The 71,213-nt window shown below is 51.3% G+C and overlaps 6 pseudogenes; 5 read left to right on the plus strand and 1 right to left on the minus strand.

The window, feature by feature from the left end:
• Positions 1 to 1,259: 1,259 nt before the first annotated feature.
• On the plus strand, positions 1,260 to 2,046 carry LOC142091793 (feather keratin Cos2-3-like; annotated as a pseudogene).
• A 4,241-nt stretch (positions 2,047 to 6,287) lies between these two features.
• LOC142092161 (feather keratin Cos2-3-like) lies at positions 6,288 to 33,005 on the minus strand (annotated as a pseudogene).
• LOC142092055 (feather keratin Cos1-1/Cos1-3/Cos2-1-like) lies at positions 26,960 to 27,817 on the plus strand (annotated as a pseudogene).
• An 11,637-nt stretch (positions 33,006 to 44,642) lies between the features above and the next one.
• On the plus strand, positions 44,643 to 45,418 carry LOC142092107 (feather keratin Cos2-3-like; annotated as a pseudogene).
• A 3,191-nt stretch (positions 45,419 to 48,609) lies between these two features.
• On the plus strand, positions 48,610 to 50,935 carry LOC142091781 (feather keratin Cos2-3-like; annotated as a pseudogene).
• Positions 50,936 to 54,016: 3,081 nt separating this feature from the next.
• On the plus strand, positions 54,017 to 54,702 carry LOC142091782 (cyclin-Y-like protein 1 pseudogene; annotated as a pseudogene).
• The last annotated feature ends 16,511 nt before the right edge of the window (positions 54,703 to 71,213 follow it).

The raw sequence follows: 71,213 nt of genomic DNA on the forward strand, positions 1-71,213 counted from the left end.
CTGCTCATGAAAAAGCAGCAGGGTTTTAGTGATTTGCCCTAAATGACATATCCCTGCCTTCACAGACACCGTTGCTGGGCACTCAGATTCATTTTTTTATGGGGGACATGGAAGCCCTGGTGCTGGAACACCAAAGGAGTTTGACCCAAAGCTGTTTGACTCCCCCTGTGCCGTGCAGAAAGTCTGTCCTATATCTCACAGCAGAGCAACATCTGCACCCCGGTCCCTTTAGTCCAATACCCATTTGGTGCAAGGTCTCAGCCTCTGCTTCTGCCTCAGCACCAGGCTGATGAGCTCCGGAAGTACATCTGGCATTGTCATGGACATGAGGAGCCTTAGTCCCATCCCAGTCACCAGCAACACTGCATCATAAGGGAATACATTCAGGGATGATGGCCCGCATAGGTGGGCAGGCTTTCTTGGCCTTTCTCCCTGTACATAAAGCAAGAAAGGGAGGGCACAGGAGGCAGAGACTGCAGTCCAGTTAGTTCTCTGGCACCTATCTGCCAGGCCAAAGGCTCCACCATTCAGCTGTGGACGGGTTCCTTCTGGCAAGGGCCACCCGCTACTCTGCGGTGCTCATGGACACACCAGGACAGAGTCCCCTGCTATGACCTGCCCATGCCCTCATGATGAGGCTCACCCAAGTACAGACTGACACACGTGTGCTCATGCATGCCTGCATGGAACCATGCAAAACTCTCTATGCTCACCTAAAACCAGGAAAATATCAGCAACTGTGGACACTGCTGAGGAGATGCTGGGGACCACAGTGGCAGAACAGGACTCAAGTACCGCAGGGAAGGACCGGGCCTCAGACATGCTCATGGTGTTGCCTGAGGAGCCGCAGAGGCTGCACAGAGAGGGATGAGGCAAATGAGCTCAGCAAAATTGTCCTGAAACCACTAGTGTTAGTGCTGCAGCAATGTCAAACTCTCCCAGCAGAAGCCCACCTGCGTGCAAGAGTGAGCAACAATCAGGGAGAGATGGGGGGAACAAGAGAAGTGGATATGGCATCTCCTCTCACATGACAGTCCTTGGGCATCTGGACGAGAAGCATGAGAACAGTGCCCATTTCCTGACAAGTTGGTCACAAGCAAACCCACAGGAATGACCCAGGTGCACATCACCTGCCTGCATGGGATGCCATCAGCACTTGAGCTGAGTCTTCTGCCTGCGCTGATGTGTTTCTGCCCCGGAAATCCTCGGGCCTCTCATCCCGGCACTTACGGAAGCCTTCATATGGGAAAGTATATGGCATGAGCTGGTCAGAAAATTATTACTTCCACAAAGGGTGCTTCTGGGCCTGAGGCAGTGCAGGACTACTATAAAAGGCAGCCCTGCTCTCTGCTCTCTCATCCACTTCTCTCGCCTCCTTCTCCTTGGGAATCAGGTGAGTGTGAAGCCTCTTCTCCTCCTCCTTCAAGACCAGGTCTTTCCTCCATGTGTGTCTCAGCTGACAGGGGCTGTCCTAGCCCAGGGCTGGGAGCTGCTTCTCATGGGAGAGGGAAGGGGAGAGCAGGTTTTCCGCAGAGAGAGGCTGGGACTTAGTTGAGGTGTCTCCGGGGCTTTGAGCTAGGCAGCGTATGCTGGGCCAGGAGGTACCTTGACTCCACTGTGGTTGGATGCAGTGCTGCTCCCCATGTGTCCTCATTTTCTGCTTCTCCCTGCCCTCTCTCCCAGGTGCTCCTCTGACCCAGAGACATGTCCTGCTATGAGAAGTGCCAGCCCTGCGAACCCTGCCAGCCCTGCCAACCCTGCCAGCCCTGCCAGCCCTGTGGCCCCACCCCGCTGGCCAACAGTTGCAATGAGCCCTGTTTCAGGCAGTGCCAGAGCTCCATCGTTGTCATTGAGCCCTCTCCCGTGGTGGTGACCCTGCCCGGCCCCATCCTCAGTTCCTACCCACAGAACACTGTTGTGGGATCCTCCACCTCTGCTGCTGTTGGCAGCATCCTCAGCTGTGATGGAGTGCCCATCAACACTCCTTGCTGTGACCTCTCCTGCATTTACAGGCGCTACTGTGGCAACAGATGTCGGCCCTGCTAGAGCTGCTGGCAACATCCTTGGGCAAGAACCTCCAGGACCTCAGAACATGGTGCTGGACAGGAGATAGAGTTTCAGGGCATTGTATTTAGAGCTTTGGGACTTTGTTTCCTTCTTCTACTCTCTTCTCTCTCTTCCTTACCTTTCCTGTTGCCACTTCCCAACGCCAGCCTTGTGGGGACCTGTTGGTCTCCCTTCCTCTGCAGGGCAGGCAGATGGACACCCTGCAGGAGTTCCACCACATCTTAGTGGCTGCCCCTCGTGCTCCCTGTGAGCCACCTCCTTTTCTTCTTTAGACTCATTAAAGTTGTGCTGCATTCAAGCCTGGGCCTCCGAGTCCTCCTTCCTTCTGTGGCAACTCTTCCAGTCTGCTGAGGGAAAAAGGGGGAGGAAGGGGAGGGTGGGACTCCCTGCAGTGGATTTTGGTTTGTGCCCTTGCCCTTGGAGCTGAGGAAGACACCCCTGGATGCTCCACAGCTAATGGCCATCAGTGAGAGGATGGCTCCAAAGGATGGCAGGAGTGGGGATGGGGACACAATAATGCCTGGGGACAGCCCACAGCCTCATCTCTGCTCCCCTCCATTACCCGATCTAGTATCCATGGCCAGCACAGATGGGCACAGGCAGATGAGATAGGTACCTCATACAGTCCTTCAGTACCTGGCAGGGCCCAGGAGCTCTCCAGATATGCAGGGCTGAGGTAATTCACAAGTTAGGACTGCTATCAGCCACACTCAGGCTACACAATGGAGTCTCCACTCCCTGTCAACCCAACACCCCCATGGGCCACTGCAGCTCCAGGATAGCATCCAGTGACCAAAGACCCACTTTCTGGTCACCACCCCATTTACAGGCGGATGGTGACTGGGCAGATGGCAACAGTGCACAGAGCATCCCCACAGCGACTTGGGCTCTATGCGGTCCAATGACCACGCTTTCTCATGGCTTGTTTCAGGTGTCCATCTTCCTTATCCAAATGACTTGTGGCTTCACTATTAATGTCAACATTTAGGTATGCTTTTCATAAGTCTACCTGAAAATTTCTTTTTAGACCTTGGCCTTCAGCCCTGGGCAATGCTCTAAATCCTGGCCTCCCTTGGGTGGTCTTCTGGGTGCAGAAAAGGATCTCCTGGAGACACTGCTGGGCTCAGTATAATGGCTCAGGCACGCAGCGCCCTGTGAACCACGTGAGGTTCCCTTCATGCTCTTCCTGCCCATCGTTTGGGGCAAAGACACCATTGTTCTCCATCTCACTGGGTGCTGGGTTCCTTCGGTGGTACAGAACAGGCACCAACCCAAGGATAGCACAAATTCTGAGGATGACCCTGCCCGTAGTCATCTTCCCTGGCTCCCCAAGTGCTCTGAGGCAGGGCCAACCTGAGCTCTGCTCACACCACCACTGCTCCTCACTTGCAGGCCAGGTTCTTCCTAGCACTGCAGTCCCTGGCCGTTGGAGATCTGTCCTCCAACAGACCCTGCACATCACTGGGAACCACACGGGCACACCGAAGGGCAGGGCTGTGCCCTCACAGTAGGACACCTCTTCCCATGCTGCGCTCTGCAGGGAACAGGACCAGTCTGGGCAGTTACGCTGGGGGAACGAGTACCGCTTCTAAGCCCAGGAAGGCACAGCCCCAGCATGGGTCCAAGGCCACGCTCTGCCCTGGGCCCAGGCAATGGACCCCAGGATGGAGCCCTTCAACACACAACAGAGCTATCACCTAGAACACCCAGATGATCAATGCACTCCTCTGGGTACCTGTATCTGCCACCTTAGAGAGAAGTCTAATATGGACCTGCTGACTCACCCTTTGGGGGTTCTCATTTCTCTTGGTTGTAACAAAAGCCTTCTAGAGAAGAAGTTCACATGTTCATGTCCCGCTTTGCTCTTCCCTGCCTGCAGTCTAGGTCTCTTTAGGTGAACAAGTGTAAGAAATGAAGAGGATATTAGCCATGCAGCATGTCATTGTCTCGGCAAATAATGCTAGTCTCAATTGCAATCAACTCTTTTGGAATGCAGATTTTCATTCACATGACAGTGGTGCAGTGGAGCAGTTTGCATACGGTGACACCACGATTGCAGGACATCACTGAGAGGATCATAGAACTATAGAATATTCCAGGTTGGAAGGGAACTTGAAAGACCATCTGGTCCAACCTTTCATGGGAAAGGGAGACTAGATGACATTATCCACCACCTTGTCCAATCGCACCTTGAAAACCTCCAGCAATGGGGACTCTACCACGTCCCTGGGGAAGTTGTTCCAGTGAATGATTGTTCTTCCTGTAAAAAATGTATTTCTTCTGTTGAGATGAAACCTCTCCCGGTGCAACTTGTACTCATTGCCCTTCTCTTCTCCATGTGGCTCCTTGGGATGAGAGAGCCTCCATCCTCTTTGTAGACATCCTTTAAGTACTGGAATACTGTGATGAGGTCCCCCTCAAGCCTTGTGTTCTCCAGGGAGAAAACACCTAACTCCTTCAGTCTTTCTTCATAGGACAGGTTCTCCAGCCCTTTGGTCATCTTTGACGCGTACAAGTTGTACATGGCAAGAGGTGCTGGGTGAGGATCGGCAGAGGCCAAGTCGGGGGACGTGGATCCTAGCGGTGGCTTTCTTGATGCAGAACAGCCAGTCAGCAATAGAGCCACCTGGGTGAAGATGACCACAAACCCAATGCCCACGCTATCAGAGCTTGCAGGAAGCAAATTTTCTTTTTCGTCAGAGTGGTGTAATGGAGCAGTTTGCATATGGTGACATCACGATTAAAGGACATCACTGAGAGGATCACGACCTCGGTGATAGCCAGGAAGAAGGGCAAAACTGACTGTGCCAGCCAGCAGGCAACACAAATGGTTTTCCTGATGACAAGGAAAGTCGTCATCATTTTTGACACAACGGTGGTGGTGTACCAGATCTCCCCAAAGGAAACCTGATGAGGAAGAAGAAATGCAGCAAGGTCTGCAGGTGCCGATTGCTCCACGCAGTGACAATGAGGAGCCATTCCCCACCAGGGTAAGAGTATACATGGGGAACATAATGGCATATGGGACCATGTGCCCACCTGGGGAAGTCTGGGAAGCCCAGGAGAATGAGATCAGTTACAGGAGTCTTGTTTTCCTTTGCTGTGGCCCAGTACATGACCAAAAGGAATCAGCTGCCCAGACAAAGCTGTGGTGAGTTGAATCTCCTATTTCTCCTGCTGTCAGAGGGACAAACCAGCCCCTGTTGCCGACTGACAGAACCCATTTACCCCAGAAGAAGGTCTGACCATGCCTGGTAGTAGACAAGAGCACAGAGGACCTGGCAGATTTCTGACCGACATTTCTGGTTTGCTGGAACGGACCATTGCATGAAATGGCTGACTCCCGTTGCACCTATAATATAGACTGTGAGCGGAGATTTCATCAAGTTGATTGGGAAGAGGGGAGAACGCTGGGTGAGAGCAGCCATTACCTTTGCCCAAGGAAGCTAAGCTATTCCTCGGAAGCAATTACGATCACTTTATTCACAAAAACATGAAATTAATTTACCATGTTCCCAAGTGACAAAATCCACTGCAGGGAGTCCCACCCTCCGCTTCCTCGAAGCAGACTGTGTGAGGTACCCATCTGTCTGCCTGTCCCATGTGTGCTGGCCATGGACACTAGATCGGGTAACGGAGGGGAGCGGAAGGCAGAGATGAAACTGCGGGCTGTCCCCAGGCATTATTGTGTCCCCATCCCCACTCCTGCCATCCTTTGGAGCCATCCTCTCACTGATGGCCATTAGCTGTGGAGCATCCAGGGGTGTCTTCCTCAGCTCCAAGGGCAAGGGCACAAACCAAAATCCACTGCAGGGAGTCCCACCCTCCCCTTCCTCCCCCTTTTTCCCTCAGCAGACTGGAAGAGTTGCCACAGAAGGAAGGAGGACTCGGAGGCCCAGGCTTGAATGCAGCACAACTTTAATGAGTCTAAAGAAGAAAAGGAGGTGGCTCACAGGGAGCACGAGGGGCAGCCACTAAGATGTGGTGGAACTCCTGCAGGGTGTCCATCTGCCTGCCCTGCAGAGGAAGGGAGACCAACAGGTCCCCACAAGGCTGGCGTTGGGAAGTGGCAACAGGAAAGGTAAGGAAGAGAGAGAAGAGAGTAGAAGAAGGAAACAAAGTCCCAAAGCTCTAAATACAATGCCCTGAAACTCTATCTCCTGTCCAGCACCATGTTCTGAGGTCTTGGAGGTTCTTGCCCAAGGATGTTGCCAGCAGCTCTAGCAGGGCCGACATCTGTTGCCACAGTAGCGGCTGTAAATGCAGGAGAGGTCACAGCATGGAGTGTTGATGGGCACTCCATCACAGCTGAGGATGCTGCCAACAGCAGCAGAGGTGGAGGATCCCACAACGGTGTTCTGTGGGTAGGAGCTGAGGATGGGGCCGGGCAGGGTCACCACCACGGGAGAGGGCTCAATGACAACGATGGAGCTCTGGCACTGCCTGACGCAGGGCTCATTGCAACTGTTGGCCAGCGGGGTGGGGCCACAGGGCTGGCAGGGCTGGCAGGGTTGGCAGGGCTGGCAGGGGTCGCAGGGCTGGCACTTCTCGTAGCAGGACATGTCTCTGGGTCAGAGGAGCACCTGGGAGAGAGGGCAGGGAGAAGCAGGAAATGAGGACACATGGGGAGCAGCACTGCATCCAACCACAGTGGAGTCAAGGTACCTCCTGGCCCAGCATACGCTGCCTAGCTCAAAGCCCCGGAGACACCTCAACTAAGTCCCAGCCTCTCTCTGCGGAAGACCTGCTCTCCCCTTCCCTCTCCCATGAGAAGCAGCTCCCAGCCCTGGGCTAGGACAGCCCCTGTCAGCTGAGACACACATGGAGGAAAGACCTGGTCTTGAAGGAGGAGGAGAAGAGGCTTCACACTCACCTGATTCCCAAGGAGAAGGAGGCGAGAGAAGTGGATGAGAGAGCAGAGAGCAGGGCTGCCTTTTATAGTAGTCCTGCACTGCCTCAGGCCCAGAGGCACCCTTTGTGGAAGTAATAATTTTCTGACCAGCTCATGCCACATGCTTTCCCATATGAAGGCTTCTGTAAGTGCTGGGATGAGAGGCCCGAGGATTTCCGGGGCAGAAACACGTCAGCGCAGGCAGAAGACTCAGCTCAAGTGCTGATGGCATCCCGTGCAGGCACGTGATGTGCACCTGGGTCATTCCTGTGGGCTTGCTTGTGGCCAAGTTGTCAGGAAATGGGCACTGTTCTCATGCTTCTCGTCCAGATGCCCAAGGACTGTCATGTGAGAGGAGATGCCATATCCACTTCTCTTGTTCCCCCCATCTCTCCCTGATTGTTGCTCACTCTTGCACGCAGGTGGGTTTCTGCTGGGAGAGTTTGCCACTACTGCAACACTAACACTAGTGGTTTCAGGACAATTTTGCTGGGCCCATTTTCCTCATCCCTCTCTGTGCAGCCTCTGCGGCTCCTCAGGCAACACCATGAGCATGTCTGGGGCCCGGTCCTTCCCTGCGGTACTTGAGTCCTGTTCTGCCACTGTGGTCCCCAGCATCTCCTCAGCAGAGTCCACTGTTGATGCTGTTTTCCTGGCTTTAGGTGAGCATACAGAGTTTTGCATGGTTCCATGCAGGCACGCATGAGCACACGTGTGTCAGTCTGTACTTGGGTGAGCCTCATCATGAGGGCATGTGCAGGTCATAGCAGGGGGACTCTGTCCTGGTGTGTCCATGAGCACCGCAGAGTAGCGGGTAGCCCTTGCCAGAAGGAGCCCGTCTACAGCTGAATAGTGGAGCCTTTGGCCTGGCAGAGAGGTGCCAGAGAACTGGACTGCAGTCTCTGCCTCCTGTGCCCTCCCTTTCTTGCTTTATGTACAGGGAGAAAGGCCAAGAAAGCCTGCCCACCTATGCGGGCCATCATCCCTGAATGTATTCCCTTATGATGCAGTGTTGCTGGTGACTGGGATGGGACTAAGGCTCCTCATGTCCATGACAATGCCGGATGTACTTCCGGAGCTCATCAGCCTGGTGCTGAGGCAGAAGCAGAGGCTGAGACCTTGCACCAAATGGGTATTGGACTAAAGGGACCGGGGTGCAGATGTTGCTCTGCTGTGAGATATAGGACAGACTTTCTGCACGGCACAGGGGGAGTCAAACAGCTTTGGGTCAAACTCCTTTGGTGTTCCAGCACCAGGGCTTCCATGTCCCCCATAAAAAAATGAATCTGAGTGCCCAGCAACGGTGTCTGTGAAGGCAGGGATATGTCATTTAGGGCAAATCACTAAAACCCTGCTGCTTTTTCATGAGCAGATCGGGACAAGTCCCTCTTTGTGTGGAAATGAACTGTTGTGTACTGACCGCAACCCCCAATTCTGCATCCCACTACGCTGCTTATGGGTTGAGGGAATAGAAGAGCCATGAATGAAGGAGGGAAGTTGGGACTGTGAGATGGGGATGGAGTAAAGGTATTTCAGGGTTTTTTTGGCTGTTTCTCACCATCCTGTTCTACTTTTCATTGGTAATAATTTAAATGAATCTTCCGCAAGTGAAGTCTGTTTTGCCTGTGACGGTAATTGGCCAGTAAACCCCCTATCGTTATCTCGACCCACAACCTTTCTCACCTTTGTCCTAGTTTTGGCTGGGATAGAATTAATTTTCTTCCTAGTAGCCGGTGTAGCGCTCTATTTTGGATTTAGTATGAGAATAATGTTGATAACACCCTGGTGTTTTAGTTGTGGCTAAGTAGTGCTTGAGTAGTCAAGGACTTTTCTGCTTCCCATGCTCTGCCAGGTGCACAAGAAGCTGGGAGGGATCATAGCCAGGGCAGATAATCCAAGCTGGCCAAAGGGATATTCCATGCCATATGACATCATGCTCACTATATACACTGCGGGGAGTTGGCCGGAGGGCAGCGATTGCTGCTCGGGGATGGGCTTGGCATTGGGCGGCGGGTGGTGAGCAATTGCATTGTGCATCACTTTTTGTGTATTCTTTTATCATCATCATCATTATTATTATTTTATTTTCCTTTGCTGTCCTATTAAACTGTCTTTATCTCAGCCCACGGATTTTACATTTTTTTTTCCCGATTCTCTCTCCCATCCCACCGGGGTCAGGGGGGAAGGGGAGGGAGCAGCTGTGTGGTACTTCCTTGCCAACTGGGGTTGAACCACGACAATCTTACTTTCTCGTGCTGTCCCATAGAGGAGGGAGAAATAGAGAGCAAGCAGCTGGGTGGGTGTCTGGAAGCCAGCCAAGGTCTTTTTGGTTTTGCAACAACTATGGTAATCAGAAGTGCCATGAGCATTTGTCATTTACATGCTTTTTTTCTGCTTGTATCTGTGCCATCAGGAGCAGTCTCTTTCTCCCACTGTTGTTCCCCTCAGAGGGTGGTGGGCAATGATGCCAACTGGCCTTTGTGCTTGTGTACCTGGGAACTAGTGGCAGGTTTACAGCCATGGGCAGAGCACAGCCCACCAACCCTCCTGCCGTAGCCTCCAGTGAACAAGGAGACCCCAAAGACCATGTGGGAGGAGAGCTGTGAATGGGAGCTACTGTGCTGATGACCTGCTTGCTTCAGCTCTTTCTGCCTCTGTTAGCAAGGGTCCTTCATGAGAACTGATGACAGAGAAGAAACACCTGCTCCCTTGGTTGTCTTAGACCCCATTCACCTGCATTTCTTTCCCCAACCATCCATCCCTTATCACCTCTCTTTTCCAGCCCATTCCCTCTCAATGTTTCACAGATAGGTCAGTGCAGAAGATGTCGACTGTCTTTGTAGAACCAAATTTCTGAGGTTCAAGCACCAAAGGCTTTTTTTTGACCAGCTCATGTCAAATGCAAAACAACCCAGCTAATGGTATGGGCTGTTTTCTGGTTTTCCACACTGCTGCCTTTTCATTTCCTGGCTTATGCCACATTCTTTCCCATATGAAGGTTTCTGTAAGTGCCAGGATGAGAGGCCCGAGGATTTCCGGGGCAGAAACACGTCAGCGCAGGCAGAAGACTCAGCTCAAGTGCTGATGGCATCCCATGAAGGCAGGTGATGTGCACCTGGGTCATTCCTGTGGGCTTGCTTGTGACCAACTTGTCAGGAAATGGGCATCGCTCTCATGCTTCTCGTCCAGATGCCCAAGGACTGCCATGTGAGAGGAGATGCTATATCCTCTTCTCCTGCTCCCCCCATCTCTCTCTGATGGCTGCTCACTGTTGCACGCAGGTGGGCTTCTGCTGGGAGAGTTTGCCACTACTGCAGCACTAACACTAGTGGTTTCAGGACAATTTTGCTGAGCTCATTTGCCTCATCCCTCTCTGTGCAGCCTCTGCGGCTCCTCAGGCAACACCATGAGCATGTCTGGGGCCCGGTCCTTCCCTGCGGTACTTGAGTCCTGTTCTGCCACTGTGGTCCCCAGCATCTCCTCAGCAGAGTCCACTGTTGATGCTGTTTTCCTGGCTTTAGGTGAGCATACAGAGTTTTGCATGGTTCCATGCAGGCACGCATGAGCACACGTGTGTCAGTCTGTACTTGGGTGAGCCTCATCATGAGGGCATGGGCAGGTCGTAGGAGGGGGACTCTGCCCTGGTGTGTCCATGAGCACCGCAGAGTAGCGGGTAGCCCTTGCCAGAAGGAGCCCGTCTACAGCTGAATGGTGGAGCCTTTGGCCTGGCAGAGAGGTGCCCAGAGAACTGAACTGTAGTCTCTGCCTCCTGTGCCCTCCCTTTCTTGCTTTATGTACAGGGAGAAAGGCCAAGAAAGCCTGCCCACCTATGCGGGCCATCATCCCTGAATGTATTCCCTTATAATGCAGTGTTGCTGGTGACTGGGATGGGACTAAGGCTCCTCATGTCCCTGGCAATGCCAGATGCACTCTAGAGCTCATCAGCCTGGTGCTGAGTGTGGCAGGGGCCAAGACCTTGCACCAAATGGGTATTGGACTAAAGGGACCGGGGTGCAGATGTTGCTCCACTGTGAGAGGTAGGATAGTTGGACCGACCCAACTTAGAGGTAGCGTAGCTGAGGGCTGCCCCCTTCCTTTTGTTGGCCTTGCTGGGATCATTGCCAGATGGTGCTGGTGGGAGGCTTCAGCCAGAGCCAACTCCCCTTCCCATGGGAGCAGCTTTCAAGCTTAAGTTCTAGTGCTTGGCCCCGACCTAGTTACATTTCCAGGGGTGACACATCTATGCCTGTGTCTGGACATGGACCCCACTGATCTCAGTTTGGATCCTGATGTGCGGGTGACTTCCCAGCTTGGCCTGAGATCTACCTCGTCTCTATGAACACACCTGGCCATCACTGGACTTTGTTCAACCCTGATTATTGTCATGAGACCTCATCCTGACCTTGACTAACGGACGCACTGTTGTTGTTGTTCTTTAACTCCGGCTGGCAGCTAAGCACCACACAGCTCCTCACTCACTCCCCCCAAGTGGGATGGGGTGGGAAAATCGGAAGGGTAAAAGTGAGAAGAATCATGGGTTGAGATAAAGACAGTTTAATAATTAAAATCAATTGCAAGGGAAAAAAAAAAAAACACCACCAAGAAGAAAGGAAAGTAAAACCAAGACAAAGAAGTGATGCAAAAGGAAACAGTTGCTTACCACCAACCGATGGATGCTCAGCCAGTCCCGGAGCAACGACAGCCCCCGCCAACCTCACCCCTCCAGTTTTATTGTGGAGCATGATGTTATACGGTATGGAATATCCCTTTGTTCAGTTGGGGTCAGCTGTGCCAGCTGTGTCTCCTCCCAACTTCTTGTGCACCCCCAGCCTACCCACTGGCAGGGCAGTCTGAGCAACAGAAAAGGCCTTGATGCTGTGCAAGCACTGCTCAGCAACAACAAAAAACCATCCCTGTATTATCAAAACTATTTTCAGCACAAATCCAAAACATAGCCCCATAGAAGCTACTACGAAGAAACTTAACTCTGTCCCAGGCAAAAGGGAGGAAGTAGAAGAGCTGTGAATGGAGGAGGGAAGGTGAAAAAAGAGGTGGGGAGGGAGTGAAGGTATTTTAGGGGTTTTTTGGCTGTTTCTCACCATCCTGCTCTACTTTTAGTTGGCAATATGTTAAATGAATCTTCCCCACGTCAAGTCTGTTTTGCCTGTGATGGTAATTGGTAAGTAATCCCTCGTCTTTACCTCGAGCAACAACCTTTTTCCCCTTACTTTCTCGTCCTGTCCTGTTGAGGAGCGGGGAGAGAGAGAGAGAGAGCAAGCAGCCTGGTGGGTGTCTGGAAGCCAAAGGCTGTTCCCCATGAGCTCTAGGCTTCAGGAGATGAAGGAGCTAGGAGGAGAAACCCAGTACAAGTTCTCCTCTCTTGGCAGGCTGGCAGGAGGCCCTTCTGGGCAAGGCTGAGCTCTGGGGAAAGGGCCCTCTGTTCTCCCCTGGCACCCCTATTTCCGCTGCAGATCCACAGAGGCTCTTTCTGTGAGGGGTTGGGGGTAGTGGCCTGAGGGAAAAGGGGAAGGTGATGAGAGAGCTTCTGCCATGGAACTGTTCTTCCCCTGCACCCCCGGATGGGATTGCACTTGCCATGAGCTGCAGAGAGCGAGCATGGGCTGTTCTGATCGGTGCTCTCTCTACAGTACCATGGGAGGAACTGTCAGACGCTCATCTGTGTCATCTTGCAGGCCCATGCAAATAACCTGTCTGTCCTGGAGCTGCTCTGTCTGATGGGAGTTGGGGATGGGCAGTCTGCAAGACACCTCAGTCCTGCAAACCTGTGTAACCAACCGCTGGGCTGCACGGAGCACCGTATGGGTGTGACGGAAGAATAGGAGGCTTGCCCTAGCTATCCTTGCCCTTGGGTGCATGCCATGCCCCCTCCATCTGGAAATGGGTGGGAAGGTGAGGAGGAGGAGGCTCTGGGCTCTGACCAAAGCAATTCCTCCTACCATGCCCTCCTTCCATCCTCACGGCCATCTTGGGTCTGAGCCATCTCCCCCAGCACAGCTCCTTCCAGAGCAAGAGGAACTGCCTTGAGTATTTGTGGGGCTGCTGACCTCCCAGGACCTCCTGCAGCACTGGGGTCCTCCCATGAAGACAGCACAAGTTGGGATCACCATCTGTGAAGCCAAGGGGAATATTTCTGGGCAGAGATGCAGCAAGGGAAGGGCTGATGGTCACTGGCTGTGCAGGAGCCAGAGATGTCATTCCCAGCTCCAAGGGACCGTGATTGAAGGAGGCGCACGGGCAGTGTGTCCTGCCCTCCCATTCCTCTAGGAAGGAGAAAGACTTGCTCACCCATTTGCTCCTCCCCACCGTATCTTTTTTCTCCCTGTACAGCTTTAGAGAGCACCCAGAGAGGAAAGGACCACACAGAGCCAGAGGCTGGCATGCAGCAGAGTTTAATGAATCTAAAGAGGGAAACAAGATGTCTCCGAGAGGAGGCCACAGTGAAAGGATCTCCATGGGCAGCCAAGAGCCCCACAGAGGGAGAGGGGCAGTCAGGTCCACCCTAAGCTGGCTTTGGTGGGCCTCATGGCCCAGGGGAGCAGAAAACAACTAAGGAAAAGGAGGGAAAGGAGAGAGTGGAGGGAGAGAGTGAGAGGCATCGACCATGTTTTCAGAGAGCCCAGCTGGCTCCTTCCAAAGGGCTGACACCCTTAGCAGGAGGAGCAGGGCATACCCAGCCTCTCTCAAAGCAATGGCCACAATCTCTGTCGTTCAGTCTGGCTTCATCTTCTGGGTTCCCGGGGGTCCTTGTCTGGGCTGTCACAAGCCCCTTTGTCTGGGCTTTAGCAGGAGGGGCACCTTCTGCTGCCACAGTAGTGGCTGTAAATGCAGGAGAGGTCACAGCACCCAGCAGTTGATGGGCACTCCATCACAGCTGAGGATGCTGCCAACGGTGCGGAGCCCTGGATGGCCATGAAGATGGTGTCTGTCCTCTCTGAGGGGGAGAGGTATTTCCCAAACATCTTTGGGAGAAAGGAGGGAAGAGAAGTCACAGTGCCCGGAGTGCCCCGTCAAGGGTGCTTGGCTAAGAAGTGAGAGCTGCTCTGGAAAGACATGTTGGGCAGTGCTGGAGTAGTGCCTCCTGAAGGGGCGGACACAGGGGTTGCACTGGACTGCAGCATAGCCCTGGGGAGGGTATGGGCAGAAGGCCATTGGGGTGATGGGGGGAAATTGAGTTCAGGGTTGCTGTGTGCTGGCCCTGAAGGAAACCTGAATTTCCTGGTGGCCAGGGGCTCGTGTTGCTGCTGTGCCCTGAGGTAAGCATTTCACAGAATCACAGACCTGCTGAGGCTGGAAGGCACCTCTGGAGATCACCTAGTCCAATGCCCCTGCTCAAGCAGGGTCAGCTAGAGCATGTTGTCTAGAGCTATGTCCAGAGAGGTTTTGACTGTCTCTACAGATGAAGACTCCATGACCACTCTGAACAACCTGTTCCAGTATTTGACCACCCTTAAAGTGAAAAGGTTTTTCTTTGTGTTCAGATGGAATGTTATGTGGTTTAATTTTTGCCCATTGCCTCTCATCCTCCCAGTGGGCACTACTGAGAAGAGTCTGGCTCCCTCTTCTTCATTCCCAGCCATCCAGTATTTACGCACGTTGGTGAGCTCCCCCTTGAGCCTTCTTTCTATGTGCCTCTCTGTTGCACAGGCAACCTGGGGACTGGGGCAGGCATGGCAGCCTTGTGTCCACCGCAGTCCCCTGCTGACCCGTGGCCAGACAAGCCAGAAGGTCTCCACTTCCTGGTCCCCCTGCTGCCCGGTTAGGAGGGGAAACATCAACAGGAATGTCGGAGAGCTTGGGATGGCAGACTGAAGGCATCATGGAGGAATCTGACTGGCAGAGGAAGAGAATCCCCTATGCACATGGCCCCAGGCTGATGCCACACGGCTGCTTCCCTACGCCTCTCAGGAACCTGAGGGGTTTCTGCTCCTCCGTCTAGCTGAGGGGAGCAGCCAAGGCACCACGGTGTCCCACCTGCCCTTGCCAGGGTAGGTGTCTGCCAGGACCCAGACGGGGTGCAGCTTCTCTTGCTCTCTCCCTGCAGGAGGAAGCTGTTGAGGTGGTGAAGAGCTAGGGACAGGATGCAACAAATGTAGGCAGTGGTGTCTCCAGGAAAGTAAGCCTCCTGGGAAAGGGAGGCTGGGGCAGCCTGGAAACACTGACTGGAAACACAGCCAGCTGGGCGTGGCAGGAATCACACTGGAGGAGTCAGAGCATGCGGCTGCAGCTTCTCCAGATGAAAGGCTTCATTGGGCAAATGCCAAACCATTTTGCCAGGGTGCTTGCTTTTAAGGAAAAGCTTTTCAGAGCAGAGCCAGTGGGTGACTTCCCCTGTTTGGAGATGCCAGGTGATGCTGGCAACACCTCATGCCGTGTAGGTACTGTTTTTGGGTGTCATTGGCTCCAGCCCTGATGTTCACCACCTTCCTCCTCTCAGTTTCCCCAGGCTCTCATTCTTTTTCCCTTAGCTCCTGGCTCTGGCCAAGGGTCAGTCAGGGGAGAGGGCTCTCCCATCCCCCCAGAGCCAGCAGAACCCTGTAGCCTCAAAGCTTTTACATGAGTCAGGAGTGAGAACTGGGAAACAGCTCAGCCCCTCAAGGCTGCCTGGAGGCAGCATGAAAAGAGTTGGCCTGTGTTCAAGGTTGTCCTCAGTGAGACCTGAGTGCTGTGGCCCTGTCCGTGTTCCCTCAGACAACGAGGGACTGAGACTGTGCCAGTGCCTGGCACTGTGGTGGAGAGTTTTCACTAGGGGCCTAAGGAGTTGGTTGGGCCCAGGTGTGAGGTCAGGCACAACTGTGTTCACGCACGCATGCACTAACACGTACCCAACATACGCAAGTGTACACAACGATATACACAGATGCACAGACACAAGTAAACGTGCAGATGGACACAGATATGTGTGATTGCATACAAGTACTCACACCTATGCAAAAAAAGACACACATACACAGAAACATGATCTCACCAGGTGTGCGCACACACAAGCATACAAGCACATAGATGTGCATGCAGATAATCACCCAGGTTGGTACACAATCACGCTCCCACGCACATTATTGCAGATAAGCACGTGGGAGCAGCGGCAATAGGAAGGGGTGTGAACGAGGGGCTGCTGGGGACCTCCCTGCTAGAGCAGGAACAGGGGACTCTAAGCAGGACAGATGCACGGGCAGCATTGTTAGAGGAGTCTCGGGGACTGCCCAGAGAAAGGAGGAGACCAAAGAGGTTGGCAACTTCCTCCTGAGGGCAGCTTAAGGTGAAAAAGAGAGTTGAAAAGCTGAAGTGTAGCATGCCTGCCTGGGAAGACAACAGCCACTGACTGTTGGAAGTTAGCAAATGTGATGCCCATCTACAGGAAGGGCAGGAAGGAGGATCCGATGTACTACAGGTCTGTCAGTCTGACCTCGGTGCCGGGAAAGGTTGTGGAACAGATCATCTTGAGTGCCGTCACATGGCATGTACAGGGCAACCAAGTGATCAGGCCCAGTCAGCTTAGGTTTATGAAAGGCAGGTCCTGCTTGACTAACCTGATCTCCTTCTATGACAAGGTGACCTGCTTAGTGGATGAGGGAAAGGCCCTGGATGTTGTCTACCTAGACTTTGGTAAAGGCTTTGCCGCCATTTCGCGCAGCGTTCTCCTGGAGAAACTGGGTGCTCACGGGTTGGACAGGTGTACTCTTTGCTGGGTAGAAAACTGGCTGGATGGCTGGGCCCAAAGAGTGGTGGTGAATGGAGTTAAATCCAGTTGGCGGCTGGTCACAAGGGGGGGTCCCTAGGGCTCAGTGTTGGGGCCAGTTCAGTTTAATATCTTTATCAACAATGTGAATGAGGGGATCAAGGGCTCCCTCAGTAAGTTTGCAGGCAACACCAAGTTGGGCAGGAGTGTTGATCTGCTTGAGGGTAGAAAGGCTCTGCAGAGGTATCTCGACAGGCTGGATCGATGGGCCGAGGCCAATTGTATGAGATTCAACAAGGCTTAGTGCCAGGTCCTGCACTTGGGTCACAACAACCCCGTGCAAGTGTTGGGGAAGAAGTGTTGGCTGGAAAGCTGCCTGGTGGAAAAGGACCCGGAGGTATTGGGCGACAGCTGGCTGAATATGAGCCGGCAGTGTGCCCAGGTAGCTAAGAAGGCCAACAACATCCTGGCTTGCATCAAAAATAGTGTGGCCAGCAGGAGTAGGGACATTATTGTTCCCCTGTACTCAGCACTGGTGTTTAGTGTACAGTACTGGTCTGCTTTCACCTTGAGTACTGTGTTCAGTTTTGAGCCCCTCACTACAGGAAAGACATTGAGGCACTGGAGCCTGTCCAAAGATGGGCAACGAAGCTGGTGAAGAGTCTAGAGCACAAGTCTTATGAGGAGCTGCAGAAGGAACTGGGATTGTTTAGCCTGGAGAAAAGGAGGCTCAGGGGACACCTTATTGCTATCACTCTCTACAACTACCTGAAAGGAGGTTGTAGCGAGGTGGGTGTTGGTCTCTTCTCCCAAGCAACAAGTGATAGGACAGGAGGACATGGCCTCAAGTTGCCCCAGGGGAGGTTTAGATTGGATATTAGGAGAAATTTCTTCAGTGAAAGGGTTGTCAAGCAGTGGAACAGGCTGCCCAGGCAAGTGGTGGAGTCACCATCCCTGGAGGTATTTAAAAGACTTATAGATGGGGTGTTCAGGGACATGGCTTAGTGGTGGACTTGGCAGGACTAGGTTAACGGTTAGACTTGATGATCTTAAAGGTCTTTTCCAACCTAAACGACTCTATGACTCTAAGATTCTACAGGTGTCCAGGGAGAAAGAAGATGAGCTGGGAGGGAACAAATGGGTGAGCAAGTGGACCCTTTCTCATTCCTAGAGGATTGGGAGGGCAGGACACACTGCATGTGGGCCTCCTTCAATCACGGTCCCTTGGAGCTGAGGACAGCACCTCTGGCTCCTGCACAGCCAGTGACCATCAGCCCTTCCCTTGCTGCATCTCTGCCCAGAAATATTCCCCAAGATGGCCGTGAGGTTGGAAGGAGGGCATGGTAGGAGAAACCACCTTGGTCACACTCTAGCCCAGAGCCTCCTCCTCCTCACCTTCCCACTCATCTCCAGAAGGAGGGGGCATGGCATGCACCCAAGGGCAAGGATAGCTAGGGCAAATTTCCTATTCTTTCGTGTTGTGTTTTAACCCAGCAGGCAGCTAAACACCACACAGCCGCTCGCTCACCGCCCTCCCCCCCCCCTGCAGTGGGATGGGGGGGAGAATTGGCCAAAAAAAGTAAAAGTAAAATTCATGGATTGAGATACAGTTTAATAGAACAGGAAAAAAAAAAAAAAAAAGAATATACAAAGTGAGTGATGCACAATGCAATTGTTCACCACCTGCTGACTGATAACCAAGTAGCAATCGCTACTTCCTGGAACATGCCTCTCATTCATATACTGAGCATGACGTCACATGGTATGGAATACCCCATTGACCACCTGGGCCAGCTGTCCTAGCTATGCTCCCTCCCAGCTTCTTGTGCACTTGACAGAGTATGGGAAGCTGAAAAGTCCTTGACTAGCAGGGTACTTAGCAACAACTGAAATCATTAGTGCGTTATCAACATTCTTCTCATACTAAATCCAAAAGACAGCACTAGGAAGAAATTTAACTCTATCCCACCCAAAACCACGACAGTATCCACCCCTTATTCTATACCCTTTATGTCATGCCTAGGTCTCACATTTTCCAATATATTCCAATTAATCACCACCACCTTTCTTGTCTTTTGATATATACACACAGATATCATTCCCTTAGTCTATGGGCCATGCCTCTAAAATGTCCATTGAGTTCATTGAGTCCATGACTTTGGGTTCCATCTGTCATAAGAATCTTTCAGGGCAGTAGGGATGGTGTGGTGTTGGATTGTTGCATCCTGAAGCCAGTTCTGATTCCATTATCACTGCTCTCATCCGGTCCTATCATCGTTGCTCTTTCTTCTGTTTCATCAGAGTTCATTCTTCATTAATCTGGGTGATTTTTATTGCAATACTGTTAATAGCAACCATAGAAGTGATGATATACAATATTATATAGCAATTAACATCATACAATTCAGTTCATTGGCTATTTTCACCCAAAATCAAATACCCTTGAGGTACACATCGGATTTCCCCATCCTTTCACATTACCCACAAAGTGCACCCAGGTCCTTGAGCAAAAGCAATCCCACAAATGGGTTTTCCCTTGCCAGAGGCAGGAGTAACCCAGACTGTCTTCCCCAGCATATTTCTTATGTTCACGACAGGGACTTTATCTCCATCTATAGTACGTAAGAGTTTTGATTGGGCAGGGCCAGCTCATTTGAAAGATCCCCTGGTATTGACTAACCAGGTGGCTTTTGCTAAATGTTATCGAAATGTTTGAATGTCCCACCACCCATTGCTCTCAGTGTAGTCTTTAGCAGTCCACTGTATCATTTGATTTTCCTGGAGGCTGGTGCATGGTAGGGGATGTGATAGACCCACTCAATGCCATGCTCTTTGGCCCAGGTGTCTATGAGGGTGTTTTGGAAATGAGTCCCGTTGTCTGACTCAATTCTTTCTGGGGTGCCATGTCGCCATAGGACTTGCTTTTCAAGGCCCAGGATGGTGTTCCGGGCAGTGGTACGCAGCACGGGTTATGTTTCCAACCACCTGGTGGTTGCTTCCCCCATGGTGAGCACATAGCCCTTGCCGTGGCAGGTTTGTGGGAGTGTGATATAATCAATCTGCCAGGCCTCCCCATATTGATATTTCAACCATCATCCTTCATACTAGAGAGGCTTTAACCGCTTGGCTTGCTTGATCGCAGCGCATGTTTCACATTCATGGATAACCTGTGCAGTAGTGTCCATGGTCAAGTCCACCCCTCGATCGTGAGCCCATCTATATGTTGCATCTCCCCCTTGGAGGTGATGGGCCGAGGTGTCATGGGCCCACCGAGCTATAAATAATTCACCCTTATGTTGCCAGTCCAGATCCACCTCAACCACTTCAATTTTAGCAGCCTGCTCCACCTGCTGGTTGTTTTGGTGTTCTTCAGTGGCCCGACTCTTGGGTACGTGAGCATCTACGTGACGTACTTTTACAACCAGGTTCTCTACCTGGGCAGCAATATCTTGCCACAATGCGGCAGCCCAGATGAGTTTACCTCTACGCTGCCAGTTGTTCTGCTTCCACTGCTGCAACCACTCCCACAGGGCATTTGCCACCATCCATGAGTCAGTACAGAGATAGAGTACTGGCCATTTTTCTCGTTCAGCAATGTCCAAGGCCAGATGGATGGCTTTCACCTCTGCAAACTGGCTCGATTCACCTTCTCCTTCAGCAGTTTCTGTGACTTGGTGTATAGGAATCCATACAGCACCTTTCCACCTCCGACGCTTCCCCACAAGGCGACAGGACCCATCAGTGAACAGGGCATATTGCTTCTCGTTTTCTGGTAGTTTATTATACAGTGGGGCCTCTTCAGCACGTGTCACCTCCTCCTCTGGGGATATTCCAAAATCTTTGCCTTCTGGCCAGTTTGTGATCACCTCCAGGATTCCTGGGCAACTGGGGTTTCCTATTCGGGCCCGTTGTGTGATCAGTGCGACCCACTTACTCCATGTAGCGTCGGTTGCATGATGTGTAGAGGGGACCATCCCTTTGAACATCCTGCCCAGCACTGGCAGTCGGGGTGCCAGGAGGAGCTGCGCTTCAGTACCAACCACTTCCGAAGCAGCTTGAACCCCTTCATATGCTGCCAATATGTCCTTCTCAGTTGGAGTGTAGCAGGCCTCGGATCCTCTGTATCCCCGACTCTATATCCTTGGATCCTCGAGTCTCCCCTGGTGCTTTCTACCAGAGGCTCCAGGTAGGGCCATTCTCCCCGGCTGTGGTGTAGAGCACATTCTTTACATCTTGTCCTGCCTGGATTGGCCCAAGGGCTACTGCCTGAACTATCTCCTGTTTAGTTTGTTCAAAGGCTTGTCGGTGCTCAGGGCCCCATTTGAAGTCGTTCTTCTTCCTGGTCATTTGATAGAGAGGGCTTAAGATCTGACTGTAATTTGGGATACGCATTCTCCAAAAACCCACAACGTCTAAGAAAGCTTGTGTTTCCTTTTTGCTAACTGGTGGGGATATGGCTGTTATTTTATTGATCGCATCTATTGGGATCTGACGACGTCCGTCCTGCCATTTTATTCCTAAAAACTGGTTCTCCTGTGCAGGTCCCTTGACCTTACTTTGTTTTATGGCAAAACCAGCCTTCAGAAGGATTTGGACTGTTCTCTTCCCTTTCTTGAAAATTTCTTCTGCTGTGTTGCCCCACACAATGATGTCATCAATGTACTGCAGGTGTTCTGGAGCCTCACCCTGTTCCAGTGCGGTGTGGATCAGTCCATGGCAAATGGTAGGGCTGTGTTTCCACCCCTGGGGCAGTTGGTTCCAGGTGTACTGGACGCCCCTCCAAGTGAAAGCAAACTGTGGCCTGCACTCTGCCGCCAAAGGGATTGAGAAGAACGCATTAGTGATGTCAATGGTGGCGTACCACTTGGCTGCCTTCGACTCCAGTTCGTATTGAAGTTCTAGCATGTCCGGCACAGCAGCACTCAGTGGCGGCGTCACTTCGTTCAGGCCATGATAGTCTATTGTTAGTGTCCACTCCCCATTAGACTTTCGCACTGGCCATATGGGACTGCTAAAGGGTGAGTGAGTCTTGGTGATCACTCCTTGGCTCTCCAGTCGACAAATCAGCTCATGGATGGGGATCAGGGAATCTCGGTTGGTGCGATATTGTCACCGGTGCACTGTTGTGGTAGCGATTGGTACCTGCTGTTCTTCAACCCTCAGCAACCCCACAACAGAAGGGTCCTCCAAGAGACCGGGCAAGGTGGACAGCTGTTTAGTTTCCTCTGTCTCCAGGGCAGCTATACCAAAACCCACCGGTACCCTTTGGGGTCCTTGAAATACCCTCTCCTGAGGTAGTCTATGCCAAGGATGCACGGAGCCTCTGGGCCAGTCACAATGGGGTGCTTCTGCCACTCATTCCCGGTTAGGCTCACTTCGGCCTCCAATACAGTTAACTCTTGGGATCCCCCTGTCACTCCAGAAATACAGATGGGTTCTGCCCCTTTATAGCTTGATGGCATCAGGGTACACTGTGCACTGGTGCCTACGAGAGCCTTATATTCCTTTGGGTCTGATGTGCCAGGCCATCGAATCCACACAGTCCAGTAAACCCGATTGTCCCTTTCCTCCACCTGGCCGGAGGCAGGACCCCTCTAGTCCTGGTCATAGTATCCGCTTCTCACTTCTTGCAAACATGAGTTAAGAATTCCTTCGTTACAATCCAAAGTAAGATCAGCCTTTCTACTCTGTCTGGGGAACTGTTCACTGGAAACTGGACCATCGTGAGACAGGTTTTTCCTGAAAACTGGAGCAGCAATTTTCCTGGGAGAACCCCCTTGTGTCATTGTTTTTCCTTGCAACTCACGTACCCGTGCCTCTAGGGTCAAGGTAGGTTTTCCATCCCACTTCCTCATGTCCTCTCCATTGTCACACAGGTAAAACCACAGGGTGCCCCGTGGCGTGTACCTTCTATATCCTCTCTCCTGAGCAGAAGAACGCTGACTCCTAATGGCTGAGATACTGGTCCATACAGGTGGAAAGTAGAACATATCCTCTTTGAGTTGCTGGACCTTCCTGGACAGTTTTTCCACAGCCAACACAAGGGAAGAAGAGACACCGTCTTCGTATTCCTGGAGTTTGCTAACCACGTCATCCACCGTTGGTGCTTCTTCCTTTTTCCAGGACAGTATTGCCAATGAACTGGCATACGATGCTGGTGCGCTCCGTACCAACTTCCGCCACATGGGTCGCGTGCACTGGACTTCATCTGGATCTTTGGGCATTTGGTCGTTGTCCAGGTCACTATAAACCACCTCCAGCACGCCTAATTCTCTCAGGTACTGGATACCTCTCTCCATGGTGGTCCATTTGCCTGGGCGATATATAACATATTCCTTGAAGGGATACCTGACAGGAGTCGCCTCCAGAGGCTGAGGGATTGTGCCCCTTTTCCAATAGCTTTGTCAATGCCCCTTCCGTAGAAAGGGATCCCAGCTGTTTGGCTTCCTTTCCCTCTAATTCCAGGCTACTGGCCCCATTATCCCAGCATCGGAGCAGCCAGGTAATATGCTCGCCTGGACGACGGCTCAAATCTTTCCACATATCTGATGGTTGGACTTGATGATCTTAGAGGTCTTTTCCCACCTTTATGATTCTATGATTCTATGATCTCGCAACTCATTCAGGGATAGGGATCGGGTGGTTTCCGTCTCATTTATGAGTTCTTCCTCTTCCTTCTCCCCTCCTCGTGATGGCCCTGCTTTTCCATCATCTTTTTCTAAACGACCTGACTTTCGTCTCCAAGGTTTCCTCTTATGTACAGGGGCGACTGATACCAGCAAACGTTAGTCCTCTGGTTCAGCTGTATTACCTGTTGCAGGGATTGGAGAATCCGCAGTGCCCGTCGTGGGGGCTGGAGTAGCTGCACTGCTCATTGCGGGGGTTGGAATAGCCACATTGCCCGTCGCAGGGGTTGGAGAAGCCGCAGTGCCCCCAGTGGGATGGGGGGGAGAATTGGAAAAAAAAAAAAAAAGTAAAATTCATGGATTGAGATAAAGACAGTTTAATAGAACAGAAAAAAAAAAAACAAACCAAAAAAAGAAACAAGTGATGCACAACGCAATTGCTCACTACCTGCTGACCAATAACCAAGTATCAATCGCTAATTCCTGGACCATGCTTCTTATTTATATACTGAGCATGACATCATATGGTATGGAATACCCCGTTGGCCAGCTGGGCCAGCTGTCCCGGCTATGCTCCCTCCCAGCCTCCCAGCACATGACAGAGCATGGGAAGCTGAAAAGTCCTTGATTAGTGGATACTTGGGAAACTAAAAATATCAGTGTGTTATCAACATTCTTCTCATACTAAATCCAAAACACAGCACTAGGAAGAAATTTCATTCTATCCCTGCCAAAACCAGGACATTCCATCACACCCATACGGTGCTCCATGCAGCCCAGCGGTTTGTTACACAGATTTGCAGGGCTGAGGTGTCTTGCAGACTGCTCCCATCCCCAACTCCCATCAGACAGAGCAGCTCCAGGACAGACAGGTTATTTGCATGGGCCTGCAAGATGACACAGATGAGCGTCTGACAGTTCCTCCCATGGTACTGTAGAGAGAGCACCGATCAGAACAGCCCATGCTCGCTCTCTGCAGCTCATGGCAAGTGCAATCCCATCCGGGGGTGAAGGGGAAGAACAGTTCCATGGCAGAAGCTCTCTCACCACCTTCCCCTTTTCCCTCAGGCCACTACCCCCAACCCCTCACAGAAAGAGCCTCTGTGGATCTGCAGTGGAAATAGGGGTGCCAGGGGAGAACGGAGGGCCCTTTCCCCAGAGCTCAGCCTTGCCCAGAAGGGCCTCCTGCCAGCATGCCAAGAGAGGAGAACTGTACTGGGTTTCTCCTCCTAGCTCCCTCCTCTCCCGAAGCCTAGAGCTCATGGGGAACAGCTTTGGTGCTTGAATCGCGGAAATTTGGTTCTACAAAGACAGCCGACATCTTCTGCACTGACCTATCTGTGAAACATTGAGAGGGAATGGGCTGGAAAAGAGAGGTGATAAGGGATGGATGGTTGGGGAAAGAAATGCAGGTGAATGGGGTCTGAGACAACCAAGGGAGCAAGTGTTTCTTCTCTGTCATCAGTTCTCATGCAGGACCCTTGCTAACAGAGGCAGAAAGAGCTGAAGCAAGCAGGTCATCAGCACAGTAGCTCCCATTCACAGCTCTCCTCCCACATGGTCTTTGGGGTCTCCTTGTTCACTGGAGGCTACGGCAGGAGGGTTGGTGGGCTGTGCTCTGCCCATGGCTGTAAACCTGCCACTAGTTCCCAGGTACACAAGCACAAAGGCCAATTGACATCATTGCCCACCACCCTCTGAGGGGAACAACAGTGGGAGAAAGAGACTGCTCCTGATGGCACAGATACAAGCAGAAAAAAAGCATGTAAATGACAAACGCTCATGGCACTTCTAATTACCATAGTTGTTGCAAAACCAAAAAGACCTTGGCTGGCTTCCAGACACCCACCCAGCTGCTTGCTCTCTATTTCTCCCTCCTCTATGGGACAGCACGAGAAAGTAAGATTGTCGTGGTTCAATCCCAGTTGGCAAGGAAGTACCACACAGCTGCTCCCTCCCCTTCCCCCCTGACCCCAGTGGGGTGGGTGAGAGAATCGGGAAAAAAATGTAAAATCCGTGGGCTGAGATAAAGACAGTTTAATAGGACAGTAAAGGAAAATAGCATAATAATAATAATGATGATGATAAAAGAATACACAAAAAGGGGATGCAATTGTTCACCACCCGCCGACCGATGCCCAGCCCATCCCCGAGCAGCAATCACTGCCCTCCGGCCAACTCCCCGCAGTGTATATAGTGAGCATGATGTCATATGGCATGGAATATCCCTTTGGCCAGCTTGGATTATCTGCCCTGGCTATGATCCCTCCCAGCTTCTTGTGCACCTGGCAGAGCATGGGAAGCAGAAAAGTCCTTGACTACTCAAGCACTACTTAGCCACAACTAAAACACCAGGGTGTTATCAACATTATTCTCATACTAAATCCAAAATAGAGCGCTACACCGGCTACTAGGAAGAAAATTAATTCTATCCCAGCCAAAACTAGGACAAAGGTGAGAAAGGTTGTGGGTCGAGATAACGATAGGGGGTTTACTGGCCAATTACCGTCACAAGCAAAACAGACCTCACTTGCGGAAGATTCATTTAAATTATTACCAATGAAAAATAGAACAGGATGGTGAGAAACAGCAAAAAAAAAACCTAAAATACCTTTACTCCATCCCCATCTCACAGTCCCAACTTCCCTTCTTCATTCACTGCTCTTCTATTCCCTCAACCCATAAGCAGCGTGGTGGGATGCAGAATTGGGGGTTGCGGTCAGTACACAACAGTTCATTTCCGCAAAAAGTGGGACTTGTACTGACCTGCTCATGAAAAAGCAGCAGGGTTTTAGTGCCTCAGCAGGAGGCAGAGACTGCATTCAGTTCTCTGGGCACCTCTCTGCCAGGCCAAAGGCTCCACCATTTACCTGTGGACGGGTTCCTTCTGGCAAGGGCAACCTGCTACTCTGTGGTGCTCATGGACACACCAGGGCAGAGTCCCCCTCCTATGACCTGCCCATGCCCTCATGATGAGGCTCACCCAAGTACACACTGACACACGTGTGCTCATGCATGCCCGCATGGAACCATGCAAAACTCTCTATGCTCACCTAAAACCAGGAAAATATCAGCAACTGTGGACACTGCTGAGGAGATGCTGGGGACCACAGTGGCAGAACAGGACTCAAGTACCGCAGGGAAGGACCGGGCCTCAGACATGCTCATGGTGTTGCCTGAGGAGCCACAGAGGCTGCACAGAGAGGGATGAGGCAAATGAGCTCAGCACAATTGTCCTGAAACCACTAGTGTTAGTGCTGCAGCAATGTCAAACTCTCCCAGCAGAAGCCTACCTGCGTGCAACAGTGAGGGACCACCAGACAGAGATGAGGGGAGCAAGAGAAGAGGATATGGCATCTCCTCTCACATGGCAGTCCGTGGGCATCTGGACGAGAAGCATGAGAATGGTGCCCATTTCCTGACAACTTGGCCACAAACAAGCCCACAGGAATGACCCAGGTGCACATCACGTGCCTGCACGGGATGCCATCAGCACTTGAGCTGAGTCTTCTGCCTGCGCTGACGTGTTTCTGCCCCGGAAATCCTCGGAACTCATCCCGGAACTTACGGAAGCCTTCATATGGGAAAACACGTGACATAAGCCAGGAAATGAAAAGGCAGCAGTGTGGGAAACCAGAAAACAGCCCATACCATTAGCTGGGATGTTTTGCATTTGACATGAGCTGGTCAGAAAATTGTTACTTCCACAAAGGGTGCTTCTGGGCCTGAGGCAGTGCAGGACTACTATAAAAGGCAGCCCTGCTCTCTGCTCTCTCATCCACTTCTCTCGCCTCCTTCTCCTTGGGAATCAGGTGAGTGTGAAGCCTCTTCTCCTCCTCCTTCAAGACCAGGTCTTTCCTCCCTGTGTTTCTCAGCTGACAGGGGCTGTCCTAGCCCAGGGCTGGGAGCTGCTTCTCATGGGAGAGGGAAGGGGAGAGCAGGTCTTCCGCAGAGAGAGGCTGGGACTTAGTGAGGAGTCTCCTGGGCTTTGAACTGGGCAGCATATGCTGGGCCAGGAGGTACCTTGACTCCACTGTGGTTGGATGCAGTGCTGCTCCCCATGTGTCCTCATTTTCTGCTTCCCCCTGCCCTCTCTCCCAGGTGCTCCTCTGACCCAGAGACATGTCCTGCTACGAGAAGTGCCAGCCCTGCGATCCCTGCAAGTCCTGCCAACCCTGTGAACCCTGCCAGCCCTGCAATTCCTGCCAGCCCTGTGAACCCTGCCAGCCCTGCCAACCCTGCCAACCTTGCCAGCCCTGCCAGCCCTGTGGCCCGACCCCGCTGGCCAACAGCTGCAATGAGCCCTGTGTCAGGCAGTGCCAGAACTCCAACGTCGTCATCCAGCCCCCTCTCGTGGTGGTGACCCTGCCCGGCCCCATCCTCAGCTCCTACCCACAGAACACTGTTGTGGGATCCTCCACCTCTGCTGCTGTTGGCAGCATCCTCAGCTGTGATGGAGTGCCCATCAACACTCCGTGCTGTGACCTCTCCTGCATTTACAGCCGCTACTGCGGCAACAGATGTCGGCCCTGCTAGAGCTGCTGGCAACATCCTTGGGCAAGAACCTCCAAGACCTCAGAACATGGTGCTGGACAGGAGATAGAGTTTCAGGGCATTGTATTTAGAGCTTTGGGACTTTGTTTCCTTCTTCTACTCTCTTCTCTCTCTTCCTTACCTTTCCTGTTGCCACCTCCCAACGCCAGCCTTGTGGGGACCTGTTGGTCTCCCTCCCTCTGCAGGGCAGGCAGATGGACACCCTGCAGGAATTCCACCACATCTCAGTGGCTGCCCCTTGTGCTCCCTGTGAGCCACCTCCTTTTCTTCTTTAGACTCATTAAAGTTGTGCTGCATTCAAGCCTGGGCCTCCGAGTCCTCCTTCCTTCTGTGGCAACTCTTCCAGTCTGCTGAGGGAAAAAGGGGGAGGAAGGGGAGGGTGGGGCTCCCTGCAGTGGATTTTGGTTTGTGCCCTTGCCCTTGGAGCTGAGGAAGACACCCCTGGATGCTCCACAGCTAATGGCCATCAGTGAGAGGCTGGCTCCAAAGGATGGCAGGAGTGGGGATGGGGACACAATAATGCCTGGGGACAGCCCACAGCCTCATCTCTCCCTTCCGCTCCCCTCTGTTACCTGATCTAGGGTCCATGGGCAGCACACATGGGCACAGGCAGATGAGATAGGTACCTCATACAGTCCTTCAGCACCTGGCTGGGCCCGGGAGCTCTCCAGATATGCAGGGCTAAGGTAATTCACAAGTTAGGACTGCTGTCAGCCACACTCGGGCTACACAATTGAGTCCCCACTCCCTGTCAACCCAACACCCCCATGGGCCACTGCAGCTCCAGGAAAGTACCCAGTGACCAAAGACCCACTTTCTGGCCACCACCCCATTTACAGGCAGACGGTGAGTGGGCAGATTGTAACAGTGCACAGAGCATCCCCACAGCGACTTGGGTCCTATGCCGTCCAATGACCCCTGCCTTCTCATGGCTTGTTTCAGGTGTCCATCTTCCTGTCCAAATGACTTGTGGCTTCACTATTAATGTCAACATTTAGGTATGCTTTTCATAAGCATACTTGAAAATTTCTTTTTAGACCTTGGCCTTCAGCCCTGGGCAATGCTCTAAATCCTGGCCTCCCTTGGGTATCGGTGGTCTTCTGGGTGCAGAAAAGGAACTCCTGAAGGCACTGCTGGGCTCAGTATAATGGCTCAGGCAACAGCACCCTGTGAACCACGTGAGGTTCCCTTCTTGCTCTTCCTGCCCATTGTTTGGGGCAAAGACACCATCGTTCTCCATCTCACTGGGTGCTGGGTTCCTTCGGTGGTACAGAACAGGCACCAACCCAAGGATAGCACAAATTCTGAGGATGACCCTGCCCGTAGTCATCTTCCCTGGCTCCCCAAGTGCTCTGAGGCAGGGCCAACCTGAGCTCTGCTCACACCACCACTGCTCCTCACTTGCAGGCCAGGTTCTTCCTAGCACTGCAGTCCCTGGCCTTTGGAGATCAGTCCTCCAACAGACCCTGCACATCACTGGGAACCACACGGGCACACCGAAGGGCAGGGCTGTGTGCTCTTCCCATGCTGCGCTCTGCAGGGAACAGGACCAGTCTGGGCAGTTATGCTGGGGGAAGGAGTACTGCTTCTAAGCCCAGGAAGGCACAGCCCCAGCATGGGTCCAAGGCCACGCTCTGCCCTGGGCCCAGGCAATGGACCCCAGGATGGAGCCCTTCAACACACAACAGAGCTATCACCTAGAACACCCAGATGATCAATGCACTCCTCTGGGTACCTGTACCTGCCACCTTAGAGAGAAGTCTAATATGGACCTGCTGACTCACCCTTTGGGGGTTCTCATTTCTCTTGGTTGTAACAAAAGCCTTCTAGAGAAGAAGTGCATGTCCCGCTTTGCTCTTCCCTGCCTGCAGTCTAGGTCTCTTTAGGTGAACAAGTGTAAGAAATGAAGAGGATATTAACCATGCAGCATGTCATTGTCTCGGCAAAAAATGCTAGTCTCAATTGCAATCAACTCTTTTGGAATGCAGATTTTCATTCACATGACAGTGGTGCAGTGGAGCAGTTTGCATACGGTGACACCACAATTGCAGGACATCACTGAGAGGATCATAGAACCATAGAATAGTCCAGGTTGGAAGGGAACTTGAAAGACCATCTGGTCCAACCTTTCATGGGAAAGGGAGCCTAGGTGACATTATCCACCACCTTGTCCAATCGCACCTTGAAAACCTCCAGCAATGGGGACTCTACCACGTCCCTGGGGAAGTTGTTCCAGTGAATGATTGTTCTTCCTGTAAAAAATGTATTTCTTCTGTTGAGATGAAACCTCTCCCGGTGCAACTTGTACTCATTGGCCCTTCTCTTCTCCATGTGGCTCCTTGGGATGAGAGAGCCTCCATCCTCTTTGTAGACACCCTTTAAGTACTGGAATACTGTGATGAGGTCCCCCTCAAGCCTTGTGTTCTCCAGGGAGAAAACACCTAACTCCTTCAGTCTTTCTTCATAGGACAGGTTCTCCAGCCCTTTGGTCATCTTTGACACGTACAAGGTGTACATGGCAAGAGGTGCTGGGTGAGGGTCAGCAGAGGCCGAGTCGGGGGACGTGGATCCTAGCGGTGGCTTTCTTGATGCAGAACGGCCAGTCAGCAATAGAGCCACCTGGGTGAAGATGACCACAAACCCAATGCCCACGCTACCAGAGCTTGCAGGAAGCAAATTTTCTTTTTCGTCAGAGTGGTGTAATGGAGCAGTTTGCACATGGTGACGTCACGATTAAAGAACATCACTGAGAGGATCACGACCTCGGTGATAGCCAGGAAGAAGGGCAAAACTGACTGTGCCAGCCAGCAGGCAACACAAATGGTTTTCCTGGTGACAAGGAAAGTCATCATCATTTTTGACACAACGGTGGTGGTGTACCAGATCTCCCCAAAGGAAACCTGATGAGGAAGAAGAAATGCAGCAAGGTCTGCAGGTGACGATTGCTCCACGCAGTGACAATGAGGAGCCATTCCCCACCAGGGTAAGAGGATACATGGAGAACATAATGGCACATGGGACCATGTGCCCACCTGAGGAGGTCTGGGAAGCCCAGGGGAATGAGATCAGTTACAGGTGTCTTGTTCTCCTTTGCCGTGGCCCAGTACATGACCAAAAGGAATCAGCTGCCCAGACAAGAGTGAAGGAAGAAAGCTGTGGTGAGTTGAATCTCCTATTTCTCTTGCTGTCAGAGGGACAAACCAGCCCCTGTTGCTGACTGACAGAACCCATTTACCCCAGAAGAAGGTCTGACCATGCCTGGTAGTAGACAAGAGCACAGAGGACCTGGCAGATTTCTGACCGACATTTCTGGTTTGCTGGAACGGACCATTGCCATGAAATGGCTGACTCCCGTTGCACCTCATTGTATGTGTGGTAATTCCTGGGTGCATTGGTTTCTTAATTGCCTCATTCTTAATTGCCTACTTCAGATGCTCCAGGTGCCTCTTAGCTATAATATAGACCATGAGCGGAGATTTCATCAAGTGTGATTGGGAAGAGGGGAGAACACTGGGTGAGAGCAGCCATTGCCTTTGCCCAAGGAAGATAAACTATGGTAGGACACCTACTAAGCTGAACATTCCTCGGAAGCAATTACGATCACTTTATTCACAAAAACATGAAATTAATTTACCATGTTCCCAAGTGACAAAATCCACTGCAGGGAGTCCCACCCTCCGCTTCCTCGAAGCAGACTATATGAGGTACCCATCTTGTCTGCCTGTGCCCATGTGTGCTGGCCATGGATACTAGATCGGGTAACGGAGAGGAGCGGAAGGCAGACATGAAGCTGTGGGCTGTCCCCAGGCATTATTGTGTCTCCATCCCCACTCCTGCCATCCTTTGGAGCCATCCTCTCACTGATGGCCGTTAGATGTGGAGCAGCCAGGGGTGTCTTCCTCAGCTCCAAGGGCAAGGGCACAAACCAAAATCCACTGCAGGGAGTCCCACCCTCCCCTTCCTCCCCCTTTTTCCCTCAGCAGACTGGAAGAGTTGCCACAGAAGGAAGGAGGACTCGGAGGCCCAGGCTTGAATGCAGCACAACTTTAATGAGTCTAAAGAAGAAAAGGAGGTGGCTCACAGGGAGCACGAGGGGCAGCCACTAAGATGTGGTGGAACTCCTGCAGGGTGTCCATCTGCCTGCCCTGCAGAGGGAGGGAGGCCAACAGGTCCCCACAAGGCTGGCGTTGGGAGGTGGCAACAGGAAAGGTAAGGAAGAGAGAGAAGAGAGTAGAAGAAGGAAACAAAGTCCCAAAGCTCTAAATACAATGCCCTGAAACTCTATCTCCTGTCCAGCACCATGTTCTGAGGTCTTGGAGGTTCTTGCCCAAGGATGTTGCCAGCAGCTCTAGCAGGGCCGACATCTGTTGCCGCAGTAGCGGCTGTAAATGCAGGAGAGGTCACAGCACGGAGTGTTGATGGGCACTCCATCACAGCTGAGGATGCTGCCAACAGCAGCAGAGGTGGAGGATCCCACAACAGTGTTCTGTGGGTAGGAACTGAGGATGGGGCCAGGCAGGGTCACCACCACGAGAGGGGGCTGGATGACGACGTTGGAGTTCTGGCACTGCCTGACACAGGGCTCATTGCAACTGTTGGCCAGCGGGGTCGGGCCACAGGGCTGGCAGGGCAGGCAGGGTTGGCAGGGCTGGCAGGGTTCACAGGGCTGGCAGGGCTGGCAGGGCTGGCAGGGCTCGCAGGGCTGGCACTTCTCGTAGCAGGACATGTCTCTGGGTCAGAGGAGCACCTGGGAGAGAGGGCAGGGAGAAGCAGAAAATGAGGACACATGGGGAGCAGCACTGCATCCAACCACAGTGGAGTCAAGGTACCTCCTGGCCCAGCATACGCTGCCCAGCTCAAAGCCCAGGAGACACCTCAACTAAGTCCCAGCCTCTCTCTGCGGAAGACCTGCTCTCCCCTTCCCTCTCCCATGAGAAGCAGCTCCAGCCCTGGGCTAGGACAGCCCCTGTCAGCTGAGACACACAGGGAGGAAAGACCTGGTCTTGAAGGAGGAGGAGAAGAGGCTTCACACTCACCTGATTCCCAAGGAGAAGGAGGCGAGAGAAGTGGATGAGAGAGCAGAGAGCGGGGCTGCCTTTTATAGTAGTCCTGCACTGCCTCAGGCCCAGAAGCACCCTTTGTGGAAGTAACAATTTTCTGACCAGCTCATGTCAAATGCAAAACATCCCAGCTAATGGTATGGGCTGTTTTCTGGTTTCCCACACTGCTGCCTTTTCATTTCCTGGCTTATGTCACGTGTTTTCCCATATGAAGGCTTCCGTAAGTTCCGGGATGAGTTCCGAGGATTTCCGGGGCAGAAACACGTCAGCGCAGGCAGAAGACTCAGCTCAAGTGCTGGTGGCATCCCATGCAGGCACGTGATGTGCACCTGGGTCATTCCTGTGGGCTTGCTTGTGGCCAAGTTGTCAGGAAATGGGCACCATTCTCATGCTTCTCGTCCAGATACCCAAGGACTGTCATGTGAGAGGAGATGCCATATCCTCTTCTCTTGCTCCCTCCATCTCTCTGAGAAGGTCGCTCACTCTTGCATGCAGGTAGGCTTCTGCTGGGAGAGTTTGGCACTGCTGCAGCACTAACACTAGTGGTTTCAGGACAATTGTGCTGAGCTCATTTGCCTCATCCCTCTCTATGCAGCCTCTGTGGCTCCTCAGGCAACACCATGAGCATGTCTGAGGCCCGGTCCTTCCCTGCGGTACTTGAGTCCTGTTCTGCCACTGTGGTCCCCAGCATCTCCTCAGCAGTGTCCACAGTTGCTGATATTTTCCTGGTTTTAGGTGAGCATAGAGAGTTTTGCATGGTTCCATGCAGGCATGCATGAGCACACGTGTGTCAGTGTGTACTTCGGTGAGCCTCATCATGAGGGCATGGGCAGGTCATAGGAGGGGGACTCTGCCCTGGTGTGTCCATGAGCACCGCAGAGTAGCACGTTGCCCTTGCCAGAAGGAGCCCATCTACAGCTGAATGGTGGAGCCTTTGGCCTGGCAGAGAGGTGCCCAGAGAACTGAACTGCAGTCTCTGCCTCCTGTGCCCTCCCTTTCTTGCTTTATGTACAGGGAGAAAGGCCAAGAAAGCCTGCCCACCTATGCGGGCCATCATCCCTGAATGTATTCCCTTATGATGCAGTGTTGCTGGTGACTGGCATGGGACACAAGTTCCTCATGTCCCTGACAATGCCAGATGCACTCTAGAGCTCATCAGCCTGGTGCTGAGTGTGGCAGGGGCCAAGACCTTGCACCAAATGGGTTTTGGACTAAAGGGACTGGGGTCCAGACGTTGCTCCGCTGTGAGAGGTAGGATAGTTGGACCAACCCAACCTAGAGGTAGCGTAGCTGAGGGCTGCCCCCTTCCTTTTTTGGCCTTGCTGGCATCATTGCCAGATGGTGCTGCTGGGAGGCTTCAGCCAGAGCCAACTCCCCTTCCCATGGCTCTCTGACTCACTGTTGTTGTTGTTCTTTAACTCCGGCTGGCAGCTAAGCACCACACAGCCCCTCACTTACTCCCTCCAAGTGGGATGGGGGCGAGAATCGGAAGGGTAAAAGTGAGAAGAATCATGGGTTGAGATAAAGACAGTTTAGTAATTAAAAAGAATTGCAAGGAAAAAAAAAACACCACCAAGAAGAAAGGAAAATAAAACCAAGACAAAGAAGTGATGCAAATGGAAACAGTTGCTCAACTACCAACCGACGGGTGCTCAGCCAGTCCCCGAGCAACGACAGCCCCCGCCAACCTCACCCCTCCAGTTTTATTGTGGAGCATGACGTTATACGGTATGGAATATCCCTTTGGTCAGTTGGGGTCAGCTGTGCCAGCTGTGTCTCCTCCCAACTTCTTGTGCACTCCCAGCCTACTCACTGGCAGGGCAGTCTGAGCAACAGAAAAGGCCTTGATGCTGTGCAAGCACTGCTCAGCAACAACAAAAAACCATCCCTGTATTATCAAAACTATTTTCAGCACAAATCCAAAACATAGCCCCATAGAAGCTACTATGAAGAAACTTAACTCTGTCCCAGGCAAAACCAGTCCACTCACTGACTTGCCTTTCCAGCTTGAACCCAGACGTGTAAGACAAGAGCCTGAGCCAGAACACGAGCAGGACAGCCTAAAAGTCTGTGCACACTTGCAGCCCTATGATCTTACTGGGGTTTTGGAGAAAAGCTGGGATAGCTCTCATGTCTGGAGCGTGCAGTGGCTCTGCAAAACAGAAGGCAAGATTGCAACCCTGCCCTCCATAAGAGCAGATTTTTGTCCCCTCAGGGACCTGCCAGGCAGAATCCTTTGGGAAAGTGCCCTGGGGGGTCAAAGAAGCCCAGGGGGAATGTGAAATACAGCAGTTAAGATCTGATGGTAATAACGTTAAGGAAATCACCATAACAAGCTCCATCTGGTCCACTTCCTAAAGGATCTACCAAGGAGGAAGTAGAAGAGCTGTGAATGAAGGAGGGAAGGTGAAAAAAGAGGTGGAGAGGGAGTGAAGGTATTTTAGGGGTTTTTTGGCTGTTTCTCACCATCCTGCTCTACTTTTAATTGGCAATATGTTAAATGAATCTTCCCGACGTCAAGTCTGGTTTGCCTGTGATGGTAATTGGTAAGTAATCCCTCGTCTTTACCTCGAGCAACAACCTTTTTCCCCTTACTTTCTCGTCCTGTCCTGTTGAGGAGCGGGAGAGAGAGAGAGAGCAAGCAGCCTGGTGGCTGTCTGGAAGCCAAAGGCTGTTCCCCATGAGCTCTAGGCTTTGGGAGAGGAGGGAGCTAGGAGGAGAAACCCAGTAGAGTTCTCCTCTCTTGGCATGCTGGCAGGAGGCCCTTCTGGGCAAGGCTGAGCTCTGGGGAAAGGGCCCTCCGTTCTCCCCTGGCACCCCTATTTCCACTGCAGATCCACAGAGGCTCTTTCTGTGAGGGGTTGGGGGTAGTGGCCTGAGGGAAAAGGGGAAGGTGATGAGAGAGCTTCTGCCATGGAACTGTTCTTCCCCTGCACCCCTGGATGGGATTGCACTTGCCATGAGCTGCAGAGAGCGAGCATGGGCTGTTCTGATCGGTGCTCTCTCTACAGTACCATGGGAGGAACTGTCAGACGCTCATCTGTGTCATCTTGCAGGCCCATGCAAATAACCTGTCTGTCCTGGAGCTGCTCTGTCTGATGGGAGTTGGGGATGTGCAGTCTGCAAGACACCTCAGCCCTGCAAACCTGTGTAACCAACCGCTGGGCTGCACGGAGCACCGTATGGGTGTGACGGAAGAATAGGAGGCTTGCCCTAGCTATCCTTGCCCTTGGGTGCATGCCATGCCCCCTCCTTCTGGAGATGGGTGGGAAGGTGAGGAGGAGGAGGCTCTGGGCTCTAACCAAAGCGATTTCTCCTACCATGCCCTCCTTCCTTCCTCATGGCCATCTTGGGTCTGAGCCGTCTCCCCCAGCACAGCTCCTTCCAGAGCAAGAGGAACTGCCTTGAGTGTTTGTGGGGCTGCTGACCTCCCAGGACCTCCTGCAGCACTGGGGTCCTCCCATGAAGACAGCACAAGTTGGGATCACTATCTGTGAAGCCAAGGGGAATATTTCTGGGCAGAGATGCAGCAAGGGAAGGGCTGATGGTCACTGGCTGTGGAGTAGCCAGCAGTGCTGTCCTCAGCTCCAAGGGACCATGACCAAAGGAGGCCCACAGGCAGTGTGTCCTGCTCTCCCATTGCTCTAGGAAGGAGAAAGACTTGCTCACCCATTTGCTCCTCCCCACCGTATCTTTTTTCTCCCTGTACAGCTTTAGAGAGCACCCAGAGAGGAAAGGACCACACAGAGCCAGAGGCTGGCATGCAGCAGAGTTTAATGAATCTAAAGAGGGAAACAAGATGTCTCCGAGAGGAGGCCACAGTGAAAGGATCTCCATGGGCAGCCAAGAGCCCCACAGAGGGAGCGGGGCAGGTAGGTCCACCCTAAGCTGGCTTTGGTGGGCCTCATGGCCCAGGGGAGCAGAAAACAACTAAGAAAAAGGAGGGAAAGGAGAGAGTGGAGGGAGAGAGTGAGAGGCATCAGCCATGTTTTCAGAGAGCCCAGCTGGCCCCTTCCAAAGGGCTGTCATCTTTAGCAGGAGGAGCAGGGCATACCCAGCCTCTCTCAAAGCAATGGCCACGATCTCTGTCGTTCAGTCTGGCATCGTCTTCTGGGTTCCCGAGGGTCCTTGTCTGGGCTGTCACAAGCCCCCTTGTCTGGGCTTTAGCAGGGGGGGCACCTTCTGCTGCCACAGTAGTGGCTGTAAATGCAGGAGAGGTCACAGCACCCAGCAGTTGATGGGCACTCCATCACAGCTGAGGATGCTGCCAACGGTGCGGAGCCCTGGATGGCCATGAAGATGGTGTCTGTCCTCTCTGAGGGGGAGAGGTATTTCCCAAACATCTTTGGGAGAAAGGAGGGGAGAGAAATCACAGTGCCCAGAGTGCCCTGTCAAGGGTGCTTGGCTAAGAAGTGAGAGCTGCTCTGGAAGGACATGTTGGGCAGTGCTGGAGCAGTGCCTCCTGAAGGTCCCCCTTGAGCCTTCTTTCTATGTGCCTCTCTGTTGCACAGGCAGAGTTTGAGCCCACCCCTGGGGACTGGGGCAGGCATGGTAGACCCACTGGGTCCTTGTGTCCACCACAGTCCCCTGCTGACCCATGGCCAGACAAGCCAGAAGGTCTCCACTTCCTGGTCCCCCTGCTGCCCGGTTAGGAGGGGAAGCATCAATAGGAATGATGGAGAGCTTGAGACGGCAGACTGAAGGCATCAGGGAGGAATCTGACTGGCAGAGGAAGAGAATCCCCTATGCTCATGGTCCCAGGCCGATGCCAGCTGGGCGTGGCAGGAATCACACTGGAGGAGTCAGAGCATGCGGCTGCAGCTTCTCCAGATGAAAGGCTTCATTGGGCAAATGCCAAACCATTTTGCCAGGGTGCTTGCTTTTAAGGAAAAGCTTTTCAGAGCAGAGCCAGTGGGTGACTTCCCCTGTTTGGAGATGCCAGGTGATGCTGGCAACACCTCATGCCGTGTAGGTGCTGTTTTTGGGTGTCATTGGCTCCAGCCCTGATGTTCACCACCTTCCTCCTCTCAGTTTCCCCAGGCTCTCATTCTTTTTCCCTTAGCTCCTGGCTCTGGCCAAGGGTCAGTCGGGGGAGAGGGCTCTCCCATCCCCCCAGAGCCAGCAGAACCCTGTAGCCTCAAAGCTTTTACATGAGGCAGGAGTGAGAACCCTGGGAAACAGCTCAGCCCCTCAAGGCTGCCTGGAGGCAGCATGAAAAGAGTTGGCCTGTGTTCAAGGTTGTCCTCAGTGAGACCTGAGTGCTGTGGCCCTGTCCGTGTTCCCTCAGACAACGAGGGACTGAGACTGTGCCAGTGCCTGGCACTGTGGTGGAGAGTTTTCACTAGGGGCCTAAGGAACTGGCTGGGCCCAGGTGTGAGGTCAGGCACAACTGTGTTCACGCACGCATGCACTAACACGTACCCAACATGCGCAAGTGTACACAACAATATACACAGATGCACAGACACAAGCAAATGTGCAGAAGGACACAGATATGTGTGATTGCATACAAGTACTCACACCTGTGCAAAAAAAGACACACATACACAGAAACATGATCTCACCAGGTGTGCGCACACACAAGCATACAAGCACGTAGATGCGCATGCAGATAATCACCCAGGCTGGTACACAATCACGCTCCCACGCACATTATTGCAGATAAGCACGTGGGGGCAGAGGGAATAGGAAGGGGTGTGAACAAGAAGCTGCTGGGGACCTCCCTGCTAGAGCAGGAACGGGGGGACTCTAAGCAGGACAGATGCACGGGCAGCATTGTTAAAGGAGTCTCAGGGACTGCCCAGAGAAAGGAGGAGACCAAAGAGGTTGGCAACTTCCTCCTGAGGGCAGCTTAAGGTGAAAAAGAGAGTTGAAAAGCTGAAGTGCAGCACGCCTGCCTGGGAAGATAACAGCCACTGACTGTTGGAGTGAGCCGGGAGGGAAGGAAAGAGGAGGACAGGGCACACACTCACAGGAGCCCTTGGGTAATGAGCCAAGGATTGCAGGACTGGAAGCAGCTGGGGCCCTTCCTGTCAGCAGGATCAGAAAAAACACCCACCAGAGTGCCCCACGCGGACATCACCTGCCTCCATTGGACCGCTCTGGCAATTAGTCCGGGTCTTCTGCCTGCACTGACGCATCCTTGTCCCCGAAATCATGGGGCCTCTCATCCCAGCATTCAAAGGAAGCGTCCTGATGAAATGGGCATGACATAAAGGAGGAAATGCAAAGGCAGCATAGAGGGAAACAGTAACACATCCCTGAGATGTTTCCATTCATTAGGAGCATGCAGGAAAATTGTGGCTTGTGCAGAAGCTGCCTTTGGGCCCTGAGGCCAGTATAAAAGCCAGTTCAACTGGTCGCTCTCTCAACCCCTCCTGTCACCTCCTTCTCCTTGGGAACCAGGTGAGTTGGAACCCCTTTTCTCATCTAGTTCCTCCTCCAGGAGAGGGTCTTGCTTTCAAGGAAACTTCAGTTGATACATGCTGCTTGGTCTTATGTTAATGCTCTGAGATCGTGGTCGTGGGAGAGAACAGAGGAGAAATGGTCTGTCATGGAAAGAGGCTGAGGCTGGGCTGAGGTAGCTTTTTGGCTACTGAACAGGCAGGAGCATCCTGGGGCCTGGCTGCTATCTGAAGGATCCTGCTGGGGTCAGGCAAAGAAGCCCTTGTTCCCGCCTGCACAGCCACCACCTCCCCACCCAGCAGGTGTCTTGGCTTGCTTTTGGTGGGGTTGCAGGCTGTTCCTCAGGTGTCCCTGTGCTCTGCTTCCTCCCTGCCCTCTCTCCCAGGTGCAGCATCAGCCCCGAGACACGTCCTGCTCCAACAAGTGCCAGCCCTGCCAGCCCTGCCAGCCCTGCTGCCCAACCCCGCTGGCCAACAGCTGCAATGAGCCCTGTGTCAGGCAGTGCCAGAGCTCCACCGTTGTCATCCAGCCCTCCCCCGTGGTGGTGACCCTGCCCAGCCCCATCCTCAGCTCCTACCCGCAGAACGCTGTTGTGGGATCCTCCACCTCTGCTGCTGCTGGCAGCATCCTCAGCTGTGATGGAGTGCCCATCACCTCTGGGTGCTGTGACCTCTCCTGTATCACCAGCCGCTACTGTGGCAGCAAAAGGTGCCACCCCTGCTAAAACCACTTCTGGCAGCCTAGACAAGGACCCCCGGGAACCCAGAAGATGATGCCAAACTGAACAACGGAGATCGTGGCCATTGCTTTGAGAGAGGCTGAGCACGGCCTGCACCTCCTGCAAAGGGTGTCAGCCCTTGGAAGGGGCCAGCCTGGGCTCCCTGAAAACATGGCCAATGCCTCCCATTCCCTTCCTCCATTCTCTCCTTTCCTTCCTTTTCCTTAGTGGTTTTCTGCTCCCTGGGCCATGAAGCCCACCAAAACCAGCTTGGGAGGGACCTGCCTGCCCCTCTCCCTCTGTCAGGCAGCCAGAGGAGTACCCTGTGGGAACTCTCCCTTGATCATGGGGCACTGACTCTTGGTTGCCCATAGGGATCCTTTCACTGTGGCATCCCCTCAGAGACATCTTGTTTCCCTCTTTAGACTCATTAAACTCTGCTGCATCCCAGCATCTGGCTCTATGTGGTCCTTTCCCCTCTGGATGTTTGAGGGATGGTGTGCTAGTGAGATCCTTCAGTGTGCCATCTCAGTGAAAGCAGGGGATGGAGATCGATGTGGCAGCAAAGATGCAAGAGTTATTGATGTGTTAGGAACCACGGAAGCGCCTGAGAATGGCCAGGTAGGAAATAGGGCTTCTCCCCCCAAAAAGGTGGCAGGATCAGTAGTCTAACTGAAGTGCAACAAACAGGAGATGCTGGAAGCCATTGTGCAGCAGGAAAACTATGATATAGTTGCCATCATGGAAACATGGTGGGATGACTCGCACAACTGAAGTGCTGCAATGGATGGCTACAAACTCTTCAGAAGGGATAGGCAAGGAAGGAGAGGCAGTGGTATGTATGTTAGGGAGTGTTTGACTGTCTAGAGCTTAAGGATAGTGACGATAGGGTTGAGTGCTTATGGGTAAGAATCAGGGGGAAGGCAGATATCATGGTGGGAGTCTGTTATAGAGCACCCAACCAGGATGAAGACAAAATATTCTATAAGCAGCTGGGGGAAGTCTCAGAATCACTAGCCCTTGATCTCATGGGGGACTTCAATTTACTAGATGTCTGCTGGGAAATACAATACAGCAGAGAGGAAACAGTCTAGGAGGTTTCTGGAATGTGTGGAAGATAACTCCTTGACACAGTTGCTGGGGGAGCCAAGTAGGAAAGGCGCCCCACTGGACCTGTTGTTTGTGAAACAACTGGTGTTCAGTGTACAGTACTGGTGTGCTCGCACCGGTGTTCAGTTTTGAGCCCCTCACTACAGGAAAGACATTGAGGCACTGGAGCCTGTCCAAAGATGGGCAACGAAGCTGGTGAAGGGTCTAGAGCACAAGTCTTATGAGGAGCTGCAGAAGGAATTGGGGTTGTTTAGCCTGGAGAAAAGGAGGCTCAGGGGACACCTTATTGCTATCACTCTCTACAACTACCTGAAAGGAGGTTGTAGCGAGGTGGGTGTTGGTCTCTTCTCCCAAGCAACAAGTAATAGGACAGGAGGACATGGCCTCAAGTTGCCCCAGGGGAGGTTTTGATTGGATATTAGGAGAAATTTCTTCAGTGAAAGGGTTGTCAAGCAGTGGAATAGGCTGCCCAGGCAAGTGGTGGAGTCACCATCCCTGGAGGTACTTAAAAGACTTATAGATGGGGTGCTCAGGGACATGGCTTAGTGGTGGACTTCACAGGGCTAGGTTAATGGTTGGACTTGATGATCTTAAAGGTCTTTTCCAACGTACACGACTCTATGATTCTCTGACTCTAAGATTCTAAAGGTGTCCAGGGAGAAAGAAGATGAGCTGGGAGGGAATAAATGGGTGAGCAAGTGGACCCTTTCTCATTCCTAGAGGATTGGGAGGGCAGGACACACTGCCTGTAGGCCTCTTTCAATCACGGTCCCTTGGAGCTGAGGATAGCACCTCTGGCTCCTGCACAGCCAGTGACCATCAGCCCTTCCCTTGCTGCATCTCTGCCCAGAAATACTCCCCTTGGCTTCACAGATGGTGATCCCAACTTGTGCTGTCTTCATGGGAGGACCCCAGTGCTGCAGGAGGTCCTGGGAGGTCAGCAGCCCCACAAACACTCAAGGCAGTTCCTCTTGCTCTGGAAGGAGCTGTGCTGGGGGAGACGGCTCAGACCCAAGATGGCCATGAGGATGGAAGGAGGGCATGGTAGGAGAAATCGCCAGAGCGTCCTCCTCCTCACCTTCCTACCCATCTCCAGAAGGAGGGGGCATGGCATGCACCCAAGGGCAAGGATAGCTAGGGCAAGCCTCCTATTCTTCCGTCACACCCATACGGTGCTCCGTGCAGCCCAGCGGTTGGTTACACAGGTTTGCAGGGCTGAGGTGTCTTGCAGACTGCACATCCCCAACTCCCATCAGACAGAGCAGCTCCAGGACAGACAGGTTATTTGCATGGGCCTGCAAGATGACACAGATGAGCGTCTGACAGTTCCTCCCATGGTACTGTAGAGAGAGCACCGATCAGAACAGCCCATGCTCGCTCTCTGCAGCTCATGGCAAGTGCAATCCCATCCGGGGGTGAAGGGGAAGAACAGTTCCATGGCAGAAGCTCTCTCACCACCTTCCCCTTTTCCCTCAGGCCACTACCCCCAACCCCTCACAGAAAGAGCCTCTGTGGATCTGCAGTGGAAATAGGGGTGCCAGGGGAGAACGGAGGGCCCTTTCCCCAGAGCTCAGCCTTGCCCAGAAGGGCCTCCTGCCAGCATGCCAAGAGAGGAGAACTCTACTGGGTTTCTCCTCCTAGCTCCCTCCTCTCCCGAAGCCTACAGCTCATGGGGAACAGCCTTTAGTGCTTGAATCGCGGAAATTTGGTTCTACAAAGACAGCCGACATCTTCTGCACTGACCTATCTGTGAAACATTGAGAGGGAATGGGCTGGAAAAGAGAGGTGATAAGGGATGGATGGTTGGGGAAAGAAATGCAGGTGAATGGGGTCTGAGACAACCAAGGGAGCAGGTGTTTCTTCTCTGTCATCAGTTCTCATGCAGGACCCTTGCTAACAGAGGCAGAAAGAGCTGAAGCAAGCAGGTCATCAGCACAGTAGGTCCCATTCACAGCTTTCCTCCCACATGGTCTTTGGGGTCTCCTTGTTCACTGGAGGCTACGGCAGGAGGGTTGGTGGGCTGTGCTCTGCCATGGCTGTAAACCTGCCACTAGTTCCCAGGTACACAAGCACAAAGGCCAATTGACATCATTGCCCACCACCCTCTGAGGGGAACAACAGTGGGAGAAAGAGACTGCTCCTGATGGCACAGATACAAGCAGAAAAAAAGCATGTAAATGACAAACGCTCACGGCACTTCTAATTACTTCTATTTCTCCCTCATCTATGGGACAGCACGAGAAAGTAAGATTGTCATGGTTCAATCCCACAGAGCTGCCCTCTCACCTTCCCCCCTGACCCCAGTGGGATGGGAGAGAGAATCGGGAAAAAAAAATGTAAAACCCATGGGCTGAGATAAAGACAGTTTAATAGGACAGCAAAGGAAAATAACATAATAATAATAATGATGATGATAAAAGAATACACAAAAAGGGGATGCACAATGCAACTGCTCACCACCCGCCGCCCAATGCCCAGCCCATCCCCGAGCAGCAATCGCTGCCCTCCAGCCAACTCCCCGCAGTGTATATAGTGAGCATGATGTCATATGGCATGGAATATCCCTTTGGCCAGCTTGGATTATCTGCCCTGGCTATGATCCCTCCCAGCTTCTTGTGCACCTGGCAGAGCATGGGAAGCAGAAAAGTCCTTGACTACTCAAGCACTACTTAGCCACAACTAAAACACCAGGGTGTTATCAACATTATTCTCATACTAAATCCAAAATAGAGCGCTACACCGGCTACTAGGAAGAAAATTAATTCTATCCCAGCCAAAACTAGGACAAAGGTGAGAAAGGTTGTGGGTCGAGATAATGATAGGGGGTTTACTGGCCAATTAACATCACAGGCAAAACAGACCTCACTTGGGGAAGTTTCATTTAAATTATTACCAATGAAAAGTAGAACAGGATGGTGAGAAACAGCCAAAAAAACCCTGAAATACCTTTACGCCATCCTCATCTCACAGCCTCAACTTCCCTCCTTGTTGGTGTTGCCTGAGGAGCCGCAGAGACTGCACAGAGAGGGATGAGGCAAATGAGCTCAGCAAAATTGTCCTGAGAGCCCCGTTAGTGCTGCAGCAGTGTCAAACTCACCCAGCAGAAGCCCACCTGCATGCAAGAGTGAGCGACCATCAGAGAGAGATGGGGGGGAGCAAGAGAAGAGGATATGGCATCTCCTCTCACATGACAGTCCTTGGGCATCTGGATGAGAAACATGAGAATGGTGCCCATTTCCTGACAAGTTGGTCACAAGCAAGCCCACAGGAATGACCCAGGTGCACATCACCTGCCTGCACGGGATGCCATCAGCACTTGAGCTGAGTCTTCTGCCTGCGCTGACGTGTTTCTGCCCCGGAAATCCTCGGGCCTCTCAACCCGGCACTTACGGAAGCCTTCATATGGACAAGCAGGAGGCAGGAAATGAAAGCCAGGAAATGAAAAGGTAGGAAAACCAGAAACAGGAAATCAGAACACAGCCCATACCATTAGCTGGGATGTTTTGCATTTGACATGAGCTGGTCAGAAAATTATTACTTCCACAAAGGGTGCTTCTGGGCCTGAGGCAGTGCAGGACTACTATAAAAGGCAGCCCCGCTCTCTGCTCTCTCATCCACTTCTCTCGCCTCCTTCTCCTTGGGAATCAGGTGAGTGTGAAGCCTCTTCTCCTCCTCCTTCAAGACCAGGTCTTTCCTCCCTGTGTGTCTCAGCTGACAGGGGCTGTCCTAGCCCAGGGCTGGGAGCTGCTTCTCATGGGAGAGGGAAGGGGAGAGCAGGTCTTCCGCAGAAAGGCTGGGACTTAGTTGAGGTGTCTCCTGGGCTTTGAGCTGGGCAGCATATGCTGGGCCAGGAGGTACCTTGACTCCACTGTGGTTGGATGCAGTGCTGCTCCCCATGTGTCCTCATTTTCTGCTTCCCCCTGCCCTCCCTCCCAGGTGCTCCTCTGACCCAGAGACATGTCCTGCTACGAGAAGTGCCAGCCCTGTGAGCCCTGCCAGCCCTGCCAACCCTGCCAGCCCTGTGGCCCGACCCCGCTGGCCAACAGCTGCAATGAGCCCTGTGTCAGGCAGTGCCAGAACTCCAACGTCGTCATTCAGCCCCCTCTCGTGGTGGTGACCCTGCCCGGCCCCATCCTCAGCTCCTACCCACAGAACACCGTTGTGGGATCCTCCACCTCTGCTGCTGTTGGCAGCATCCTCAGCTGTGATGGAGTGCCCATCAACACTCCGTGCTGTGACCTCTCCTGCATTTACAGCCGCTACTGTGGCAACAGATGTCGGCCCTGCTAGAGCTGCTGGCAACATCCTTGGGCAAGAACCTCCAGGACCTCAGAACATGGTGCTGGACAGGAGATAGAGTTTCAGGGCATTGTATTTAGAGCTTTGGCACATTGTTTCCTTCTTCTACTCTCTTCTCTCTCTTCCTTACCTTTCCTGTTGCCACTTACCAACGCCAGCCTAGTGGGGACCTGTTGGCCTCCCTCCCTCTGCAAGGGCAGGACACCCTGCAGGAGCTCCACTGCATCTTAGTGGCTGTCCCTCGTGCTCCCTGTGAGCCACCTCCTTTTCTTCTTTAGACTCATTAAAGTTGTGCTGCATTCAAGCCTGGGCCTCCGAGTCCTCCTTCCTTCTGTGGCAACTCTTCCAGTCTGCTGAGGGAAAAAGGGGGAGGAAGGGGAGGGTGGGACTCCCTGCAGTGGATTTTGGTTTGTGCCCTTGCCCTTGGAGCTGAGGAAGACACCCCTGGTTGCTCCACAGCTAACGGCCATCAGTGAGGAGATGGCTCCAAAGGATGGCAGGAGTGGGGATGGGGACACAATAATGCCTGGGGACAGTCCACAGCCTCATCTCTGCTCCCCTCCGTTACCCGATCTAGGGTCCATGGCCAGCACACATGGGCACAGGCAGATGAGATAGGTACCTCATACAGTCCTTCAGCACCTGGCAGGGCCCAGGAGCTCTCCAGATATGCAGGGCTGAGGTAATTCACAAGTTAGGACTGCTATCAGCCACACTCAGGCTACACAATGGAGTCCCCACTCCCTGTCAACCCAACACCCCCATGGGCACTGCAGCTCCAGGAGAGCACCCAGTGACCAAAGACCCACTTTCTGGCCACCACCCCATTTACAGGCAGATGGTGACTGGGCAGATGGCAACAGTGCACAGAGCATCCCCACAGCGACTTGGGCTCTATGTGGTCCAATGACCCCTGCCTTCTCATGGCTTGTTTCAGGTGTCCATCTTCCTGTCCAAATGACTTGTGGCTTCACTATTAATGTCAACATTTAGGTATGTTTTTCAATGATACTTGAAAATTTCTTTTTAGACCTTGGCCTTCAGCTCTGGGCAATCAGGTATCGGTGGTCTCCTGGGTGCAGAAAAGGAACTCCTGAAGGCACTGCTGGGCTCAAAATAAAGGCTCAGGCACACAGCGCCCCCTGAACCACATGAGGTTCCACTCATGCTCCTCCTGCCCTCAATTTGGGGCAGAGACACCATCTTCCTCCACCTCTCTGGGCACTGGGCACATTCTTGCTGTGCACAGAAACCAAGGCTTCACCTCCTCCTAATGAGACCTGCTGCCTAATGAGACACTGGGGTCAGTTGCCAGCACCCAGGCATCTCCAGTTCCTCTTCACATTACCCCCACTGGCAGCCCCACGGTTCCAGCTTCGCTTGTGCCCTAGTGACACGGCGGTACAGGATAGTCACCGATCCAACCATAGCACCGATCCAACAAACACAGGTGATGACTCTGCCCATACTCAGCTTCCCTGGCTCCACAAGTGCTCTGAGGCAGGGCCAGCCCGAGCTCTCCTCACACCACCACTGCTCCTCACATGCAGCTCAGGGTCTTCCCAGTACTGCAGTCTTTGCTATTCCTTGCCTGCAGTGTATGTCTCTCTAGGTGAACAAGTCTATGAAATGAAAAGGATATTAGCCATGCAGCATCCCATTTTCTCTGAAAAAAATGTTAGTCTTCATTGCAATACACTCTTTTAGAACGCAGATTTTCTTTGTCATGACAGTGGTGCGGTGGCGCAGTTTGCATATGGTGACATCACAATTGAAGGACATCACTGAGAGGATCATAGAATCATGGAATAGTCCAGGTTGGAAGGTTGTATTGGGCTTATGTGGCAAGTTTTTGGTAGAGGAGGGATCTGCAGGTTTCTGTGAGAAGATGCCAGAAGCTGTCCTTGGTCTAGGAGGGCACTTAGCAACAACTGAAAACGTCAGGGTGTTATCAACATTCTTCTCATACTAAATCCAAAACACAGCACTAGGAAGAAATTTAACCCTATCCCAGCCGAAACCGGGACACAAGGTCAGTGAAGAAGGGGGAGGAGGTGTTCTAGGCGCCAGAGCAGAGAGTCCCCCGCAGCTCATGATGAAGATCATGGTGATGCTCCCTGCAGGAGCAGAGATCCACCCTGCAGCCCATGGAGGACCCCATGCCGGAGCGGGTGGATTTCTGGTTTGCTAGAACTGACCATTGCAATTAAATGGCTGATTCCCATTGCACCTCATTGTATGTGTGGTAATTCCTGGGTGCATTGGTTTCTTAACTGCCTCATTCTTAATTGCCTACTTCAAATGTTCAAGGTGCCTGTTAGCTATAATATAGACCATGGGTAGGGATTTCATCAAATGTGATTGGGAAGAGGAGAGAATGCTGGGTGAGAGGTACCATTGTCTTTGCCCAAGGGAGCTAATCTATGGAGGGACACTCACTAAGCTGAGCACCCCTCTGGAGGGTCTCAGGCCAAGCTGGGAAGTCACCAGCATGTCAGGGTCCAAACTGAAATCAGTGGGGTCCATGGCCAGGTAGAGGCACAAATGTGTCACAGCCAGAGCTGTAACTAAGGTTGGGGCCAAGCACTAGAACTTAAGCTTGAAAGCTGCTCCCATGGGAAGGGGAGTTGGCTCTGGCTGAAGCCTTCCAGCAGGATGATCTCAGCAAGGTCAACAAAGGGAAGAGGGTAGCCCTCACCTATACTACCTCTGGGCTACATTGGAGACAAGGCAGACGAGGATGGAGGATGCACTTAGGTCCCTTACAAAATACCTGCAGCCTCTGTTGCAAAGAGGCACTTGCCTGACCTCCCTCATGAAAGAGCAGCAGAGTTTGTGCAGTTTGACCTTGAATCACATGTCCCTACCTTCCTAGACACAGTTGCTGAGCACTCAGGTTCCATTTTTTGTGGGGGACATGGAAGTTCTGCTGCTTGAACACTAAAGGAGTCCTCAGCTGTTTGACTTTCCCTGTGCCACCCACAGAGAGTCACTTCTATATCTCACAACAGAGCAACATCTGGACCTCAGTCCCTTCAGTTCAATACCCATTTGGTGCAAGGTCTCGGCCACTGCCTCACTCAGCACCAGGCTGAGTGGTGGCATTGTCTTGGACATGGGGAGCCTTAGTGCCATCCCAGTCACCAGCAACACAGCATCATAAGGGAATACATTCAGGGATGATGGCCCGCATAGGTGGGCAGGCTTTCTTGGCCTTTCTCCCTGTACATAAAGCAAGAAAGGGAGGGCACAGGAGGCAGAGACTGCAGTTCAGTTCTCTGGGCACCTCTCTGCCAGGTCGAAGGCACCACCATTCAGCTGTAGACGGGCTCCTTCTGGCAAGGGCCACCCGCTACTCTGCGGTGCTCATGGACACACCAGGGCAGAGTCCCCCTGCTATGACCTGCACATGCCCTCATGATGAGGCTCACCCAAGTACAGACTGACACACGTGTGCTCATGCGTGCCTGCGTGGAACCATGCAAAACTCTGTACGCTCACCTAAAGCCAGGAAAACAGCATCAACTGTGGACTCTGTTGAGGAGATGCTGGGGACCACAGTGGCAGAACAGGACTGAAGTACCACAGGGAAGGACCGGGCCCCAGACATGCTCATGGTGTTGCCTGAGGAGCCGCAGAGGCTGCACAGAGAGGGATGAGGCAAATGAGCCCAGCCAAAACACTAGTCCTGAGACCACTATTGTTAGTGTTGCAGCAGTGTCAAACCGTCCCAGCAGAAGCCCACTTGCATGCAACGATGAGCGACCATCGGAGAAAGATGGGGGAAGCAAGAGAAGAAGATATGGGGCATCTACTCTCTGTCCTCGTTTCGGCTGGGATGGAGTTGATTTTCTTCCTCTTAGCTGATGTGGTGCTGTGTTTTGGATGTAGTATGAGAATAATGTTGATAACATACTGATGTTTTAGTTGTTGCTGAGTAATGTTTATGCTAGTCAAGGACTTTCATTTTCCTGTGCCCTGCCGGGTGAGCGGGGGGGCTGTTGGGGAGAGTGGCCAGGACAGCTGGCCCAACTGGCCAATGGACGATTACATGCCATATGACGTTATGCTCAGCATATAAAGCTGGGCGACAAAGAAGGAAAGGGAGGACATTCGGCGTGATGGCGTTTGTCTTCCCAAGTAATCGTTACGCGTGATGGACCCCGGCTTTCCTGGAGGTGGCTGAACACCTGCCTGCCGATGGGAAGTAGTGAATGAATTCCTTGCTTTGCTTTGCTTGCGCGCGCGGCTTTTGCTTTCCGTATTAAACCATCTTTATCTCAGCCAACGAGTTTTCTCACTTTTACCCTTCTGATTCTCTCCCCCGTCCCACCGAGGGGGACTGAGCGAATGGCTGTGTGGTGCTTAGTTGCTGCCTGGGGTTAAACCACGACACTCTCACATGGTAGTCCTTGGGCACAAGAAGCATGAGAGCGGTGTCCATTTCCTGACAACTTGGTCAAAAACAAAACCACAGGAATGACCCAGGTGCACATCACCTGCCTGCACGGGATGCCATCAGCACTTGAGCTGAGTCTTCTGCCTGCGCTGACGTGTTTCTGTCCCGGAAATCCTCAGGCCTCTCGTCCCGGCACTTACGGAAGCCTTCATATGGACAAGCACGTGGCATAAGCCAGGAAATGAAAAGGCAGGAAAACGAGAAACAGGAAACCAGAACACAGCCCATACCATTAGCTGGAATGTTTTGCATTTGAAAAATGCAAATGCTGGTCAGAAAATTATTACTTCCACAAAGGGTGCTTCTGGGCCTGAGGCAGTGCAGGACTACTATAAAAGGCAGCCCCGCTCTCTGCTCTCTCATCCACTGCTCTCGCCTCCTTCTCCTTGGGAATCAGGTGAGTGTGAAGCCTCTTCTCCTCCTCCTTCAAGACCAGGTCTTTCCTCCCTGTGTGTCTCAGCTGACAGGGGCTGTCCTAGCCCAGGGCTGGAGCTGCTTCTCATGGGAGAGGGAAGGGGAGAGCAGGTATTCCGCAGAGAGAGGCTGGGACTTAGTTGAAGTGTCTCCTGGGATTTGAGCTGGGCAGCGTATGCTGGGCCAGGAGGTACCTTGACTCCACTGTGGTTGGATGCAGTGCTGCTCCCCATGTGTCCTCATTTCCTGCTTCCCCCTGCCCTCTCTCCCAGGTGCTCCTCTGACCCAGAGACATGTCCTGCTACGAGAAGTGCCAGCCCTGCGAGCCCTGCCAGCCCTGCCAGCCCTGCCAACCCTGCCAGCCCTGCGGCCCGACCCCGCTGGCCAACAGTTGCAATGAGCCCTGTTTCAGGCAGTGCCAGAGCTCCATCGTTGTCATTGAGCCCTCTCCCGTGGTGGTGACCCTGCCCGGCCCCATCCTCAGCTCCTACCCACAGAACACCGTTGTGGGATCCTCCACCTCTGCTGCTGTTGGCAGCATCCTCAGCTGTAATGGAGTTCCCATCAACTCTGGGTGCTGTGACCTCTCCTGCATTACCAGCCGCTACTGTGGCAACAGATGTCAACCCTGCTAGAGCTGCTGGCAACGTCCTTGGGCAAGAGGCTCCAAGACCTCAGAACATGGTGCTGGACAGGAGATAGAGTTTCAGGGCATTGTATTTAGAGCTTTGGGACTTTGTTTCCTTCTTCTACTCTCTTCTCTCTCTTCCTTACCTTTCCTGTTGCCACCTCCCAATGCCAGCCTTGTGGGGACCTGTTGGCCTCCCTCCCTCTGCAAGGGCAGGACACCCTGCAGGAGCTCCACTGCATCTTAGTGGCTGTCCCTCGTGCTCCCTGTGAGCCACCTCCTTTTCTTCTTTAGACTCATTAAAGTTGTGCTGCATTCAAGCCTGGGCCTCCGAGTCCTCCTTCCTTCTGTGGCAACTCTTCCAGTCTGCTGAGGGAAAAAGGGGGAGGAAGGGGAGGGTGGGACTCCCTGCAGTGGATTTTGGTTTGTGCCCTTGCCCTTGGAGCTGAGGAAGACATCCCTAGCTCCTCCACCTCCAATGGCCATCAGTGAGGCTCAAAGGGATGGCAGGAGTGGGGATGGGGACACAATAGCGCCTGGGGACAGTCCACAGCCTCATCTCTGCCTTCCGCTCCCCTCCGTTACCCGATCTAGGGTCCATGGCCAGCACACATGGGCACAGGCAGATGAGATGGGGCCCAGATGAGGGCCCACGAGATGAGATGGGGCACAGGCCGATGAGGAGGCCCTAATTAAATGCCTCTATGAAAATACACTTAGCATGGGGAATAAACAAAACGAACTAGAGACATTCGCACACCTGCAGGGCTACGACCTTATGGCATCACGGAGTTATGCTGGGAGGGCTCCTGTGATTGGATTGTTGGAATGGAAGGATAAAGGCTCTTTAGGAAGGACAGGCAGGGGAGACGACAAGGGGGTATCGCCCTCTATGTCAATGACCAGTTGGAGTGCATGAAGCTCCGCCTGGGGATGGCTGAGGAGGCGACCGAGAGCATATGGGTCAGGATTAAAGGGAGGGCAGGGACATGTGGCATTATAGATGGGATGTCCTGGAGGCCATCCGACCAGGAAGGCCGAGTGGATGAAGGCCTCCATAGACAAATAGGAGCAGCTTCATGTTCACAATCCCTGGCCCTCATGGGGGACTTCAACCACCCCGATACCTCTTGGACGGACAACACAGCAGAGCATAAGCAATCCTAGAGGTTCCGGGAATGCATCGATGATAAATTTCTTCTCCAACTGACAGAGGAGCCAATGAGGAGAGGTGCTATGCTGGACCTTGTTCTCACCAACAAGGAAGGGCTGGTGGGGAATGTGAAGCTCAACGGCAGCCTTGGCTACAGTGACCATGAAATGGTGGGGTTCATGATCCTTAGGGCAGTGAGGATGATGAACAGCAAGCTCACTACCCTGGACTTCAGCAGAGCAGTCTTTGGCCTCTTCAGGGATCTGCTTGGTAGAGTACCATGGGATAAAGCCTTGGAAGGAAGAGGGCCTCAAGAAAGCTGGTTAATGTTCAAGGATCACCTCCTCCAAGCTCAGGAGCGATGCTCTATCAAAGAGGAAGTCAGGCAAAAACACCAGGAGGCCTGTATGGACAAACTCAAACACAAAAAGGTAGCCTACAGAGGGTGGAAGCAAGGACAGGTATCCTGGGAGGAACACAGAGAAATTGTCTGAGCAGTCTGGGTTCAGGTTAGGAAAGCTAAAGCCCTGATAGAATTAAATCTGGCCAGGGACATCAAAGGCAACAAGAAAAGCTTCTATAGGTATGTCAGGGATAAAAGGAAGACTAGGGCTGAGTGGTGGCATTGTCTTGGACATGAGGAACTTGTGTCCCATCCCAGTCACCAGCAACACTGCATCATAAGGGAATACATTCAGGGATGATGGCCCGCATAGGTGGGCAGGCTTTCTTGGCCTTTCTCCGTGTACATAAAGCAAGAAAGGGAGGTCACAGGAGGCAGAGACTGCATGTTGTGTCCCTGCAGGAGCAGATATCCACCCTGCAGCCCATGGAGGACTCCATGCCAGAACAGGTGGATGTACCCTGAAGTAAGCTGTGACCCTGTGAAGAGCCTGCGCTGGAACAGGTTCCTGGCAGGAACTGCGGTCCCGTGGAGAGAAGCCCACACTGGAACATCTCTTATGGAAGGACTCGTGACCCCATTGGGGACTCACGCTGGGGCAGTCTGTTCCTGAACAACTGCACCCTTTGGAAGGCATCTGCGCTGGAGCAGTTCATGAAGAAATGCAGCCCTTGGGAAGGATCTACGTTGGAGAATTTTGTGAAGGACTGTCTCCCATGGGTGGGACCCCACTGTGGAGCAGGGAAGCAGCTTGAGGAGGAAGGAGAGGCAGAGACTACGCGTAATCAATTGACCGCAACCCATTCCCCGTCCCCCGAGCCACTCAAAGGGGAGAAGGTAGAGACGACGGGAGTGAAGTTGAGCCCAGGAAGAAGGGAAGGTTTGGAGGAAGGTGGTTTTAGATTTTTTCTTGTTTCTCATTATTCTACTCTGTGGTTAATTGTCAATAAACTAAATTAATTTCCCCAAGTTGACTCTATTTTACCTGTGATGGTAATTGCTGAGTGATCTCCCTGTCCTTATTTCGACCCATGAGCCTTTCATCATATTTCCTCCCCTTGTCCAGTTGAGAAGAGGGAGTGATAGAATGGCTTGGTGGGCACCTGGCAGCCAGCCAAGGTCAACTCATCACAACCTCAAAAGATCATCTGGTCCAATCTTTCATGGGAAAGGGAGCCTAGGTGACATTATCCACCACCTTGTCCAATCGCACCTTGAAAACCTCCAGCAATGGGGACTCTACCACGTCCCAGGGGAAGTTGTTCCAATGAATGATTGTTCTTCCTGTAAAAAATGTATTTCTTCTGTTGAGATGAAACCTCTCCCGGTGCAACTTGTACTCATTGGCCCTTGTCTTCTCCATGTGGCTCCTTGGGATGAGGGAGCCTCCATCCTCTTTGTAGCCACCCTTTAAGTACTGGAATATTGTGATGAGGTCCCCCTCAAGCCTTGTGTTCTCCAGGGAGAAAACACCTAACTCATTCAGTCTTTCCTCATAGGACAGGTTCTCCAGCCCTTTGGTCATCTTTGACATGTACAAGGTGGTGGCAGTAGGCGGCAGATCAGGATCAGCGGAGGCTGAGTCGGGGGACTCAGATCCCAGTAGTGGCAGCCTCCACCAGCAGCACATCAGCGACCAGATGTTCCTAGGTGATTTAGGGTGATCCACCTGATCATCCCAGAGCAAGCACAGTTTTCCTGAGCAAGTCTGAAATAGATGTACAAGAGAAGAGGAGGAGTAACCATATCAACCATGTTTTGTATGTTACAAAAACATACAGCTCACGCTCAACAATATTTATAGAGGACTGCACAGTCAATCAACTTAATCTTAGAAGCACAACAAAGTGCAACATTAGCAATATTCTACCATATAAAGAACAGAGATTCAGACAGATGATTGGATATTTTTGAGGAAAAATCTCATCCTCTCACACAGGAAGATGTTCCAGATGATTACTACAAGCATGGCCCCTATTACAAGCACATGTACTGGTTTGTTCGGACGCTTTTCAGTGCTGCACAGCTGACAGCTGAATATGCAATTTGGTTTATTTGGAAAGGCCTTTAACTGTAAGAGGATAGTCCTAGGAGCTATAATGCTGGCTTCTAAAGTAGGGATGATCAGGCTGTGGGGAATGCGGATTATTGCCAAACATTGAAGGACTTATTGAAGGACCATAAACGCAGTAATAGCCAGGAAGAAAGGGGAACATGACTGTGCCAGCCAGCAGGCAACACACATGATTTTGCTGGTGACAAGGAAAGTCGTCATCATTTTTGACACAATGGTGGTGGTGTACCAGATCTCCCCAAAGGAAACCTGATGAGGAAGAAGAAATGCAGCAAGGTCTACAGGTGCTGATTGCTCCACAGAGTGACAATGAAGAGGTCATTCCCTACCAGGGTTAGAAGATACATGGAGAACATAATGGCACATGGGTCCATGTGCCCACCTAGGCAGGTCAGGAAGCCCAGGGAAATGAGATCAGTTACAGGTGTCTTGTTCTCCTTTGCCATGGCTCTAAAAATTACAGAAGAGATTATCTCAAAGTGAAAAAAAATTCTGCCTGAAGGAAGGCCTTAACTAACAAAAATTTTGACTGGAGATTGAAAATAATCACCTGCGTGATCATCTGCACTAAGCCAATTCTGTCCCCAGAATGCGTTCTCTTAAAACAAAAGTGAACATATATGGAATTTAAGGATGCTATAAAAATAACAAAAAGTGAGGTGGTTTTTTTTTCCAGTTCAGCTATTCCTGACCTGCAGCTCTTGACAGTTTGAAGAAGATAATGAGAATTTTTTTGGAAGTGTGGTCCTTTTTGACTCTGAGCCATGCTATTGTCCTTTGTGTGATTTTATTCTTTCCAAGAATAATTGCAATTTCCTAATTCTCAGAAAGGTGTCAAATGGGAATCTTGTCCATGTTCTCTCCTGGCTGTGTTCCTGGTCCTGTCCTCCACCTTATTATTTCTTGCTCATGTTTATGTTCCTCGAGGGCATCATATTGTCCTGTTTGGAGTAGCTTTGTCAGGTCCTTTAGTGGGTTCGACCTTGGTTGGCTCCCAGATGCCCATCCACTCTTTCTCAATCCCCCTCCTCAACAAAACGGGAGGAGGAAATAAGGTGAAAAAACTCATAGGTCAAGATAAAGACAGGGAGATAAAATACCAGTTAGCCTCATGGCAAACCAGAGTCAACTTGGGGAAGATTAATGTAAATTATTACCAATTAAAAATAGAATAGGATGGTGAGAAACAAAGACAAAAAAAACCCACCCTAAAACGAGTTTTAAGTATTTAGGTATGCTTTTCAATGATCCTTGACAATTTCTTTGACCTTCACCCTCAGCTAGGGTAGTGATTTAAACACTTTTCACCCTCAGGCAGTCACCATCTCCTAGGTGCAGAGGAAGAACTCCTTAAGGCACCGCTGGGCTTGAAATAAGGGCTCAGGCAGGCAGGGTCCCATGCACCAGGCAATGCCCCCCTCACTCTCCTCCTGCCTGCAGTTCCAGGCAGATTCACTGTCCATACTCATCATCCAGGCAGTGGGCACCTTCTTGCTGTGCCCAGAGACCAAGGCCTCACTTCATCCTCTCTGAGACCCACAAGCAGTGGCACTGGGTGATTCACCAGTGCCAGGGCAACTCCATCTTCTCACCCTGCCTGGGACACCAGAGCCTTGTTTCAGGGGGAATCTGTCCTCCAACAGACCTCACATACTGACAGGATCTGCAGCAAAATAATGGAGGGCAGATCAGTGTCACCAAGATAGGAAACCTCTCCCCATGCTAAGCTTTGCTGGCCAAGTGCTAGGCCGGGTGGAAGAAAGGCACAGCACCTAAGTGTGTACTCAGGCCCCCAGGAGCCATCCAAGATGACAGGGAATTGGAAGTGGGATGTAATGTTCTCATAGAGGCTCCTTGAGTCCCTTGCGCCGCTGGAGGTGTCCTGGTTCCAGCACACGAGGACCAGGCACTACAGGCTGTTCTCTGGATGCTCTTGGCAACGGGAAAGCTCGGAGCTGCGACACAGCATAGCTCCCATCTGCGGGCACTCTGGCAGGAGGTGACAGGCATTTTTGCATAGTGGGATCCACACTGAGCTGAAGTGCGTGCTGAGACCAATGCTCCTGTTTGTGTGTGTGTCCTGGTTTTGGCTGGGATAGAGTTAATTTTCTTCCTAGTAGCTGGCATATGCTGTGTTTTGGGTTTAGTGTGAGAAGAATGTTGGTAACACTGATGTTTTAATTGTTGCTAAGTAGTGTTTACTCTAGTCAAGGACTTTTCAGCTCCTCATGCCCTGCCAGGGGCACAAGAAGCTGAGAAGGGGCACAGCTAACCCAAACTGACCAAAGGGATATTCCGTACCATATGATGTCATGCTTAGTATATAAACTGGAGGGAGTTGGCCAGGGGGCAACAATTGCTGCTAGGGGACTGGCTGGACATTGGTCAGACGTTGGTGAGCAGTTGCATCATTTGTTTTTCTTGGGTTTTGTTCTCTCTCTCTCTTACTGTTTTCCTCTTCATTACAATATTATTGTTGTTGTTGTTGTTGTTGTTGTTGTTGTTGTTGTTGTTGTTATCTCAACCCACAAGTTTTCTTACTTCTGCCCTTCTGATTCTCTCTGCCATCCCACCAGAGGGCGGAGGGTGAGCGAGCAGCTGTGTGGTGCTTAGTTGCCGACTGGGGTTAAACCACAGCAGTGTCAGAAAGTCAGAAAACCACCTCCCCTCCCAGCCCCAAGAGCAGAGTTTCTGGATATGATTCAGTGGGGAAAGTGAAGGAAGAAGTGAGGAACAGAAAATATTTGTTCTTATCTTGCCTGAAACACTCCCTCTCTAGTTCTGCCTGCAGTGAATCATTTTTTGTCCCTCAGTCAACAGCCCACTGAAGCTCTTCATGGAGGACAGCCTAGGGATGATCCTGCAGATGACCAGAAGAATCATCCCCTGAGCTCTCCACAGACACAACATGCATCCAGCTTTCCAGCTGTAAGTGTAGACAAGGAAGCACAGAAGATGTGAGCACGTTAACTGAGCAGGTTAATGCAGAACTTCTGTCTGCACTTCTCAGTGACCATCCATCTTTCTGTCCCTCTCAGGCATAAGACATCTCTTTTCTTCACTTGCCTCATTCTCTTTGCCTCCTTCTGGTTCTTCCTGTTCTGTCTCTCCTTCTCACATACCACAATTTGATACAGGCTAAGCTCTGCCTGTCACTCCAGAAGGCTTCGCTGCTAACACATACACTTTTACACCCTCAGAAAGGAAAACTCAGCTAAAACTTCTTTGTAGATACCACGGTTGGTTTTGTCAGCTTCCAACACAGCTACTTTCCAAAGCCAGCTCTTTGCTGCACCAAATGGACTTAGCATGACAGTGCACAGATGTACAAGCTCATTCCTAGAAATGTAGTGAACAGCTGTTTTCTGTCAGGAAATTTGGGCACAGGGATTCCCCCCAGCAAAGCAATGGTGATTCCCCTGAAATGGACGAGAGATATGAAAAGCAATGGAACAGCCTGGGGCATGGGTGGGAATCCAGTTGAACAGAAAATCTTTCCCAGTCTCTGGCTGATGGGGTCTTTTTCACATGCTGAGGATATGGCTGATGCCCAGGTGCACATCTAGGAAGGGATTTTCCTTCTTCTGGCTATTCTGGCTAGGAGATAAAGCCACAAGAGCAGTCACGTCTCACAACAAGGGCTCCCTTCTACAACAGTGTTCTTCAGAGGAGGCTGAGGGAAGAATTAGAGCAGGACAAGCCAGTCAGATACATCAATACTCATTCCCATGCCGCAGCTAATTTCAGCTCAGGGGGTTTGATGGAGGCTGGTGTGGTTCATGTGGCATCCCTCATGTGGCATCTCCCCCAAGTCCAGGCAATCCTTGAACCTGACAGTTTTATTGGACTATTTCGCTCTTTTCCCAAGACCTCAGACAGAAAAGTCACACCAGCATGCTGTTAATGACATTTGTCTTTGCTGCACAGGCTGGGGTGGCAGAGATCCAGCCTCACCACAACCCCAGCATGCCACTGCTGGACAAGCTGAGGTCTACAAGCAAACAGTGCTGGGGAGGGAAACACTCCACAGGGAACACACACCCCTCCCCTCTTTCTCTGTGATGCTGCAAGCTGTGGGTACCAATGTGGGCTCAGTGGAGAGACAGGTGGTGCTGTCCTGCAGCTTGGCATCCCACACATGGAAAAACACCTGGGAGTTCTCCACAGACAGCCCAGAGGAGAATCTCTCTGAATCTGCCCAAGATTATCCACCCACAGCAGCATCTGAGAGGCCTGGGTCAGCAACTCCTCTTGCGCCAATCCTTGCTAGCCTGAAAGACACATCTCACCAAAGGCTGCAAGTCCCACCAGGATTGCCAGAAAAAACAGGACTATGTCATGCTTTCCCTTTCACGGGTTACCCACCAAGTTCCAAGAAAGAGGGAGTTGGTGCTTGCAGTCTCACATCTTGTCCTTCCTCTGCTGCCTCAAAGCAGCTTCCAGACCTCACTGTGGGCAGTGGAGAAAATCTCTTTAACTGCTGCTCCAGACAGACCTCCTTATATCCCCACACTGCTGACCCAGGGAGGCTCTCTAGAGAGGTGATAGACTGGTGCTCATCCCAAGGAAAGGAATCAAGTTGCAATCTTTGCTATGCCATGGGTTTCCTAGGGCCAGGGCCAGGTTTTTCAGTACTTGGAGATTCTTACTTGAGCAGTGAGGCAGCAGCTGGGCTTTTCACAGCCCTCTAAGTCAGAAGGTGTTTGAGCATCCTCTCAGGCAGACATATTTATTGTAGAACTGCTGCCTCCGAACTCCAGGTCACATTATCAAAGGGTCACAGAGGGGGGACGGAAGAGTGGTGGGAGTGGGGCACTCGGCAGGATTGTGGCCCATGGAGGCAGAGGGTTGAGGGTGGGACAGAAGTGGGATGGGACAGGGAGCACGGGGCTGCTGAGCCATGGTCCCCCTGCACTGCCAGGCACAGGCAGGATTGGGATGAGTTGCCATCCTGGAGGCACCTGGCACTCCTGGATTGCAGGAACAGGTGCTGCTGCCCTGGGACATGACACCCCAAAACCACATATTGACCCTCCACCCCAGAGCCCCACATGCTGATGCTGCCCTTGGAGCCGGTATCGCTGGCCAAGTGGCCCATGAAAGGCTGGCAGCAGCCCCAGAAACAGAGTCTGGGAGCACGGAGCAAGCAGGAGCCACAGCTCAGCCCTGGGGCCTGAAGGCAGTGCCACCAGAGGGACCAGCAGGAGCTGAGCTGCCTGGAGCAACACTGGGTGTATGGGAGTGTGGGCAGGGGTTGCCCCCAGCACAGGCACTTTGGCCATGGGGAGCCCAGTGCCCTGAAAGTAGCCAAAGTGGAGTGGGGATGACAGCGACAGGGCATGGCAGGAAGTTTTTGAAGTGAAGTGCTTTCTATTTTTACAGTACGGTTATTTTCTCAAAATGTCTCATTGGAAAATTGGACATTTAAAAATACATCTGGAAGTAAAGGACACTGGGTTCTGCTGGATGCTATCATCCATCAATAGAAAAGGAAAAGTAAGCTATCAGATGAAGTCTCCAGGGGATGCAATGGCGGTGTCGACTGTCAGGCAAAAACACAGGAAGAACCAAGTGCTGAAGGGCAGTTCTCGGGGCAAGGAGGGCGAGCAGGGGAGGAGGTTGTCGGAGCAGGGGAGGTAGAACAAGTAAAGGGGGAGAAACTGAACATATAAGAGGAGAAATCAGTGCTGCTGGGAGAGATGTGGTCTGGGAGGGAAACAGCACCCTTCTGGAGTCTGATGGTTCCTTCCTCCCTCTCAAACACAAGAACAAACCCAGCCCTCATTCCCAGCACTTTCTGAGACAGCTTCTCTCCCCAGCTTGCGTCATGACTCACAAGTCCATGATCCTCCCTCCTCTTCCTCAGTCCACATGAGGTATCTCATGTAGAGGGAAAATACCTACTGACCCTGGCCCAGCCCCCTCCCGCAAGACAACCTTCTGAGGTCAGCTTTCATCTCCTGATTCTTCAGTGTGAACATGAGGAAATTCAACAGAGGCATCTTCGTGGTGCAGAAGTCAGCAGCCAACTCTGTCCTCAGGGACATGAGACCATGGGCATGTAATAGCCAGCCACACAGGCCTAAGATGAGAGGTCAGGGGAGTGAGGCATGGACACTACCTGCACACAGGGAGGGAACTCCTTTTAGGGGCCCTGTGTCAGGATGACAGGGATTTCTACTCACCAGCACGTGCCTTTGCAGGTGGACATCAGCTCTTTGGCCACATTCAGAGCCAATGGAAGGGCATGTAGCTCTGATAACCAGAGCTCAGTACATTTTCCAATTTTCAGATGGCATTTTCTGGTGAGTCTTCAGAACTTTTTCCAACTTACAGAACAAGCCAAACCATATACCCACAGCTGAGTAGCAATACAATCCAATATACCACACTACTGCCACCACTGGCCTTCAGAGCTCAGAAAGTGCTAGAAGAGCTAAACTTCCATTGGCAAGTGGGGGAAAGAAACCTGACTTCTTAGAAGAAAGACTGAGTTCAGCTGTCGTCAACTGGACTGGTTTGACTTCATACAAATCGCACTTGCAGTTTCACAAATTAAGCAGTGAAACAATGAGGTCACTGGGAGGGGACTGATGGACTGTGAGCACTGTACCCTGACGTGGTGACAGTGCAACCTGGATCACCATGACATTCTAATTGGAGAGTCAACTTCTTAAAGGAATTTCAATCCCAGAAAGGACTTGGATCCAACAGTTCTTAGATTTCAGTAAGTAAGAGCTTAATTTCTCAGAAACACATTCTTGAATGAAATTACTGCTTCTCTAGCCTTACAAGACAGAATACTTCATATTAAGTTAAGATTTTAAGTTGGGGGGGTGGGTCAATAAACTAATATCAAGGGACTATCACCATAGAGTCTTGCACAGTCATAGACAATGCCTATTCTGTTTTCTGAGCCTACACCAAATGCCAGGAATTGAAATGGATATGTTTCCACAGGAGACAACACAATGCTATAATCATACAATGCTAGAATCATAGAACAGTTTGGGTTGGAAAAGATGCTTATTGTAGTTAGTGTTTGGGTCCCTATCTCAATCATGGTGACCTCACATGTGGTTTGGGTCTCTGTCTCAACCATCGTGTTCTCAGACATAGTTTGGATTCCTGGCTCAATCATGGCATTCTCAGAGGTGGTTTGGGTCTCTGTCTTAACCACAGTCCTCTGATAGAACTGAATCGTGGCTTGATAGGCACAGATCAAGCCCCAATACGGTGCTGAAAGCTGCTGGTTTTCACTGAGGTAAGCAAGGCACACTTCTATCAGATGGTGTGTCAATTTACCAGGATTGCTAATCTGTTCAAGTGTAAAATCCCAGGTTATGGGAGGTGATAACCACCCTAGGCACTTGCCCAAATCCTTCCACACACCCTGTCACCCAGGGACTAGCCACCTCAGGGCATGTTTCACTGTTGCCTCACCCAAAAGTTGTCTCCTCTTACACCTGTCTAAGATGACACCGGATTTCACAAACCTAACAATAAGCCAACAGTGTTAATTAGTACAGTTGTTAATTAAAGAGCTCACGTAAGGGTGAACCTTGGGAGCCTGCAAAACAAAACAATCCACATCAGTCCCAGATGGGAAGAGGAAGTTGTATTCCCTCATCCCCTCCACTAGATAGCTCCCACAGCACAGTAAGGGCCCCAATGCCAGGGCAAAGCGCATAGCCCTTGGTTCTATTAACATGTTCCCAAGCTCAGCCAAATAAAGAGATAAGCAGTGCAGCAAGGAAACTTCCTGACCTGCACAGAAGCCTGCCAATTAATAACTACTACAGCTATAGCATGCTCAATTCAAAACTGCCATTGTTTCAAGGCCCACATTGAGCACCAAAAAGACGAGTTGACTTTGTCTGGCCACCAAGCTGTTCTCTCAGTCCGCTTCCTCAAGTGGGACAGGACGAGAAAATAAGATGATAAACTCGTGGGTCAAGATAAAGGCGGTTTAATGAAGAAAAGCAAAGGTTGCACAGAGAAGCAAAGCAAAGGAAAAAGATTTATTCACTACTTCCCATCAGCAGGCGATGTCCAGCCACTCCTGGAAAGCAGAGTTTGTGTAGTGGTTGCTTCAGAAGATAAATGCCTTAATAACAAACGCCACCCTAAATCCTCCTCCTTTCTCTTGCATTTTATTGCTGAGCATGACGTCATATGGTATGGAATATCCTTTTGGTCAGTCTGGGTCTGCTCTTCTGGCTATGTCCCCTCCCAACCTCTTGCCCACACCCATCCTACTGGCCTTTTGGAGAGGGAGTTGGAGAGACAGCTTTGCTGCTGTGCAAGCACTGCTCAGCAGTAGTCAAAACATCAGTGTGTTATCAGCACCATTCTAGCTACAAATACGAAGCACAGCACTATGAGGGCTAATATGGGGAAAGTTAACTCCATCCCAGAGAGACCCAGTACCTGTGTGCTCACATGTGAGTAAATGTTCGTATTTGTGCAGTCACATTGTATGTGTTTTCACATACATATGTGTGTGAGATGTGCACACATATCTGTGTACACATGCTTGTAACAATACATACGTGTGTCTAAATAACCATGCATTTATGTGCACCCTTTTTGTGTGCATGTGAGCATGTTTTTACACGAACCTGTGTGTATGTCGTTGTGAAATTACTTCCATTTGCTTGTGATGTCAATAGGTGAGATCACGATGAAAACAAGGGGTCCAACTGAAACCTTCAGAACCTGCTGCTCTGTGGTGCTCATGGACAGAGCAGTAGAGAGTGCCATGAGCAGCACATTCCCTCGTGATGAGGGACACACAAGAACACACAAATACACATGATCATGCAGATCTGCATGGAGTCATGTACAACTTTGTGCACCCACATGCATTCACAGAGATCCACGTGCACAAATGTCCACACAAGCAAACACACATGCATCCACACAAGTTAACTGTGGACGCAAGTGAGGACGTGCTGGATCCCACCCCAACAGGGAAGGTCTGGAGCACCTCGGGGTAGCATAAAGTTCCAGACACATCAATACTGTATGCTGAGAACTCCCAGAGACTTTCCAGAATGGGCAGGAGGCCAAACGGGCTAGTAATATTCTTAAATTAGATCCCAGCAACACAGCCCACTCACCTGAGGAAGTGACAACAACTGCCTGTCTGGCAAGTTGGAAGGGAGCAAGCTGGGAGGGAGCAAGCTGAGAGGGAGGGAGGGAGGAAGAAACAAGGGTGCAACATGCCCTGTCACACAGAAGCCTTAGAGTGTCCAGCTGAGGATTGCACGGGTGCAAGTAGCTGGGCCCAGGCCAACATCACCTGCTTACATGGGACCTTTCTGGCACTTGGTCCACACCTTCTGCCTGTATGAACACACTCCTGTCCTTGAAATCCTTGTGCCTGTCATTCCAGCACACCTTGGAGGCTGTGGCCTCTCCAGCTTCTGCAGCCTCCTAAACCTGCTAGTAAAGGCTCTGGCATATGGTGACCCTTCACCATTCCCAGAGGAAAGGTGGAGCGGGACATGCTGAGTAGGCCCCTTTCAGGACCTGTACCCTGGAGCTAAGGAAGGTTTCTCCAGAGACAATGGCCATGAGGGTCTGACTGACTTGCTTTGTCTCTCGCGAGAAATGTCCTCGCAGCCTCAGAACATGTCCTGCGGATGCGGACCCTGACCAGTGTTGGACTCTGGTGAGGACCCTGAGGCCTACAGGAGGCCTTTAGAGGGCAGCATCCCCACAGGCTCTTGGGGAAGGATGTTCCTCTTGCTCTGCATCAAGTTGTGCTGGGGAGGTGGCTCTCACAGAAGATGATCTTTAAGCATGGCACATTTTCCTGTATAGTGGGAGAGGAAAGGGAGAGAGTTGCATTGCAGGAAGAGAGGATGGGGTGTTGCCTACATGTCCCAAGGGCAGCCAGAAGTTTTCCAAATTATTGTTTTCACCAGCAGAAGACATTAGAGGATGTAATCTACCTGAGGAAGGGGAGCTCCCGAACTCTTTGCAGGAAATTGTTGGGCATGCTGACATGCAGCCACCCAAAGTCCTGCTCAAGGATCCCTGCAGCAGGGACTAAACACATGCTTTGACCCACCACACCTTTCAGTCCCTCACAAACAAAACTGAAGGGGGAAGAAAGGAAAACCTGCTGAGAGGGGAGGTAACTACATTAAGACAGACGTGAAATGACACACTGATAATGCTGATAAAAAATTTCCACCTGCTAATTAGCAATTTTTTGCATGTTCAAGAGCATGTATTTGTCAGTAATTAATGCTGGAAGTAACTTCATCAGCTCAATTTCATTTCTATTTCCTCACCTCAGCATTTGCAGCTTGTGACAAGTCGGGCTTGTCCCAGATTCACAACCCACTGCTGCAGCACGACTTCCTGCACAGGAGCTCTGGCTGGTTCCAGACCCCTACCTCTTTCTTTAAGGAGTTAACAGTCACCAGGGAGTTGCAGGGTTTCATGGACTCATTTCTTTGGGGTTTTTTTTTCTGCAAACTGGAGGAACACTTGAGTCTTTGTCAAGAGGAGCTGTTCTACATGTCTTAGGTTTTTCCTTATATGTAAATGTGGTCTGGCTGAATATCTGGAACTGACTTGGCAGCTTCAACTCCAATGCAATTTCTTTCTTTCCTTCAGGAGGTAACTACCAGGTAGTTAAAACAGGTAAAAACCTGTCAAAACACCTCAGTTAGGCGCAGCCAGGCAGGTCTGACCAGTGCCTCTTTTCGCTTTGTAACAGTGGGCATTCAGCAACTTGCTAACAGTGCCCGGAGGGGCTGGGAGCTGGCCCTAGAACTCCTGGTTCCCAGCAGGGTTTTCTCTACTGTTCCTAGCAAGGGCAGAAGAGCAGGCCAATGCTGTCCCAGCCAGATAACCAGCGTGAGTCCTCTCTCCCCAGCCAGCACAAAGTCCATGGCCCACACTTTGGAGCATGGGTGGCTGCACCAGCATAGGAGCAAATCCAGCTAATCCTGGGAGAACTGATAAGATGGCACTTGGAGCCTTCCCTCCTCTCTCCAACCACACACTCTGAGTTCTCCACACAAGATTTTGAACAAAGGCAAAGAGACACCATGGGCTTGTGTTATTAGCTCTTCCCAGTGAGCCCAGGGGATGATACACCTTGCAAGGACATAGTCAGTTAAGCAATTCAGAAATGAATGCACTCTGAAATTACCATGTACATGATGAGTTGCTATAGGAGCCTGACATTTTGTAACAGGAAATGTTTGTCAGAGCTCTGTAAAGTCATCTTTACTCTCATCTACCACCTGTTCCTTAAGCAAAGCGGAATCAGACCTTCATCTGGGATAAACTGGTTACCACAATTTACAACAGTGGGGGTATTTTGGCCCTCTGATGCCAACAGAGACAATGAATTTACCCTGCCCCTGCTGGGACCCCCTGCTTTTGTCTAGGCAGTCATTTTCTGTAGGCATGACAAAGATGTGCCAAAGCAGAATAAGACATTGCTTTCTATAGAATTGCAAACTGAAGAAAGTCTACATTCCTGTGTTATCAACATTCTCTTCATACTAAATCCAAAACACAGCACTAGGAAGAAATTTAACCCTATCCCAGCCAAAACCAGGACACTGGTGGAGGAGGAAACTGCACATTGTGGATCCAGCTCTGTTGTTTGATCCCACGTCTGGGCAAAGTCTAGAAGCCCACAGTCTAGAGAACACTGGACGACTGCAGTTTGGACTCCTGGGTTTTCAGTAGGGAGGGATGGCTGTTGAGCTCCATTTCAAAGGGTTGGACTTGAGGGTCCACGTCTGGAGGAAAGGTGTAGCCTGGTGGTTAGAGCAAGTGGTGCTGGGAGTCACAATGCCTTGGTCAAATTCTCAAGTCTCACAAGGAAAGGTGAGGTCTGCTGTGCATAGAACCCCACACCACCATTCCTCTCTGCTTTTCTGAAGTGTGTGATCCAATATTTAGAGAAGCACAGCTCAAAAGTGAAGACTTCTATGTCGCCTTCCCTTATTCAGGGACAAGCAAGCAGTGCCTTACAACAAGAAAAGGACAGACGTTCAGGCCCAGGAACAGTCCCATGGGAAGACTGAATCCCTTATTTAGTGTGGAAAAAATCACCTCTCATCAATTACTCCACAGGCAAAGCACAGGCCCCTAACACTTTCAAAGATCATCCAGTTACTCCAGCACAACTGTAACCTAACACAGAACATTTCTGCCTCTCAGGGGCAAGCAGGTCATTAACCGCAAAACCCACAGTACATCAAGAAACGAAAAGGCTCCTGACCCCATAGGAAATGATGTCTCCTGAGTCAAGCCTTAGGGGAAGAAATCTTCTAGTGACCAGCATCTCCCTTCCTGCCCTGGGATCTGGACAGAGGGAACAAGTGACCAGCAATTTTGTCTGCTCTTAGGGAGGCATTGTGGAAGATGAGCCATCCATGGCAGGAGGTAACACAAGAAAGCTTGCCTATGGCCATGTGGAAGCAACAATGTTTTTCCAGCTCCAGCCCCAACTGTGATCAAAGAGACACAAAAGGCATGAGCATGTTGACTGAGCTCGTCTTCTATCTGCAATTCTCAGTGACTGTTCAGTCTAGGCAAAGTTTTCCTCTAAAAACTCACGCAATTGAAGTGATTGCATTTGTTTTACATGAAGTTATGAACATAAAGAGACAGGGAAAGTTTTGTCCCATGAACAGAACCAGAATCAGATGTACAAGAGACAGAAAAATGTATTCTAGCATTAGCTAGTAGTGCCCACATATTGTGACATATTCACTATTTGGTCTCTCAAACGCCCTTTTCTCATGAAACCCCGAACCTTCTCTTACACGTCTTTGGGTTTTTACTAGGCATGAGCAGAAGGAAAATCATTCTCCTATTGGGACCGAGACCACAATTTTCTAACCCTGTTTTTGTGTGCAAATAAAGCTACTCATTCACCTTCTAGCTTCCCACAGACACAGACTATCTCTCTTCTCCAGGTCCCTCATTGTCTTTGCCTCCCTCTGATTCTCTTTCTCCTGTCTCTCCTTCTGGCCCAACTCACTCCCACCTTGGCACAAAGACTGAGCTTTGTGCGTGTCACCTCAGAAGACGTCACTGCAAACACCTGCATGTTTACTCCTACAGGAAAGAAAATCCAGCTAATTACTCCTTTTGGGCACCACGGCTGTTTTTGTCACCTTCCACTACAGCTGCTCTCCAGGGCCACCAAAGAGAAATTACCAAAAGCACTGTGCACAGAGGAAAAATCTAGTCCACAGATATGGGAATCTTCCAGGACTTCATGAACAGAGGGGCTCCACTTCCTGCCACACTGGTGATTCTCTAGTATTGGAGAAGAGATTTTACAAGGAGTAGAACAGCTCACAGTGGTGGAGGCAGTGCAGGGTGTGAGAAGGGGAGATTAAACAGAGTACCTTCTCCTTTGTGTAGCTGATGCATGATGCTAACAGTCTTGATCTGTCTTTTCTGCTCAGCTGGCCTTCTGCTCCTGGCAAAGAGGCTTTCTTTCCGCTGGCCTTTCTGACATCCAGACATGATGACATTCTGTCTGAAAGTCATCAATCATTTCCTCTGTTAGGAAGACTCCTGCCTTGCCCTCTCCTGCACTGACACACAGTGCTCTGTCTATCTATCTCACTTGCATTGCAGTCTGGTACAGCTCCACCATGTTCCTTTATATAAAGCTGTCAGTGCAGAACTTCCTGGACTTACACATATTTGTCAACACCTTTAACACTATTTTAACTCTTTTTTTTGAAACCCTTCATTTACAAACTCAGAAACAGGAAAGTGAAGCAAAAACTCTGGGGAGGACTTCCCAGAAGAAGTAAAGTAGCTTTTCATAGTGCCTCAGTGTGAGCAAACATAATTATTCCCTCCTAACTTCTGCCCCGCAAAAGTTCCTCAAAACAGTGTAAATTCATCTGGGCATCAATGTTGGAGAGAAAGCACCAAGTCCACAGCAAGCTCCTCTTGTCCACCTTACAGCTATATTATGTCAAGTTAAACCTTAATCCTGATGCTCCCATATCCCTTTGGTCATTATAGGATGAATGTACAATGCCTCCACTTGTGACTAATCAAAGAAACCCTACCATGGAAGAAGGCTCAGAGAAAATAGGCAAGGGTGATGTGCTCCTGAAGCTCAGAAGAGAAAGTAGGAAGTGACAATAGCACTGAAGGAAACTGAACTTCTCTCAACACAAAGGGGACCATAAGGTGACCTTCGTTTTAGGTAAAGTGCTACATCAGTTGAGTCGGTTGGCTGATTAGGTAAATGGCCTTCCCTAAAACAATGAATAGAAAGTAGTATCTGTCTGAACCAGCCAGCATGGGGGAAGTGTATATGTAGCTCAGCCCAACACACAGTATAAAAACTGAACAACCAAACAAATGAACTTTGAAGAGAGCAATGAACTTGAACTGGCTTCAACCCATATATTTGTTCCCTGCATCTGGGATGCCCAGCATCATGATGGTGAGTGTATAGGTACTCGTAAAGGGAATCACATTTGTATTGTAATCCAATTGTATATTGCAATTGATATATTGTGCTTATGTTGTGATTTCAGTACATTGCTGTATCACTTTGCTAAATCAAAATGCCATGTACATCAAATATCTTCAGATAAGTAAATTTGGTATTAAGCATTAAACCTGCCTTGTGTGGAATTTCTGGAAGAACCTGGTCAGAGAGTATTAGACTATGACAGTAAGTGATGAGAAATCCCACCCAGCTGTCTGCCAGAGCTGGAGATGGTATCTCTTGGAAGTTTGTATTTCAATTTGCTAAGTGTTTAATTTTATAAGGGATTAATGTAAATCTCTGACAGAACTTCCAACAGGTGGCTAATGCTTTACAGAAATGAACACATGTATTTCTTCTTTTAATTTGATACTTTCTAGGAGCATCTGCGCCTCATTCTTGTGGCTATCTCATTGGCTTTTACCCTGATTCAAGATATGTTTGGCTAGTATCTCTACCAGTAACCATTATGCCTCACATAAGCCTGTCAACAAAGTTGACATTTTCCTTCCCTCTCCTTTGTTTCCAAACATATTTATTAACTTATAATTAAAAATACTCGAAATACTATGCTCCATACTAGATGAGTCAGGGCCCTTCCACATGTAAAATGCAGCACCTGTTATTAGCAGTCTATCATTCAACTATCCATTGGTTTGGCTGTAGAAACAGTTCAAGGCATTTGGCAAAGTCACCAAAGAAGGAACTTCTCTCCCCAGATGCAGACATCTGAAATGGTAGATGGGTAACAAGTCATTCTTTACACTCAATGGGAGGAGATTAGCTCTTAGAAAGAGCAGTTGATTTCACCATTCTTAGGAATTTTATTTTGGAACAAGATGAATCATGCTGTCAAAGTTCTTCCCTCGGTACAGGGATGATAAAGGGAATCCAGGTGAGGATCTCAGATGAAGACATCACCATGGCACACAAAAAATAAAAACAGTATAGGTCTTATTTCACCTAACCATAGAGGTCTCCAAGTGAGACACTTGAGTCTGAACTGATTGTCTGCTCCTCCTTTCTAGAAGCAACAGTACTTCTGGAGATGATTCAGGAATGTCCTCTGTACATTGTTCTGGAATGGGAGAAGTCTCTCTCTAAACATACCAATTTTCATGCACATGTGCTGATTCATGCATGTTCTCAATACTCCAGTGCTTCTACATATCAACAGCAATATGGGGCAATTGAACCAAGCCTCCAAGATGAATCCTATCTTCCTGTTCTTGCTTCTTGCAGAGAACATCTGTAAAAGTTGGTCTTACCTTCTCAGCCCCTCTGAAAAACTGAAAGAGGGAGGAGTAATAAAGTAGTCCAGGCTGTCTTAAGTGAACTGGGTAATGCTTACTGGGTAACAGACTCAAATCGATGGATGGGGTCCACCTGAAGTGCTGGGGTCTGCACTGCTGTATTTTCTCTTGGTCCCACATTCAGCACCTCCTTTCCCCAAGCTGGCTCCTGCTCTGGCTCCAAGCTGCCAGGAAGCCAGCTGGGTCACCATGGACAGGGCTCCAGGCACTTGGATATGAGATCCGCAGCTGGGCCTACATACCTGTGCCCAAAGACGTGGCAATGTCCACCCTCATCAGCTCTGCTGTCCTTTACCGTAGCTGTGGAAATGCTTTAGAAAGACCACTGGATTACACCTGCTCTGGGGTGTCTGTAACTGTTTACTTTCCTGGCTGGGATGTTGTTTCATTTTGGAGGTGAATTCTACCTGTTGAGTGCTAAAGCCCTCTTCAGCCATGGAGAGCAACCAAAAGCAAGACCTCAAACATCTAAGGGACCCGAGGCACAGATGAGTGCAGGACACTGAGGGCTGCAGACAATTCCACATCAATTCAATCAGTAGTCCTCTGACATAAACTGGGATATGCAAGGCCCTGCTTAGGGCTGGCAGTGAGGACCCAGGACCTCTAGGAGAGGCAGGTTGACCTGGACCAGCAGTGGAATGTCAGTGGGGTACCCTAGGCCCTCTCAAGTGAACTGGATATCCTTCCTGAGACACAGGCCCAAATCCATAGAGTTGGATCCATATGGAAAGTCAGCACCCTCCAGCTGAGCATCCATATGCAGCGCTGCAGTGGCATTGCCTGAACACAGGACCCTGGAAGCAGTTCTGTTGCCCATGGGCTGTTTGAGG

This window comes from Calonectris borealis, chromosome 22 (assembly GCF_964195595.1).
Source record: "Calonectris borealis chromosome 22, bCalBor7.hap1.2, whole genome shotgun sequence".
NCBI classification, from domain to species: domain Eukaryota; kingdom Metazoa; phylum Chordata; class Aves; order Procellariiformes; family Procellariidae; genus Calonectris; species Calonectris borealis.